We start from the raw sequence: 72,089 nt of genomic DNA, 5'->3' as shown, positions 1-72,089 counted from the left end.
ATCCGAGGACACATTGGAAGGGGGTGAGCCCGGTGGTAGATTGCTGGAGGGAGTTCTGTGCATATTCTGCCCAGGGTAGGTACTGGCTCCAACAGTCCTGATTCCGGTGGCAGTAGACCCTCAGGAACCTCCCGATCTCTTGGATCTTCCGCTCAGTCTGGCCGTTAGTCCTGTGGATGGTATCCTGAAGAGAGGCTGACGGATACCCCTAGGAGGCGGAAGAAAGCTGACCAGACTCTGGAGATGAATTGGGGACACCTGTCGGAGATGATGTCTTCTGGAATGCCAAAGTGACGGAACACATTGTGGAATAGTGCCTCTGCCGCTTCAAACGCCGTGGGAAGTCCTTTGAGAGGTATGAGTTTGCATGATTTTGAAAACCTGTCGACTACTACCAGCACACAAGTATTGCCTTGGGAAAGGGGGAGGTCAGTCATGAAATCTACACCTATATGGGTCCATGGACGTTCAGGAATGGGCAGAGGCACCAGTTTTTTACCTTCCGGGAGTCTCCTAGGGGTGTTCGCTATGGCGCAGACTGAGCATCCTTTAAGGTAACGGGAGGTATCCTGACTCATCGAGGGCCACCAGTAACGTTGTTGCAGGAGCGAGAGGGTCCGCCTCCTGCCTGGATGTCCAGATCCCGGAGAGGTGTGAGCTAAGTCCAGAAGGGTAATCCGATGTTGAGGAGGGACGAAGAGTTTCCCTTCTGGACCTCCCGGCGGAGCAGGGTGTTGAAGGTTTTCTTGTTCAATCAGACGATTAAGGCCCCATTGAATGGGACTTACAATCACGGCTGGAGGGAGGATTGGTTCAGGAGTTTCTGGTTCTGGGTCTGCCTGATGAAGGCGGGATAGAGCATCAGCTCTATTGTTCTGGGAGCCAGGGCGATATGTGACTTTAAAGTCGAATCTCGTGAAGAATAAGGCCCATCTAGCTTGGCGATGATTCAGTCTCTTAGCTTCACGGAGGTATTCCAGGTTCCGGTGGTCAGTGATCAGCTCGAAAGGGACCTTGGCTCCCTCCAGCCAATGACGCCACTCTTCCAGAGCCAGCTTGATAGCCAGTAGTTCACGATTTCCTATGTCGTAATTCTGCTCCGCCGGGGATAGCTTCTTCGAGAAGAAGGCACATGGATGGAGTCGTGGAGGATCCCCCTGCCGCTGGGAGAGTACCGCTCCGACCCCGGTCGATGAAGCATCCACTTCCACTATGAACTGTCGGTTGGGATCAGGATGAGCTAGGATCGGAGCGGTCTTGAAGGCTTGTTTGAGCTGGTGGAAAGCTTCAGTGGCCATGGGGTTCCAGGACAGAGACTTGGGCCGGTTCCGGAGGAGTGAGGTTAGAGGTGAGCTGAGTAAACTGTAGTTCTTGATGAATCTCCTATAAAAGTTGGCAAAGCCCAGAAAGCGTTGGAGTTCTTTTATGGAGCCAGGTTGGGGCCAGTGTGTGTGATGGCTTCCACCTTCCCCTGGTCCATCTTCACGCCACGTGGGCCGATGATGTATCCCAGGAACTGGACTGAGGGCGTGTGGAACTCACATTTTTCTAATTTGAGGTACAGATGGTGTTCCCGGAGTTTTTCGGAGTACAAGGATGACATGTTGGATGTGTTCTTCCTGGGATGTGGAGTAAATGAGGATATCATCGATGTAGACAATTACGAACTGGTTAAGGTATTCTCTGAAGATTTCGTTCATGTAATTCTGAAAGACTGAAGGACTGTTGGATAACCCATACGGCATGACCCTGTATTCATAGTGTCCGGAAGGAGTGAGGAAAGCTGTCTTCCACTCGTCCCCCTTCCGGATACGGATTAAATTGTAGGGCGCTCCTCAAGTCCAGTTTTGTGAAGATCTTTGCTCCACGTAGTTGTTCCAAGGCAGCTGGGACCAGGGGAAGAGGATAGCTGAATTTGACGGTTTGAGAATTGAGATGGCGATAATCAATGCACGGCCTCAAGCCTCCGTCCTTCTTGGCCACGAAGAAAAAGCTGGAAGCGGCAGGGGAAGTAGATGGTCGGATGAATCCTTGAGCGAGAGCTTCCTGTACGTACTCCTCCATGGCCTTCTGCTCCGGGATGGACAGAGGATAGACTCGTCCCTTGGGAAGGGTTGCTCCAGGCAGGAGGTTGATAGCGCAGTCCCATGGCCGATGAGGTGGAAGTTTCGTTGCCAACCGCTTGCTGAACACATCCTGGAACGCCCGATATTCTGGAGGGATGGTATGTTCCACCTGAGTTTCGGGGGCTTGCCACTGATGTGGACTGGACCGGTAGGGATGACTTCTTGCTGGATTGACTGACCTTGGGAACTTTAACTGGTGGAGTAATGCAGGTAGAATGGCAGGATTTTCCCCATTTCAGGATCTCACCTGTGGGCCAATGGATGGTGTGGTTGATGTTGGTTAAGCCAGGGGCGTCCCAGGATGATGTCTGCGGTGGATTCCTCCAGCACCATGAACGTGATTTCTTCCTCATGCAGGGAACCCACGCGGAGGATGACTGTGGGGGAGAAATAGCGGATATGACCTCGGCCCAGTGGCTTTCCTTGAATGGTCGTGATTCTGAGTTCGACGGGGCTTCGATGACGCTTGACACTTAGACGATTTAGTGTTTGCTGGTTGATGAAGTTCCCCGCTGAGCCGGAGTCGATGAGGGCTTGTACTGAAATAGAAGAGTGGAGATGTCTTAGAGTAACCCAGGTTTGAATCAATTGAGCAGTTTGAGGTGGTAGATGGATGGTACTCACCGCTGGGCGTGGAGGTCGGACGGGACATGATGGTAATAGGTGTCCTTCTCCCCCACAGTAGAGACACAGCCCGGTGTTAATCCTCCGCTGACGTTCTGATGTAGATAGATGGTGTGAATCTATTTGCATGGGTTCGGGTGCTGGAGGAGCGACAGATGGTAGAGCGGGCGGAGGACATACAGCGGGAGTGAGTTTGTCTACATGCAGTGAGTCTCTGGGCGACTCTGATGGATTTCTGGATTAGAGATTCCAGTCCCAGTGAATCTTCATATACAACAATCAAACTTTGTATTTTCTCACATAGACCGTGGCGATAGGCGGTGATTAAGGCCGTTTCATTCCAACCGCTGATGTAAGCGAGGGTACGGAAGCGAACCGCATAATCACTCACGGACTCATTTCGCTGTTGGCGAATTGTAAACAGTTGATCATGGACAGATAATTCAGACGCTTGTTGACCAAAGACAGACTTTAACTGGGAACAGAAATCAGTAACAGATCCAGTAGCAGAGGAATTCGATTCCCAGAGAGATTGGGCCCATTGGAGAGCTTTACCTGTGAGCAGATTGATGATAAAGGCAACTCTACTGCGTTCGGTGGTGAAGAGGTGAGCGTTGGACTCCAGGTAGAGTGAACACTGTAGCAGAAACCCGCTGCAATCCTCCGCCGCGCCGCTGTATGTCGCTGGTTTGGCCATGGGACTCGCAGGGGCAACTGAAGAAGTGACCAGAGTTGTAGCGGTGTTGGATGGCGATGAGTAGTTGACAGCAGGTGAGGGAAGTTGCATGAGTGAGGACCGTACAGCGTGAACCAATTCAGTGAAGGGATCCGCGGTGCGGTCCTCGCCTGTGTCTGAAGAGCTCTGCATGAGGTCTGGTCTTCTGTCAGACACAGACGAGGACACAGAGGATTCAGTGCAAAGGTGTTTAATGTTAATCAGAGGTTTCAGACACAGGTGAATCTTGACTCGTAGACAAACAGTGGTAACACAACTTTCCTTTGAGGTGATGGTGACTCCGACGAAGACGATGGGAACAGGTAGGCAGAGGAGGATGAAGAGGGTTCAACAGTTCTGGTAGGTTTTGACGAAGGGTGTTCAGGCAAGTAGGGAGATCGGTGCAAGACCAGACAATGAGTGATGGTGACTGAGGGCTTTATGTGTGGCACTGGTGATGATGCACAGGTGTTCAGAATGCTGGTGATTGGGAACGAGTGGGCGTGGCGTAAGTGTCTGATTCAGAGAGTGTAGATGGTGTGGCTGTGACAGTAACGACACAGCCTTTGAAGCTAAAATAGAAGACTGTATTTATTTTGAACTAAATTATGTATTGTTTCCTTTTCAATAGTATGTATTCTATTATAGTTCTGTGGCTAAAACCACCATCAAAATGTTTGTCTAATCTGTAACAAGACACACCCATCGGAGTTGTTTAATAAAACTGTGTGTGCTATAGATTGATTTATTAAAATTTAGATTTTCAAATTCAAGTCAAAACAACTGCAAAACAACACTCTTCGCCAGTGTTGTCTTATTTGTTAAATTCCGATAGCATGTTTTATGTTATAGTTCTGTGACTAAAACAGATATAAACAATCACAAGACACACACCATGAGGTTAATACAGTAGAGGGTATTTATTTTAAATTAATAATTAATTTAAAATAAAATAATTAATTTAATTTCAATAGCGTGTACTTATTTGGTGTCATACTTCTGTTAATATAACGGGAAAAAAAGTTCTCACAAGGACCTGGAATCAGCCTGCTGCATAACCACTGGATTATGGAATACTAATGCTTTTAATTTCACATCTTTCAAATTTGTATTTTTGTTGTTGGTTATATTTTGTTAATGATAAGTATAAAATATTTTTTTTATGATATTTCTTATTTAAATTCAAGTGAGCATCATAAGTGTTTGTCTTTATATCTTTCAAAGACATTGGGTGCACAAATTGCTCTTGTTTTGTTAATTATAAAAAAACATACCGGTGGGAAAAATTATCGTTTTATCATTTTCATGTACTTTGTAGATGGTCCCTAGCTGGCCTAAGTGCTAGCGCGCCGCTGCTAGAGTCTTTATGTGTTGCAACAAATTGAGGAGAATTAAAATAATTAAACTGTGATGTGTTCAGTTCTACCTTCTATTGCTTTTCAGATAAGCCATTTTTTATACAATTATACTCATCCACTAAGAATTGATTTAATTTTTATCATGGCTGAATATCTGTCTAATATCCAACGTCAAACATTGAACCAACTTTATATCGGTCTCTATGGGATGTCGTTCAGTGGACCCTTACCTTCCTAACTAAAGCAGAATTTACAGCTGTGGATGTGTTTATGACTCATTATTACAACGAATCTGGTATGTACTGCGTTTTCATTCTTCATGTTTTGTGTACTGCTTACACAAATTTAGCAAATACATTCTTTATAAGCTTTCCATTGAAAAACAGCGATCTGTCGTTGATGCTTGAGGCTTAGATCTTAATAATGATATATAGTTTGTCAAGATTAAATTTGCCGTTTCATTTAATTTATTAAAGTGCAAACATGGGGAGTACAGGACGCCCGCGTCGGGGTGCAGGTTAAGAGGTTAAACAAAAATGTAACTATTTAACTAGCAATGTATCATTAAAAAATACTATTAACTTATGTGAATAATAAAAACAATTAGCTGAATGTTCGCTCTACCTAAGCAAATGGGATGTTAACTGCTTACCTTCTTCTGTATCCACACCAGATTTGACACCTGTCACGGCTGTATCTCCGATGACTGACAGAATCTTCTCTTCAAACGCATCCAGAATAATAGATGGTAATTCATCACCTGTCATTCATTGCTCCCTTGATCTCTCTGCTCCTTTTTTTAACAGCTGACTTTAAGTCTGCCCATTTTGTTTCACCCCATCCACATCCAAAACAGAGTTGGCCACAGCTGAAATGGCCTCCGCCACCCATTCCCATGAGCATCGTTTACTTTGCATCAAGTTACTGTTATCCAGTCTCCCAAAGAGTACATTTTTGAATCTTGACATAAATTTCGACGATAAGAACTCCTTATATGAGCATTTGTCTGGAAAAGCACACCAGAGGAGAGTGAGACAGTGCTCATCAACGAGCTTCATCGGGAAATCCTCGAGCAGCACTGCCTTTTGTTGCAAGAAACTCTCTCTGAAATAACCCTCTGGGGTTTGAGGATGTGATGGAAAGTGGACCATGTTTTTAAACATACCCTAGGTCATTTGCTGCTTTTTGCACATGGTTTGCTATTAAAACATGGAGCATATCAATGATAAAAATTTAAAGGGGGTAAGTACAACTGGTGATTTCATGTATTCAGAGTTGGAAATCAGTGTTATAAGTGAATTATCATGCTAAAATGGCCAAAGTTTAAAAAAATCAGTTTGATAGCTGCCCACGGAGACGCCTCCTGTGCCGGAGGAAAATCTTAAAGCTGTTTTTTACAAGTTTTAATTATTTTTAAACTGGATCTAATGGAGTAGAAGGAAGGTGGTACTCCTTATATAGGAGTTTTTCTCTCTCAGAACATGCGATTAGGTGCAAACGTGTACCAGAGGTTAACCTTAATAATGTCAGCATCAAACTGCGCTACATAATCGGTGAGCAGCAAGCTGTACATGATATTGTTGTAAATGTTTTTGATAAGTGTGTTTATGCATGCTTATGTAAAAAAACTAAAACTTTTAAAGTCACCTGCCAGTAAGGCCCGTAATGAACCAGGATGTGACATTAATTCACAAGAGTTGAGAACTGGGATCTTGTAGTCTTAACTTTTTTGCTTCAAAAAGCTTATGTGAATGATCTCATCTTACTCATTCGGACAGGAAAACACTGCCTTGAAGGAGGCTTGATTACATTTGCACCTATTTTTGTCATGCAACATTGAGAAGACAAAGGCCCATAGAGTTGCAGCTGCCATAACGAGCCATTCATCAGGTATGTGGCTGAGAGGGCATTGGTTACAAGGCTTTTGAGGAACTAAAGCTTTTTCCGGGGTTTGTTTGCAGTAGTTATTTAGAATATATATAACTATCACATCGATCCCTTAAGATCACTCCTGTAAGTGTTTAGTTAACACAGTAGTTGATCTAGGAACATGAAACAGTTTGGGTCGAACAGGCAGTGAGCAACCGGGCTTGAATGAGTATACAGCCAGCACTCCAAACCGCATGCTTCACTCTTCAGGGAATCAAGGTTTTGATCCACCAGTAAAGGTGACACCAGGATATGCTTATTTGTGTAATGCACTCTTTGCAAAAAGTGCTAGGCACGTTTAGGTTTTTCCTAAGCTGGTGAATGATCTAAGCAGCTGTTAGCGCGGAAGCGACATTACTAACATTGATTTCTGTTCATTACTGATAGTTTGTACCATTTTTTTCGTCAGAAAAAAAAACCCCACATTTACCACGTAGCACGCATATTTTACCATACAGTAAATAAATAAAATAAAAGTAACATCTGTAAAATAGTGGATGCACACTTAGGGTCCGTTCACATATTGCATCTTTTGCGCACTCAAACGAAGACGCCCAGCGGGCATGCTAATAATGGAAGCGATGCAGTCACAACGTGCTCCTTTTTTCCAGGCGCGTTTGCGCCACATCGAGATATAAACATTTCAACTTTTCAGAATGCCGCAAGCGCTACGCATGTCATGTGACAAGGACCAACCAATCAGCTTCATCCTTTCCCGAAACAACATTGAAAGCTCAGCCAAGATGAAGAAACAGCTGATCATAGCTGTACAGGGATAGACATTTTTAAATAAATTTAGTAGCACAACTTCTGCAAGTGATTTTTAGTGCTGCAGATCCTTCACCAAGTTGAAAAACCACAACTGTAAACACATCGCGAGGCTCAGCATCTCTCCAGTTTTTGCAAATTTTGCTGTATTTTTCCTGCTCATCTCGGGTCTGTTTGTATTGAACAGCTTTGCCTTAACACCCGACAGGAGCTTTTAGATATTGGTGAGGACTTTTCCCAACAGTTTTTTCACCAAATCTTCGACTCACCCGAGATCTCCAAAACCCTACGCACACTCTACCCGGCCGGGTGGAAGTGCTCGCAGGCAGCGCATCAAGATCTTAAACAAAGGCGGGGGGAAGTGCAGAGGTCTAAGAGCTAAGCTAAAGCTAACACCACTCCGTCTCTCTTTACCCAGCCATTTTCCTCGCTAATGTGTGGTCACTGGTGAACAAACTGAATGAGTTATGACTTTGCATCACCCACAGTAAGAGACTTTTGGATTGCAGTGTCATGGTTTTCACAGAAACATGGCTACACAGCAACATACCAGTTTAATGCTATTGAGCTAGCTGGACACTACATGCTCCGGGCAGATAGGCAGCAGATTACTCCGGTAAGACAAGAGGTGGCCAAGCTCGCTCTGGAATGAACTTTTAATTTAGTAAACAACAGACTGCTCACCCAGAGGCTGCTTCTATTGTCAAAAGGCCAAGTACTGTTACTAGCTAAGGGTAAGAGGAACACTTTTCAAACTCTGACCCCCGACGCATGTGGCAGGGCATCCAGGTCGTCAGCGACTACAAGCCATGCAAACTCCACTCCAACGGTCATAGACGTCTCCTTCCTTAACCCTCTGAGGGTCTAAGGGTATTTTTGGGGCCTGGAGAAGTTTTGTAATGCCCTGACATTTGTGCTTTTTTAAGTTTCTTATAAAATATCTAAATGGCTAAAGTCTAATCTCACTGTAATCAGCACAAACTGGGCTATAATAATAATATGTGAGCAGCATGTATGTACATGATTGTGTTTTTGAGAAAAAAAAATGTTATGCGTGGTTAGTGAAAAAACTAAAAAATGTTAAATCACTTGAATAAGGCAATAAAACACATACAGAAAATTGGTTCCCCCCGGGACTTTTGAGAACTGGAGCTTGTAGCCTAGAATTTTTTTTTTCTAAATGATGTGAAAATCATCTTGTTTACTCACTTACAGAAAAACAATATATTGATTTAAATTTTTCTAAGGACACTTTTTGTTGGTAAAAGTCATATGCGAGTAGGCGTCAACTATCATGAATTCACACCTGAGAAGACAAAGGCCTGCATAATGAGCTGCATAATGAGCCATTCAGTCAGCTGTGTTACTGAGAGGGATGAGTTACAAGAAAGAATGTGAGGACAAAATAAATGTATATAATTTTATGTTTGTAGTTTATTTAGAATATATTTAATTATCCCACAACATAATTTAATATTCACTTGTGAGTGCAGTTTAAACAGTTTTATTAGGAACAATCAAAGCTGACTTTCAAAACTGAATTTTTTGCATCATTACTCCCAGAATAAATGTATTTAATTAATCCTTTTAACAATCTTATTTTCTACAAAAAAAAAAACATTTATTGTTATTATTATCATTATTATTATTATTATTAATGTAGAAAAGAGCTGAGAATATGGTTTTTTCAGGTTTTTTAGGGGGGATAAATTGAAAAAGAACAGCATTGTTTATTACATTTGTTACAGTTACATTTATTGGTACGTTTATATTATTTACATCAAGCTTTTGAATGGTATAGTAGTGTATATTGTTATTGAAACTTCATAATATTTCACTTGATTATACATTTAGTCAGGAATTATAGTTTGGAAAAAGTCTTTGGAAAAAGTCTAACTAGTAAAATGTTTACACGTTATGTGAAAACTAGTACAAGTATATAAATAAATAAAAGAGACTTACTCATGTTTATGATCTCTGGTGAATAAAGTGCTTCATTCTTTTTTTTCTGAGGAAATCCAAATCTCAAATCCTCAACCACATCACATCTTTTTGGGGTGAATTATGTCTTATTCCTCTCATCGCGCAGCAAACAGTAAAATAAAAAAAAACTTGAAGAACCAGTCTCGCTGCGTTGTCTTCTGTTGTGTGGGCGTATTCAAAAGCCGCGCGCTTCAGTGAAACATTTGAATCTCAAAAGCGCGCTCGGCGCGGGGGGGCAGATGGTCACATTAGAAGATAATGAAGGGAGACGTGAAAAACGGACCATCGCGTTGTTTTCATATGGATTATTTTATCACAGAATATTTGTTTTCGGCAGCACTTGTTTTGTTTAAAAGTAGACATGTCAGGCTTTCTATAGATATCTCTCTCATGTCTCTTTGTTGAGTATTCACTGAGTTACAGTTCATTTTAATGACGCGGTTTGAAAAAGAAGATAAGCACAGACAAAGGCTGCAGACAGCACTCCTGGTTTGTTACCTTTATTTTATAAGTGCACAAAGTTTTGTTGTTATTATGTCTGTATACAAAAAAAAGTAGACACTTTACAGATTCGATTGATGTATTGCTCTTATCTGTACGATCAAAACTGAAAGTGTAATTTAAGTTCTTTTCGGGGTTATCAGGAGAAAATACCCCAAAACGTGTATACGCGTTAATCGACTTCAGAGGGTTAACGAGCTAAATTACTTTTATGTTCGCTTTAACAGCAACAGCAAGGAGACGGCCACCAAAATCACACTTTCAGCAGACCACCAAACCCTCAAACTCACCTCCACAGATGTCCACACTGCATTGGCACATCAACACACGCAAGGCTCCTGGCCCGGACGGCATTCCTGGACATAGGGCTTAGGGCCTGTGCAGAGCAGCTTGCAGGGGTCTTTACAGACATTTTCAACCTGTCCCTCACCAAGCAACTTTGCCAACATGCTTTAAGTCCACATCCATTGTGCCAGTGCCGAAACATTCCTCCTCGACGTGCCTGAATGAGTGCCGCTCCGTAGCACTCACACCTATTGCAACTTTGCCAACATGCCGACTGGTCCTAGCACACCTCAAAGGCTGCCTCCCACCCACACTGGACCCACACCAATTTGCCTACCATATAAATAGGAGCACAGAGGATGCAGTATGCACTGTAGAGGTCCTTTCTAGGTGCTGATCCACCATCTGGGCTGAATACATACTGGAGCACAAATAGAAGCACAGAGGATGATTTTACACTGTCATTCCCTCCAAGCTGACCACAAAACTTGGAGACCTGGACATTAAACACCTCCCTCTGCAACTGGATTATGGACTTTCTGACCAAATCCCCTTTTTATGTTAGGTCAGGCCACACCTGCTCCACCACCATCACACTCAACACCGGAGTACCACAGGGCTGTGTGTTGAGCCCATTCCTCTACTCCCTGTACACCCACGACTGCAAGCCCGTGCATGGATCAAACTCCATCATTAAGTTTGCAGATGACACCACGATGATTGGCATCATCAGAGACAATGATAAGACTGCCTAAAGGGAAGTACAAGCACCTGGCCGCATGGTGCGCTCACAACAACCTGCTCCTTAACACCAGTAAGACAAAGGAGCTCATTGTGGACTTTAGGAAGAAGAAAGGAAGCATGCATGCCCCTTTCCACATTAACGGGATGGTTGTTGAACATGTCTCCAGCTTCAAGTTCTGGGAACCACCATCTTGGAGAACCTGTCCTGGACTACAAACACCTCTAACCTGGTCAAGAAGGCTCACTAGCTCACTGTAGCACTCTTCTTCCTTAGGACACTTGAAGAAGAACCAGCTGTCCTTCAGCCATCCTGATGAACTTCTACCGGTGTGCGATCGAGAGCATCCTGACCAGTTGTATTACAGTCTGGTATGGGAACTGCTCGGTGGCTGACCGCAAGGCACTGCAGAGGGTGGTGAAAACCGCCCAACGCATCACAGGGGGACAACACTTCCTGCTATTAATGACATCCAGAGAAAACGCTATCTACGTCGAGCTCGCAGCATTCTTAAGGACTCCTCTCACCCTGACCATGGACTGGTTAACTTCCTGCCCTCCGGGAGTTGCTTCAGGAGCCTCCGGACAAGGACCAGCAATAGATTCAGGAACAGCTTTTTCCCTACAGCTGTCTCCCTTACTGAACTCTGCCCTCTGACACCCCCCCCCACACACACACACACCAAACACCAAACACCACAGACTCCTCATCCCTCCTCATCACTACATCTGGTTTACAAACAAGCTGACAAATAAAAAACAGTTCACATATTATTACTTGCACCACTGTCTGTTCATCCAGAATACTGAATGATCCATTTGCACACTGGAATATTTTTCTATGCACTTTTTTACTGTCCATTGCACTAGTGTAAATGATGTTCATATGTTCATAGTTCCCTTATCAAAAGCTACACTCGATGCTGCGCTATCAATAGCGCTAATGAGAACATTCTTTGTTCGACCGGGTTGTGAAGCATGTGTGTCAAACACCACCAAGAATGGGCTTAAATAACCTCGGTAGGTGACGTCATTGATTACGTGCACCTGCAGGTTATAAATAGACGTGAAACGGACACATCTTCAGGTTTCTTTGTCTTCAGAGACCGCATTGTGTGTGTGTGTGTGTCACGCTGCTGAAAGCATTATAGTTTAAAAGGAAGCATGTTGAGAGTAAAAAAAAAAAAAAAAAGAAGAAAAAGTTTTAAACTTTTTTTAAAATTGGGGATTACAGGCTTTGTCAGTCCTGCCTTCCTGGTTAGATTTTGCCCCTGGGCGAGTCAAAGTTATTTTGCATCCTCACCCTAATTATCGCTCCGAAGGTTTCCTTTCTCGACCATACATCCGGTCATTTCTCGAAGCCTTCTGTCCTCCGCCATTTCACGACAGCGGAGCAGGAAAGACTTCACTAACTGTGTCCAGTACAATGCTCTTCAATTTACGTCCACCGCACTAGCCAGTGGCGTAAGTCGAGCAACTTTTCACATGCCATGGGGGCCCGCAACCGAGGGGCAGCTGCCACCAGGCAAACAATTTCACATTGGGTGAGGGATGCTATTGCCCTAGCCTACGAGGCGCGTGGTCAGACTTCGCCTCTAGGAGTTAGGGCCCATTCAATCAGGGGGGTTGGATCTTCAATGGCTTTAGCAAGAGGCGCGCCCTTGCAACAAGTGTGTGATGCGGCAGGTTGGTCCTCTCCGCACACATTTGTCAGATTCTATAGCTTGGATGTCCATGCTACTCCGGCCTCGTATGTCCTTGAGTCGACATCCCAGAGTCATGCCTGAGACCTCTTCGATGTTGTGCGCTCACAACTACACACCCTGGGGGTCCAGACACTTACAGTGCGGCGGCGTTGGTATTCTCGTTCCCATTAGCGCTATTGAGCGCAGCATCGAGTGTAGCTTTTGATAAGGGAACGTCTCGGGTTACTTGACTGTAACCCTGTTCCCTGAAAAAGCGGGAACGAGATGCTGCGCCTCAATGCCGCACTGTCGATGTGCCTGGACGTCTCTTCAGACAAAGGGGTAACCTGAAGATGTGTCCGTTTCACGTCCTATTTATAACCTGCAGGTGCACGTAATCAAGGACGTCACCTACCGAGGTTATTTAAGCCAATTCTTGGCATGTTTGACACACATGCTTCACAACTGGTCAAGCAAAGAATGTTCTCATTAGCGTTATTGAAATGCAGCATCTCGTTCCCGCTTTTTCAGGGAACAGGGTTAAAGTCAAGTAACCCGAGACGTTTTTTGAGGGGAAAGGGTTACAGTCAAGTAACCATCCATCTGTAAATTATGTCCATAAGTACTGCCTTATCTGTATATTTATTGTACATTTGTTACATATTGTAGACACTATATATTCTGTTTTTACTGCTTATTGCACTTTTTGCTAGATGCTTACTGCATTTCGTTGCCTTGTACCTTACATGTGCAATGACATAAAGTTGAATCTAATCTAATCTAATCTAATCTAATTTCCGGGTCTTCATGGAGAGCGCTGGTCATGGTTGCTTAGCACGGCAGACACCTCCATGGCACAAGTTTTTTTAGTTGCAACATGTGAACGACCGCTTACTTTATTAAATTCTGAATGAAGTTGAATACTGAACGAGCTTCCCCTTCTTGTGAGAGATGCAGGTGAAGGTGAGAGTGATGTATTCCCAATCCTAAAAGAATGTTGTAAACAATCGTTAGCATTTATTTTCACAGTACCTTAGTATATGCATACTTCATGAGAAAACAGAATGCTGTGTTATCCCAACGTTTCTTACACAAAATTTAACTTACATCTGTAAAATACTGAATGTGCCCATATTTGTATTTAAATGATTTTTTTCCACACAATATTTTTGTATTTGTATTTAAATAAATTTTTCCAAACAGTATTTTTATTTTTAAATACATTTTCCATCTGAGTCATTCAGACAATTTAAGGAATGGCTGGAAGTTAGAGTCAGCACAATTCACCTTTCTACTGAAGATTTCGAGATGCTGTTATTAAAAATTGAATACATTTAAATGCATTTACAAGGCAGGTATAAACACTTTCTCCGGCAGCAAAAGTTTGGCAGCAGAAAAAAAAAATATATGGTTATGCAAAGGAATAAACTGAATTGTAACATATTGTAGACACTGTATATTCTGTACTTACTGCTTATTGCAATTTTTGTTAGATGCTGAAAGGAGACGTGTTACTCATGCTGAGTGGTAAGATTAAACATCCAAAAACCGACCTGAGATTAGAGTTTTGAGATCTGATTTGTTCCTGTGTTTCGTCTTGAGATCTGCTTCCTTCCTGTGCTTAGACAAATTCATATGTGATTATTTTAGTAATGTTGTTTGTTTTTGTGTTAATATGAAAAGCTGAGAAAGAAACTGGACACAAAAAATGCATGATGCAATGTGTCACAAGACAATATAACCCATTACAATCAGAGATATTGTCTACACAGGATGTGGCGCAGTGGGACACAACAAATTGCCAAAAGTAAATGGGATTCCCCGTTCTATTTCTGAAATAGTCCAAGCAACGGCCGCTTTGTCGCATCCAGTGTTGACAACTTCAAACTGCTGCGGTCTAGACATGGTGTTAAAGTGATAGACACATAATTCCAATAATCCTGTTGTTGTCTGCGTTTTTAATGTTGATCAAAGAAAATAAGACAAAAAAAAAAAAATCACTCAACTGCGCTTTTTTTAAGGCACTGCTAAAAACCTATTCGTTTTCCTTAGTGTACTGATTCCTGTTATTCTGTAACTTTTTAAACTGGTTGTTCATATTTGTTTTCTGTATATGTTTTTTTTTAATTTTCTCTTCTGTAAAGCACTTTGGTCAGCCTAGTGGTTGTTGTAAATGTGCTATACAAATAAAATGAACTTGAACTTGCTATAAAACCTTGTTCATAAAACGTTCGTCAACAAACACACTTGTGAAACTAGTTTTAGGCCCTGTTTGTAGCAATAGCCAACAATACATTGTATGGGTCAAAATTATTGATTTTTCTTTTTTGCCAAAAATCATTTGGATATTAAGTAAATATAATGTTTCATTAAGATATTTTGGAAATTTCCTACCGTAAATATATCAAAACGTAATTTTTGATTAGTAAGATGCATTGCTAAGAAAATCATTTGGACAACTTTAAAGGTGATTTTCTCAATATTTAGATTTTTTTTTTGCACCATTAGATTCCAGATTTTCAAATAGTTTTATCTCGGCCAAATGTTGTACTATCCTAACAAACCATACATCAATGGAAAGCTTATTTACTCTGTTTTCAGATGATGTATTTCAAAGAATTGATCCTTATGACTGGTTTTGTGGTCCAGGGTCTCTCTCTCACACACACACACACACCGTACACATATATGTATGTATATATAAAATTTAAATACAAAGTTTTAATTTGGAGTGAGAGATATGGGGGAGTGTCTTCATTGCATCAGATATATGTTACTTTGCTCCCAGCTGATTGGTCCAGTTTGGGTGTGCAATCTCTGGTTTTAATTTTAAGTGTGAGATTCTTTGTATTGTCTTGATTGATTATGTCAGCTTTTGTAATTAAATGAGCAACGCCATTTAGAATTTCAAAATATTTCATTAACCAAAGTTATACCTTTTAATAATCTTCTTTCCAGACAGGTAGTATTTGTGGTGATGCTTTCTGTATAGTCTTTTGAGAGTTTCCCTCTTGCAAATTTAAGAAAGAAGACCTGTGCCGAAGTGTCCAGCATGCACACCAGATATGCTGGCTATATCAGCAGATGGCAACAGAAACATTACTAGTTTGAGAAGTCCAAAGGGTCAGTGGAATCATTTTATCAATTTACAAAGCCCTGAGATACTGTAGACTGGCAGCCTGTTCAGACTGTACCAGTGAGAGAACGCAGTGTGTGTCTCCTGCTGCTGCCGCTTCTTGCTGAAACTTTTTTTTTTTCAACTTTTTGTTGTATAGTTACAAGTCTGTGTGTATTTATCCCATCTGCTTAACTGAAACGTTATTTGGTTTATCCTACTTTGTTCAAGTGGAACTTATATTAGACTTTTATACTTTACAGCGGATTCTATGGACAATTTATGCATCACTGATCCATCCAACACTACTCTGCTCCTAGCTACCAATCTCCACGCTGCTCTACTGCACCTTTCTCTAACCTGGCCAGTGAGTCTCCACTCCCTCGTTCATCTATTGTGGACAGTATGTCTTGGATGGTCAGTTACCCCCCTGCCATTCAAACTAAACTTACAATGCCGTGCTGTCCTCCAGGACCTTTGTTGTAATCCAGTCCCTTCAGTATCTCAGTTTTATCTTATCCTAAAATCCCCAAGGTCTCGGCTGAAGAGGCTTCCCCATGGCTCCTCCCTCCCTTGACTATTCAAATCCGTGAAAGGATTGTTAGGCTGCATTTATTAGGTCAACCGGAACTGGGAAACACCTCCCATAACACCTTAAGTACTTTTTACATAAGAAGAATGGCATCTACACTAATATTAGTCTGTTTTGTTCTAATTCTGAGGTCACTTCAGCCACCAGATCCAGTCTGTATCCAGATCAGATGGTCACCACAGTCACCCGGATCCAGTATGTATCCAGCCCAGATGGTGGATCGGCACCTAGAGATGACCTCAACAGACCTGAATGTCAGCAGAGATCAAGACAACTTGATGAGCACCAGAGACAGATCCCCAGTGAAGACCTCGTCACTTAGACAGCCATCGGGACAAGACCACAGGAACCAGATGATTCTTCTGCACAATCTGACTTTGTTGCAGCCTGGAATTGAACTGCTGGTTCGTCTGGCCGGAGGAGAACTGTCCCCCCAACTGAGCCTGGTTTCTACATTCTGTCACTGATGGAGTTTTGGTTCCTTGCTGCTGTTCGCCTCTGGCTTGCTTAGTTGGGGACACTTAATTTTCCAGCGATATCATGAACTTGATTTCACATACAGATGGTAGACAACCAAAATGAGTAATACCGCCGCGCGTAGCGCCGCCGCGCAGGGCCGTGGCGTTAACATGCAAGTCAGTCAAGTGTTATATTCATTCGCGAAACTACCGCCAGGTGGGCGCAAAGGGACGGATTGCGAACTGAACGTAATTGTAAAATTGAGATAAAAGGAGAAGGTAAAACAACAACAACATTATGATATAACATTGTACCATCTTTTAAAAACCATTAAAAAATGTACAGTGAGTTAATTTCAAAATGTAGGGTAGTCTTAGGCTACAGTCTACTCATCAAAAATTAAAAGAAGACCTTTACACAAAGGATCTTATGCTTGCTATTGTTATTAAACAGTCATTAAACATAAGGCCTATATATACGGATAAATAGCTAAATTTTTTCATTTCGGTTCATTCTTGGGTTTAAAAAAAATCCTTCAGGTTCCATTTGCAGTTCGAATTATTATTACTTCTATTATTAGGGCTCAAGCCTGGAGGGCGAGAGCCCTATTGTTTTCCTTAGGATTATTTGTTATTAGGGCTCAAGCCTGGAGGGCGAAGAGCCCTATTGTTTTCCTTAGGATTATTTTTAGGGCTCAAGCCCGAAGGGGCGAAGAGCCCTATTGTTTTTCTAAGGATTATTCTTATTTGTTATTAGGGCTCAGGCGAAGAGCCCTATTGTTTTCCTAGGATTATTTTTTTTTTTTTTTTTTTTTTTTTTTTCCAAGGTTTCGGGGTCTTTTTGGGGCCCTTAACATGCTCAAAAACTCTTGAAAATTGGCACACATCACCTTGGAATCTGCGGCCATTAGGGCCGGGCAGGAGATTGATACACGGGCGTGGCACAGGGACTCTACAGCGCCCCCTGGAATATTGTGGGCCATATATCATGCATACTTGCACGTATACATATGAAACTCGTTATACATGTAGATCTCATCAAACCAAACAACTTTCGCACTGCATGTCATAAGCTCCCGCCCAACAGGAAGTTGGCTATTTAGGGTTTTGTGAAAAACACATGCTCTGGAATTTGAAATACTCTCCTCTGAGGAACTCCACCCGTTTGCCACAAAACTCCGGTGAACATGATCTCAAGACATTGGGGATGCTAAATTGCGAAGAGATTTTTGATATCTCGAACGGTTTGCCCGTGGCGAGGCGTTGAAATTATGGCGAGAAATGAGAAACAGGGAAATGTCTAATAACATCAAACATACACTACCTGAGTTTTGATCAAAACTTCATTGTTTGTTCGATGTATGATGCCTATCGCATCTATGTGACTATTAGGAGTCAAAGTTACAGCGCCACCAACTGGCAGCAGGAAGTGTGTCATTTTCAAAATGCATTGAATTCAGCATCTTATTTTTACTCGATTTGCTTCAAACTTCATCAGAATAATGACAAAACACGGCCATGTAAATCTGTTGTGTGGGATATTGATATCTAACATAGTGTTGCCATGGCAACGTGTCAAACTTTGAATATTCTGTTCTGGTGATTTTGAGGCAGATAACATGCTCTCAGAATTACATAAAACTCAGAACACATATCATTATTAATGATAGCTTGACAATGGCAAAAGCACATGAAGGGGCGTGGAGGAGCCACTCTATAGCGCCACCTTTTGTCAAAAGTGAGGGGGTTAGTTTTTAGCTACAGACACCAAACTCGGTACATAAATTGTTCTTATCAAGACGAACAACTTTCTAATTCACAGTCATCAGCTACGATGAACAGGAAGTCAGTTTTATATTGATTTGAATATGTATTTTTGGAAAAATATAGCTGTGAATTAATGCATACTGCTCAGAGGAGAATTACAGTATACACACCAAACTTTGTCTACATGATGCCAAAACATTTGAGGAACTTAAATTGCGAATGGATTTTGGATAGCTTGAACGGTTTTTTAAATAGTGATTTATTGAAATAACAGTAAAAAAGTAAACATAAATTGTCTTATATTTCTTAAAGTGCAGCTTCCAAACACTTCAAAATTTTTATATATAGAGGATAAGTCATTCTGAGCAAATATGCATAGTTTCACGACTTTTCAATGCTCTATGGATAACAGAAAATTAAAAAACTGTCAGTCATCTGATCTCACTCTTGAGGCCACTCTCTCTGTGTGAGAAAAAGGAGGGGGCTGGAGGAGGAGTCACTCTGATGACTCTGCCATTGCCCTGTGAAGAATGTGTGTGCGCTGAGTGTATGTGTTAATCGTTTTTGATGTTACAAAGGTTATTTAGTCAGAAGCAGTGAGCACTTGTATTTTTTTTTGACAGCATTAGATTTATTATTATGCTTTCACTTTAAGAACCAATCACAACGGGTTTAATATACACATGCTTTTATTTCTGAACTGTTAACGTTAAGACATATGCCTAACCGAACTGTGTTTACTACAGGATATTCCCCAAAACGCGCATTTAGATGTAATTATGTATTTATTGATCCATGCACGAAAAAAAAAGCGGAAGATAGTTCAGTTTAGTATTCGCGCGTGCGGCTGTCTGTGTGCATGCACGCGCTTCGGATGTGTGCGGTGAAACTCTTCTCACACAGCGCTCGACTGTTCCGCGAACAATCCCTCGAGCGTTTTATATTCTCACCTTGTGCCTTATACCGAGTCCTAATCGGGGAGTTTGAACGAGAAAAAAATGCAGCCGTTGACGGACATTATGTGAAAATGTAGACAGTGCCAAATAAGCTGCCTATTTTATATAACAGATATCTATATTGTACGTGTGCTATCGATGCATCGATCGATCCATATCGATGAATCAATACCCCCCTAATATATCAAATGTAAATAACTGCATAGACACTCACTGTTTAAAACTAAATATAGATTAATCGTTTTGATTTACAAAGGTTATTTAGGTGGGGTTTTTTTAGGTGCTATCGATGCATCGATTCCATATCGATGAATCAATACACCCCTAATATAGGCTATGTGTGACTGTGTGTGTGTGTTCAATATATATATATATATATATGTATATATATAATACTATATATATATATTAATATCAACACATTTCAATACTGTCATAGGTCAGTATTTTAATGAGTTTGAAATTATTATTATTACTTATTATTATAAAACCTATGCAATTATATACTATATATAGTATATATATATATATATATATATACAATTGCATAGGTTTATAATACTAATAATAATAATACATAATTTCAAACTCATTTTAAATACTGACCTATGACATCCTGTGACATGACATTTATCTGAATTTACCAACTCATGATGTAACAGTAAAACAGAGAAAGCTCACAGCATGAAGACCAAGCTGTAATGGCCGGCAAAAATATTTCACAAATGCTTAGAGATCAATAAAATCGTTAAAAATTCTTTGCACGGCGTGCATCATTATTAGGCACTTGATTATTCTGATGAGATATTTTCCAAGCACATTTTTCCAATTCCACATCCCATCAGTCTTAATAACTACTATACATTTGGTATTTAATCATTTATGAGTGATATATAATTGTCCTTGTGCGGCTGGAAGTGACAAACTGCTATATTATCAGGACTGCAGAATTATTAGGCAGTTGTTTTTCTTTTACTGATAAAATTTAGCCAAAAAAATAACATACGGTTCTGCAGATGTTATGAACATATACACATGAAAGTAATTATTTTTTGTAGAGAGGTTTTTGAATTTTCCCTTTTTATGGTAAGATGGATACCCACATTGTAGATTTTTTTTGTTTCATGAAAGTTAATGTTTAATGGAGCATCATGTAATATTTTTTTATGATGGTTAGTTGCATATTTGTGTATTTTAGTTTCCATAAAGTTACTCTTAAAAATATTCTTTATATATATATTATGTGTGTGTGTGTGTGTGTATGCTCTTTTGTGCAAAAATGGCTCTTAACCCAAAAATTAAAAATTTTTGGCTCTTTGGGTCAAAAAAAGGTTCCTGACCCCCTGTTCCAAGTAATTTTCAAAGAATCTGGCAGTAAGTTTGGGAGCTCATTTTTATTCCATCTTCTATCTGAAAAGTCTTTATTCTTATTCTTTGGGCATTTTTTGTTAACTTGTGTCTTTTCTCCACCTGTCAATGCCAATTCAGTTTGCAATAGTTTTAGATCATCTCATGGCCATTTATTAATTTTTGACTTTTGCTCTTATTAATCTTATTGAGACAATTCTACCACCCCAAAAGCATCGTTTTATTGTGTCTTTGTGAAACAAATTAAGGGGATTTGGCCTATGAAAATCTTTAAAACATGTAAGAAACAGTTTTGTTGATTTATTTCTTTAAAAAAATAGTTTATACATTTTTTCCAACAGTAGTAGGCATTAGTAGCAGTATCACATACATTCTACTAAATAATAGTAATATTTCTAGAACAAGGCCTTTGTGTAAAAATGAACTTTTATTTTGACGGGTTGCAGTCAGCCTTACACTCCCCGCCCCCATATATACATATGCAAATTCATTTCCTGGCAGCAGGAGGCGCTTTAAGAGCGGGAGAGATACAGGATTCTCCGGTGACGCTGAGCTCACAAACGCTGCCATATCGATGAAGACATGCAAAATGAAATGAAAATGAAATCGAACATTTTTCTAAATACAGTCGGTTTCCTTCTGAAATACAGTGATATAAAAACACCCGCATCGGTTTTTGATTTTGAAACTCGCAGTGCTCATGTTTATTCAATGAAGTCAAAGCCTTTTGGAAAATCTATTTGTGGCGGTCAGTTTTGATATCGTAATAAATCAATGTGTGGGAAACCCTGGGTTGCCGTGAATACCTTTAAATTGACACTGGTTTTACTCACATGAAACGGTAAAATGCTTGTGAAGTGACTCAGAACAGTTCTGATGATGTTGTTTATGTATTTATGTCCTCATTGAGACGGCAGATGCTGAAATTACTGCAAGCGTCACGCGCTTCAGTCTATGTAGTAAACAAAACCGCACGTCTCTGTCATTCATTCATTCATTCACACAGAGACGCACAGAACATTTACAGATACTGGTCCATATGGAGATTTGATTTGATTAATTTATGCTAACTTTGACAAATTCCGTGACTGTTCATATTAAAATGTAAGTTTAATTTTCATGACTGGATTTTGAGATTCCGTCCGCGTTTTCTGCTTTGCTGGTATATTTGGAGTTTATGCGTCAAGGTTGACCGGGTTCTTGGTACCACCGGTACTTAAAGAAACCTGGTACCGTGACATTTTAAATTTTTTTAGTACCGACTCGGTACCGAAGTACCGAGTCTTTTGACAACACTAATTGGGGCATTAAAGCGCAAATTATAATTCACTTTTTACGCCTACATGAGGGACAGGGTACAGTGCGCGTGACGCGAATTGCGTCATCAGAAGATTGTGCATGTACTGTACACACACCACCCGATTTTTGTAACCACGTGTACTTTGTACACTCAGGTCGCACATGCTCACTGAAGTTATTTTGCAGTTACCAGTTTTTCCACATGGTGGCAACACTGTCCCGGGACTGTTGTTTTCACAGTAGAAAACTAAACTAAAGAAATGGACAACAACAAAATAGCGGAAACTGCAACAACAGTTAAACGAGTTCAAAACTAATTTGTTATCAGTTCATCACTTTGATGTTTTTCTGCTTACCCCCAAGGCATCCAAGATGTAGGCGACTTTGTTTCTTCAGTAGAACACAAACAAAGATTTTTTTTAAATCAAACTGTTGCAGTCTGTCAGTCATATAATGGAAAGAGGATGGGAATCACGGCCTGAGAGTCAAAAAAAACCATACACAAACAAAAACAAATTAAACCCCGCGGCTCGTGACGATACATTGATGTGTAAAGACACAAACCAAGATTGCACAGACCGATCGTTTTATGTTATGATGGGTATTTGAAGTCGCTTACATCTTGGATGCCCTGGGAGTAAGCAGATAAACATCAAATTTTAACATTTTTGGTTGAACTATCCCTTTAATGGAGAAAAATACCGCAGACACTGAACATGGATTAAGCTTTATAGAGCTCATGTGTCTACCGCACGTGTTCGCGCACAACTTAAAATGGGAGTATACATTGAAAGGCTAAGTGTTTGATTGTACGCATACATGTACAAAAACTAAGTATACTTAGGCCTTTAGACTCACACAGCCACAGGCCACAAGGTGAGCAGCACCCCTGCTGCGCCTCACTTACACCGCTTCCAGCAGCAGCCCAGTTATAACAGGAAACTTCCACTACTTGTTGATTTGGCTGTAAATACCTTACCACGAAGAGACTTCTCTCTACTTACTGTAACCTCAGATTCCGGTGATCTGGTTTCTCCACTGCATGGATCCTCGTGTGTAGCTTCAGGTGACTTTTAATAGCGAAACTCTTTCCACACTGATCACACGTGTGCGGCTTCTCTCTGCTGTGGATCCTCTCATGTGTTTTCAGATTTGACAGACTGAATCTTTTGTCGCAATATGAACACTTGTGAGGTTTTTCTCCAGTGTGAACTGTCTGGTGACGTTTTAAAAGGCTTGCTGAAATAAAAGTTTTATCACACTCAAAGCACATATGATTTCTCACACCAGTATGTATTTTCTGATGTGATTTTAAATCTTGCAGCAGTGAGAAACTCTTTCCACATACAGAACATGAATGTGGCTTCTCCTTTGTATGAACTTTCAGGTGCATCTTCAGGTTTGATGCTGGAAGAAAAGTTTTTCCACACTGATCACACTTGAATGCCTTTTCTCCAGTGTGCATCTTCATGTGAACATTAAGGTTTGACAATTGTGTGAAACTCTTTCCGCATTGACCACATGTGAATGGCTTCTCTCCAGTGTGGATCTTCATGTGTACTTTAAGGTATGCTGATAGCGTGAAACCCTTGCCACACTGATCACACGTGAATGGCTTCTCTCCAGTGTGGATCTTCATATGGAGCTCAAGTTTCTTTTTCTTTGAGAATCTCTTCTTACACTGATCACACATAAACAGCTCCTCTCCGGTGTGAACTCTCATGTGAATGACCAGATTTGTTTTGTCTGAGAATCTCTTTTCACAGTGAGCACACATGAATGGCTTCTCTCCGGTGTGAACCCTAAAGTGTTCTTTAAGGCTTGATTTGTGTGTAAACTTCCACACTGATCACATGTGAATGGCCTCACTCCATTATGGATTCTCATGTGTTCTTTAAGGCATGATGACAATTTGAAACTCTTTCCACATTGATCACATGTGCACAGCTTCTCTCCAGTGTGCATCCTTATATGAGGGCAAGACATTTTTTGTCTGAAACTCTTTCCACATTGACCACATGAGAATGGCTTCTCTCCACTGTGGATCTTAATGTGTTCTTTAAGGTGTGATGATCGTCTGAAAGTCTTCCAACATTGATCGCATGCGTATGGCTTCTCTCCAGTGTGGGTCATCATGTGCTTCCTGAGAGTTGGTTTTTGTGTGAAGCTTTTGCCGCACTGATCGCACGTGAACGGCTTCTCTCCTCTGTGAACTCTCATGTGAATCTGAAGACTTGGCTTTTGTGGGAAACCCTTTCCACACTGATCACACGTGAACGGATTCTCCAGTGTGGATTCTAGTCTTGAGGCACTCTTTTCTTGAGAAGCTCTTCTCGCACTGATCACATGTGAATGGTCTCTCTCTTGTATGAACATTCATGTGACGCTTAAGACTTTGATTGTGTGCAAAACTCTTTCCACACTGAGTGCAGGTGAAAGATTCTTTGGCTTTTCTTTTCTTTAAAAATGGCTTTTTAGTCTTTGAGTGACTCTGAGGTTTTTCTCCAGGTTTGACATGATGTTTCTCCTCCACTTTACTCAGTTCTTCACTCTCCTCATTCTCTTCCATTAGCTCTGAAATGAAAGAAAAAATGTTCAATTTCATTTTTAGTACATGAACATTTAAAGAGAGAAACATGAAGTGACGAGAAAAGTGAGCCTTAAAATACTGTGACCATTACGATGAACTTTTATTAGTTAATTATCTACAGTTTGTCCCTGAAAATCTCCATGAAGGTGTTAAGAACTGGGTAGTAACTGATTACATGAAGTACTCAAAAATGAAGTACTTGTAATTACATAAAATTACATTTTAAAACACTCATAATCAGACTACAGTTACTTTATGTATTACATGATTACATGCTATTTACACAATACTAATAATGTATGGATTCTCCATAATTCCTATTTTTCATCTTTCAAAATTTTCATTTCTTAAATAGCCTACTGCTTATAAACATTCAGAAAGTCCTGTTTTGTGGACATTCACACAGAGATGATCAGTCATTATTCAGGTGGCGACATAATTTGAACACTGGATTTAGAAAAATTATTTCAGTTAAGTAGTGTTCCAACATTGCAATCTTTAATGATGAATAAATTTATGATTATGTAGTTTATTTCTCTGTTTTTTATGTCTATGGAAAGCTTCATGCTGTGTTCACACCAAACGCGAATAGAGTGTCTGGCGTGAATGATTTCAATGTTGAGTCAATGTAAAGACATGTTTACATGCGTCTGGAGGTCTCGCGGCGCGAATGTGCTTTTTGTGCATTTACGCGTTTGACGCGAATTCGCGTCTGACGCCCGAGTTGAAAATTTTAACTTTGGTGTCAATTCGCACCGTGTTAACCAATCAGGAGCCTGCTCAGGAGTCACTCATTCAACATGGAGGAACGACTGATATTGTCAGTGAACAGTCACCCGGAGCTATATGACACAAGTTCATATTTCTATAGAGACAGGAATAAAAAGAAACTCGCTTGGAAGAGTGTGTTGTAAATACACATTTAACTTTTGAGTCACGTACATGTTTATCGACCCGCGGCCTTCCCGCCGTTTTTTACAACTATTTTCCCCCTAATATAGCTACTTTTTGCTAACAAGATAATGTGTTTATTCAGAGGACGTGTGCAGGAAAAAGTGGAAAAGCCTCGAATGCTCAATCTACATCAGCCATCCTGCAAACAGACAAACCGCCTAGCACTTCCCCTCCCACAAGAAGCGGATTTCACCTCGGATGCGCGTCAGTTTCGCTTCAAACTCTTGCTTTCTACGTGCGAATGCATTCAAAATGTTCAAGCGGCAAACTAGACGCGATAGACGCGAATTTGTCGCTCTATTCGCGTTTGGTGTGAACGCAGCATCAAAATGCAAAAATTCACAAACGGGTTTGTCTTCTGATTCTCTTTCACCTGATATCAGGAATGTGATCAGCTATACACAAAAAAAGAAGGAAAATCTGACCACGCCCACAAGCCACACCCCCAGCACTCATTATTAAAAATATATATTTTAGCACATTAAAAGATATATCTTATGTTGTAAAAATACATACTGTCCTGCAAAAAATAAAAGAGAGCATTTAATAATCATGACAACAATATAATAATATATTATAGTAAAGTACAATAATATATTACAGTGAAGTACATAGAATTATTATCATTATTAAAGTACCTGCCAAAAGTTTGGAAACATTACAATTATTAATGATTTTGAAATAATCTTCTGCTCATCAAGGCTAAATTTATTTTAGCAAAATAAAGTAAAAAAAAATTATAAAATGTAATGTTATTCCTGTGATGCAAAGCAGAATTTTCTTCATTACTCCAGTTTTCAGTGTCACATGATCTCTTAGAAATCATTACAATTTATTTCACTCTTAAGAAACATTTCTGATTATTATCAATGTTGAAAATTTTGCTGCTTCATAATTTGTGTGGGAAATTCTGATGCACTTTATTTTTCAGAATTTTTTTGATAAATATAAAGTTTAATGAAGAGCATTTATTTATATTCATCAAATATATTACTTAAATTTGTAAATGCATTTATTAAATAGAAATCATTTTAAATGTCTTCACTCACTTTTTTTCAAATCTTCCATTTATGTCTAAACTTTTAGAAAAAGTTGTGCTCCTTCCTGCAAAAAAAGAATTATCTCTATGAAGAATTTCAGTCGGGTTTCAGGCCCCACAATAGCACAGAAACTGCACTTGTTAAATTACAAATTACTTTCTTGCAAGGGCCTCAAATTTAGGCCCTAGCCCGGCCCTGGTCCAAGACGCTAAGGCCCTAGCCCAGCCCATGTCCAACAGCTTATCAGAATTATCATTTTTGCTCATAAGAGTAATACATCATTCGTAACTGTAAAGGGTTTACTTTTTTGTGTGCACTCAAAATAACATGTAAATGCAAATATAAATGCAAATTACAAAAAAATTTGGGAATCATGCCAAACAATGCAGAAAATGAATCTAAATAAATTTAAGGTAATTTCAAAGATGTTTCCAAAACAACAGTTATGGCCGGACGGTCACACCACATGATGTTTTGACACTTTGAATGACAGAAAAATTAATAACTAATATTTAGTAACTAATATTTTTGAAAAGTTAAAGTTGGTACATATGTGTGAGAGATTAAACCAATTTTTAACTGGGGGGGAAAAATGCAATCAGACAAAATTTAGGCGTCACGTTATTGACCCTAATGTTGAATTTATGTTTTTAAGAAAAGATGCACTGACTGATGTCATATCACGATTAGGGGTCGACCAATATGTGTTTTTCATGGCTGAAACCAATTATTACAGACCAAACAGACCGACAACCGATATACTACAGTTTATTTGAACGGACAAGTGTAAACTTTCTACGTTTGGTTGACTGTATTTTATTTTGATAATGAACAGACTGCGAAGTAACCTAAGTTTGAATTGTTAGAATATGTGGGGTGTGTGCATGCGAGGTGCCAGCGCAATCAAACAGCTGAATCATAAAAAAAAAAAACTAAATTTTTGGAGTAAGATATAACCCACAATAGAGTTTATTTTATTTTTGCACACTCACATTAAAAACAAGATTTGTGCTTTTGTAAAATAAAGCAAACAAACAGAATTTGCGTCGTCATCCCTTCCTTTCTGTGAACTTGTTTATGGAGCGCCATGTCACACTTGTTTTAAATGTTAGCTTGATTAAGTCAAATATATTTAACTTGGTTTTTTTTTAAAACGAATTGTTAGTTTTTATTTTAAGCCTATTACTTACATAGGCTATACATTTTCCTTAAATATCCCATTTTGACCCAGGGCTTGAAAACCTGTGCCCTAGGCTAGTTAGGTTCAAGCAGAAACAGAAACGATGCTCTTATTTTGGCATCACCATTTAGTGACATCATTGAATGCTTTGTCAGTGTGAGTCACAGCGCCTTTTCAATTGCTGTTCTGAATCCAGCAACTATTTACAAATGATAAACTCTGATTATGACAAGTGTGGTATAAAAGCTTTGTGTATTAGAGGAATAATTGATTAGCTGGAAAATGTTACATCGTGACCATGCTTTTGGATGCCGTTCGAGTCCATATGCCCTACATTTACATAGCTTTGTTCTGGTTTGCTGGTTGGTCACAAATTTCCACAAATTCAATCTTTAACATGATTTTCTAACCCTCTAATTTTGCAGGTTTATTTTATTGTCATTCACTTTTTATCACTGTATCTCTTACTGTGGTAAACATGCGGGAAGGGAAATGAAATATTTCATAGCCATGAATTAAGAATTTGTTCGATTTAGGGCTGGGCGATATATCGACCGATATGATCATGTGCATCTAGTCAGTAAATCTGGTTCTGTGATTACCACTAAATCACCATCACCTGCTTTCAGATGGAGCGGCATTTAATAGACAGAGCCGTAGATCACTGACAAGCTATGCAATATCGAGTTCATTATTGAAGGCGATTCATCTGCGATAATGAACGCGATATAGCATAGCTTGTAGTTCGATATATTGCCCAGCCCTAGTTCGATGTATTATTTTGTCCCCTAATTTTTGTTAAATCATGGGTTAATTAATCTAACATGGGCAGTGGCCACAAATTAATAAGTCGTAGGAAAGAATTAACAAGTTGCAGGAATGAATCTAGCCTATCTGTCCTGTCCCTGCAAAACACGGAGCCCGATATCAAACAATTATCTTTTGAAAATATATTCATTATGCAGTATTTAGAAAATTTCGTGACATTCCACGTTATACAGTAAATTCCATTTATAAGACTGGATTCCGCAATTCAGTCTATGTTTTCCCCATCGCAGAAACCATAAATAGATAATATTGAGGTGTTTTGCAACTTCAGTGTAGTGGATTGTGATTTATTGCAACTTCAGCCACGTCTGCTGCTGCCTTTGAGAGACAACTGATGCGTGATCACTGAAGCAGCTCCAGTTAGCATTCGCTTTCGGTGTGAGAGTGCATCAGAGCCAAATAGCACATTTCAAAATTAAATAATTTTATCTGCAAATCATTTTTGATGGTGTCAGATTTAGGTATTAATAAGGATTTTTTATATTGGCTTTTATTTTCGGTCGACCCCTAATCACAATCATTGCAGTGCCTTTAGAAATTTCACATGCTCAGTCTAGATTGATCTCGGCTTTAACTAGTATTAAATTAACACTCTTTATTACCATTATCAGTGTCCTACATATTTCACTCAACCCCTTATACTTCTATAACATGAAGAATAAACACCAACCTGTTTGTTCTTCATTATCTTCAGCGTGTTTCATTCTGCAGGGTTCTGGATCTCCCATCTTCTTTCTTTCCTCTTTAATAAACTCAAGTTTTTGCAGAGTTCCACTCCTCCTGATGCTTTGATGCTCGTCTATACTTGTAGGCTGATGGGAATGTTACTGGTAGAAGCTTCTTTGAAAATGTGTTCACTGTAGGAAAAGCTTCATGACTTGATTGTTGTGGGAAGAGCTGATCTGCCAAAATAATTTTTTTTTTTTAAAAAACCTTACTGGATTTGTTTATATACTAATTGTCACATGTAAGCATTTGTTTGTCTGTCAATCAGTCTACCATAAAGTAACTGACACTAATTAACAAAATATTTTTATTCCTAACACCAGTCCTAACATCATTCTGCTGGTTCATTAAAATACATGCAGATTATCTAGAAATTTGGAAAATAAAATAATGTGATGCAAATTCTTTCAAGTATAAATAATGGTGTGAAAACCAGCTGAAAGCATAAATCATAAATAAATGTACAGTTTAGTGACAAATACTCTCCATCTGTTGATATCAATGAAATGAGCTTTAAATGGAGATTTACAGATCTGAAGACATCAGCATAATAAGTGAGGTCCTAACAGGAAATACTGACATGAATCAAGGAGTCTTTTCAGCAGATGTTAATACTGAAGAGCCTCAGACTATCAATGAACTCATTCAGAATCTGTAATTTGGCATGTTTGTGTGATACGCATGCCTGTGTGTAATAAGCAAAGTCAACGCGCACTGTGGACCCGACCAGAGGCGCATTTTCTCTTTAAATAAAAGTGTTATTTTGCGCCATTGACTTTAGACTTTAGACCAGGTTTGAGTTGGTCTATGGTGCAGTCTATTTTCAGCTCCTTAAATAGCAACCCGCCAGAATACAGCTCTTTTTTAGACCAACACGCCCATGGGCGCAAAAATGGGCACAAATGCATTTGCTAATTAAACGACGTGGCGCTGGACGGGAAAATACGAACGGCGCCGGACTGAAACTAGCAAACACACTTGCGTCGCATTGCGCCGGGTGTATGATAGGGCCCATAGATTGTGTGTGTGAGAATGGTGTTATTCAGCTGAAAGTATTTTCTCCTGCCTTTGCCTGTATGTCAAAGTGAGAGAAAGGTGCTTAATATTGTCACTCAAATGAGCTGAATTTTATTTTTCCTTCTTTGTACGCTGACCTAAACACAGCTGATTAACTGATTTTCTTTAATCATTATTATTTTCTCTTCTTTGCTGCGTGTATAACACGGTCAGGTTCAGAGGTGTGTCAGAACATTGCTATATTGCCTTCTTTGCTGGTTTGATTTGATTGATGAAAAAACAGAGAAACTCACATGTACACACAATTCTTAGCTGAATTTTCTTTTCTGATATTACACATTAATGTAAGCTGGGCGTTTGCTTTGATGTTCTTGAGTATGCGGTGTGTTTAACACAGTCAGGTTCAAATGTGGGTGCAAAAATTCCATTATAACTCTAGCAGAGGTTTGTCAGAGCGTTGCCATTGTGCGCAAGTGAGAAATGTTAAAGCAACATGGTAAAAAGATGAAAATGACTTGATTTTACTTTCAATTCCTTTTACATTCTCCAAGGTATTAACATTAACATTTTTCATAACTCCATGTAGAACGTTTCTGTACATAAATGTGAGCACTGTGGCAGTAGTAATGCAGTATTTAGAAATTGTACTCTTGTACTCTTGATACTCAAGTACTTTTAAAAACAAGTACTTCAGTACTTTTACTTAAGTAGACATCTGACTGTAGTACTTTTACTTGTGTTACGACCCTGCGTTCTACTTGCTCGCCTGCTGGTGGCGGTGATCTTCCAGGAGAGCTTGGGAGATTGCACACCCCTGTTACCTGATCGCCACTTAATTATGGAGAGGATAAAACCTTGGACTTAATCACTCCTCTTGACTTCGTCCAGGGGATCGACACCCTCTGGAGAAGTCACTTGTTTTGCTAACCTTTATTTGTTTACAGTCTATACCAGCCTTTTCTGCTCCCCATAAGGATTATGATTTATTCCCTTTTTTGATTTTGATCCCTAGACTTCGTTATATTAAGTTATTTGCGTTTTTGAAGACTAATAAAATCTTGCAAGTCATTTCTTCAGTGTACTTGTATACGTTATGTACGGTCGAAACGAGCTGGCCGTAACAACTTGTACTTGAGTAAAATTTAGCAAGGGGTATCTGTACTTTTACTCAAGTAATGAAGCTGTGTACTCTGTCCGCCTCTGGGCAAGATGTAGTATATTCTGACATGACAAACCTGGAATAAATCTGCTTAGGTGGCAGTGAAATGATCCCAGGGATGTGGAACCACTGGCACACCGATAAGTTTTTAGAACCACCCCACCCTTGTTTATGGTTCCAGTTTCCAAGTAGAGTGGCACATTTAGAGGGTCCTGAATATAAGTGATGTGCCAGTGGAACACCAAGGGCATCATTCCACTTGCCACCCATGAGCTCTCTGATGAGCATATCAAGGAGGCAGATAGTGGTTTCCTCTCCTCATGTTCTCCTCCTGCAGTGCTGGAGCAGCTCATCTTTACTTAAGTGACTGTCCAGCTCTGCCTCCATCAGTATAGGCCAGCCCTGTTGGGTGAGTTGCTCCCTCTTGGCCTGTCTCAGCAGAGTGAGATCCTCTGCGTCCCACTCAAAAATACAAGATGACAGCCTAGCCATAAAAGTAGGGTACAACTGGTGGGCGTCAGTGGTGGACCCTTCTGCCAGACGTCGCATAAAATGCCAAATGTCTAGGCAGATGATGACATCGGGCCAGCCGTTGAACCACCTCTTCAGTTTAGTCTCTCCCACTTTCTTGCAATAGTCACAGTCCACATAAATGACATTGGGAAGATCAACACCAGCATTTTGGTATTGCTTTGTGAGTCCTGCAGCCATGAGGTCTAACCCAGCCCCTTCATTGGCAGTCAGGTCACTCATCAGCACCTGACCTATCTCATTGCCTATTGAGGTAAGCCACTGTGCTGTGCCTTTCGCAGGCCCACTCAACTTCTTGGTGATCTGAAAGAAACAATAAGCATAGCAAATAATACAACATGCATCCAAATCAGTAACACTGACAAATAAAGCTCTTTTGGTCTAACAATATTTTATAGATAAGGGTACAGTCAATAACGCAGCTCATCTGACCTTGAATCCATTTTTAAAATTGATCCATACGTGGATGCTATGCTGGCCTTTATGTGATTGAGCCTGATGAGAATGTCATTTGTAGCTGGGTACTGGAGCAAGTAATGCCGGTTCCTGGGAGTGCAGTGGATGCAGGCCTGGATTATCAAAAAAGACCACACACTCTTATGTGTACCGAAGCGCACATTTCAACCACTCCTCACTGTGGTTCTCTCTCAGCTGGCCGATGATCCTCACTGGGCCATTCCCCATGCCCCTCTCAAGCAGCAAGCGAAGAACCCGAATGTCACAGGCATATCTTGGAAAAAAATATTCATTCAAGTATCTTATAATCAGGTACCTAATTATTGTAGAAAGTATTTATGAAAAAAGTTAGCGCCTGAGTGAACATGACTGCAAAATAATGACTTGCGTGTGAGGATGACCCTGAATTCAGATTGATGGGCCAGGTCCAACTGCTGCAGCACAGCATGACTCCAGGACAGGTAGCTGGTTCCACACCTGGTGCAGATCAGGGTCTCTGTCTCCATGTTGTAGTATCTGTTGATATCTAACACCTGTCGTACCCTCCTGTGCAGACCACCACCACACAGCTGATGCCTTCCACAGCCTATATGGCATCCAGAGCAAAAGTGGTTCTGAAAAAAAAAAAATCTATCAGGTGTCGGAGCTTGGTGGTACAACAGGGCTGGTGTGGGGGGTGATACCACAGCTGTAGGTTTTCATGCAGCTCCTGTTTTCCCTTTGCACCAACCCTAAAAAGTGACACCCAGTTCTGGTCCCGCTGTGGCATTGTCTGTGGCCACAGTAGTGGGAGATCTGGCTGAGATAAGACCTGATATTATCAAAATTACTGGTTTAAACAAAAGCTAAGAGAGCATTAAATGACAAAGGCATGTATATATTTTTCGAGCGACATTTTACTGGGCTCCTCACAACAGCAATCTCAGAAAGAGAAAGAGGTTTGCCATGTTTTTAATGAATTAAAATGATGTAGTGATAAAGTGATGATGTCATTATTAAAGTCTTGATGTATTTTATATTAACCTGAGAGGTTTTCCTCTGGGTTATATGGTGTAAGGGTGTGTGGGTGTTTTGCTTTTTGTTGTTTTCTCTTGTGATTTCTTCTAGGTGATGGCGTAATGAACAACACCTGTTATAGATCGGGACGTACGAATAAAAGTGTTTCTGAGACGTGGGTCGAGGTACGTGGGAAGTGACATCATCCCATGCTGCCACTTGATCGTGCGTTGTTTGTGGATCTGTCGTCAGTAGTTAAATTGATGTGTTAATTTTAAATGTAAACCCCTAGAATTATGTAATAAAAAATATTCTTCATTATACGTTTTTGGTTTGGTCTTCGTCGTTTTTGTTGCAGTTTTGAGCTGACCGTAACAAAATGGGGGGGCTCGTCCGTTTCTGTTTTTTTAAGAGGAAATATTATTATATTATTTCTCCCAGTTTTGTTTTCCTCTCATAGTTATGTGTTTTTTTTCCGTTTTTTTTCATTCGCATAGATGAGTTAAATCACTGTGCGTTTGTTTGGATTTGTGTGGTAAAGCACGTTAGTAATTGGAAACACCTGTTTTGCGTTATCAGCAGATAAGCTGTTTGCACGCGAAGCTGCCGACAGATCTTTGTGTAGTTTGATGCTTTTGCCAGTTTGTGAAGTTTTTTCGTCTTTTCTTCCACTTTTAATGGAAAAGGATATGGCGATGGGTGAGTAAACACTTTAACATTTATTTGGAAACTGATTGATGCGGTTGAAGTGTTTTGCTCAAGAGTTTTTGTGTAGTCTGGTATCAGCAGTTGATAATTGTAAGTTCCACGAGGACTTTGTGAAAAGCGCAAGGTTAAGTGTTAGTTTACTTCTCACATTTGTGACTTTTCCTGGTTAGGCTGAAGCAACGCTTGCGTTGACCCTTTATTATTTTAGTTTGTTATTTTTGTGTCGACGCTGGGCTGAGGGCACTGCCGCAGATGTTGTCTCTCTTTGGTTTGTCTGAGAGAGGTCGGCGCTTACGGTATTAGAGTGCTTAAAGTCACTTAGCTCTTGGCTGAAGTACGAAGTCTAGGGTTGAGGTAGTATTGTTAGGTAGGTGGGAAACGTCACTAAATGTGAGAAGTTTGAGTTTGTAATTATTGTGAGTTTTTTTTTCTGTCTCACAATGAGTGTAGAATTGACGGATTTTTTTGAACATCCTTCTGAGGAGGGCTTTAGTCAGCTTTCTAAAAAAACAGCTATTAGAGGTCGCAGACAAATTTGAAATTCCCCTTACCACTAAAGATAAAAGTCTAAAGGAAGGACTGGGGCTGGTCATTAAGGCTGCTCTGGTAAAATTAGGCATTTTGACATGTGAATTAGGAAGCCCTTTACCTCTTATAGGTGATCAGGAACAGACTAAAAAGAAATTTCCTGAAGGGACCGTTACATCACTTACATTTGAACAACAGAAACAGTTGCTGCTCTTGGAGATGGAAAAGAATAAAATGAGTCAGGAAGTTGAATTGCGTAGGTTGGATGTGGAGGCTCAGAGGTTTGCTCTGATTAGAGAGGGTAGATTGTGAAACTACGATTCAACTACAAAAGCTTTTGATGTGGCACGTGCTCTTAAATTGATGCCAAAATTTGATGATAATGATTTGGATACTTTTTTTAATTTATTTGAGCGGTTGGCAGGTCTTATGAGGTGGGAAGATTCTGAGCAGACGCTTCTGTTACAATGTGTGTTTTATGGTAAAGCTCAAAGAGCGTATTCCACTCTTACTGTTAGGGACAGTCAGATTTATAGTAAAGTGAAAGAAACCGTGCTAAAAGCCTATGAGTTGGTTCCAGAGGCCTATAGGCAACGATTTCGAGCTTTAAGAAAAGGGGCACAACAAACATTTACTGAGTTTGCAAGGGAGCTAAGGATTCAATTTGATCGTTGGCGCTCAGTCTCACAGGTAGAGGATTTTGATTCTCTTTGTGAGTTGTTGTTGTTGGAACAGTTTAGAAATACTTTGCCAGAAAATTTGTCTGTTTATTTAACAGAGCGAAACGTTCAGAGTGCAGAGGCTGCTGCTGCTGTTTTAGCTGATGAATATGTGTTGACCCATAAAGATGTAAAAAGAACTAATTGGCGTCGTCCAAATAGCTCTGTGGACAATGTTTCAGTGGAGGTTCCATCTTTGCCTGCTAATGTAAAAGCTGAGAAAAAGTTAAGAGCTTTTGGTGACAAGAGTGATCAGTGTGCTTATTGCTTAAATAAGGGACATTGGAAAAAAGATTGTCCAGCCCTTAAGGCAAAAATGAACCGTACTAAATCTGATCTAAAACCTGCTCTTGCTGCTTCCTCGGTTACTATAGTAGTTGAGGGGGTTGGATGTAAATACTGCTCAAGGTAATTTGGTGTTGTGTAGTGATGGAAAGTTGAGTTATGCTCCTTTTATTACTGATGGTTCTGTGTCTCTGGTTGGGAGTGATGAGAAAATTCCAGTTAAAATCCTTAGGGATACTGGTGCTTCAGAGACATTTATTTTGGAGTCCGTATTACCATTTTCAGAGAGTTCCAGTACTGGGAGTGAGGTATTGATAAAAGGAATTGGTTTACAAGTTTTGTCTGTACCTTTGCACACTATGGTACTTGAATCTGAATTGATTACTGGTCAAGTTGTAGTAGGTGTGCGACCCTCTTTACCAGTGGAGGGCATCGCTGTAATCTTGGGAAATAATTTGGCTGGAGGTCGTGTATGGAGGGATGTACCACCCCCACCTATTGTAACAGATTCTCCTTCTTTACCTGAACAGGTGGATGTTGATAAACAGTTTCCTGATGTGTTCGTAACGTGTGCTGTTACTCGGGCAATGAGTAAAAATGTTGTCGAAAATCAGGATAAGGAACCTAGACAGATTAGGGATAGAAGGAAAGTGTTTCCTAATCTTTCTCTTCTTTTCCCTACAGTCTCTCGTCAGGAGTTGGTGGTGGCACAAAGGGAGGACCCCAGTCTGAAAGAAATGTTTTCTGAAGTGCTAGCTCCGGAAGAGGTAGCGAGTGCAATGAGTGGTTGTTTTGTTGAGGATGGCCTCCTGTTAAGAAAATGGCTATCTGGTAGGGTAGTACCCATAGGTGAGCCTTATGAACAGGTTGTTGTGCCAATGTCTCTTCGAGATACTGTGTTGCGTTGGGCACATGGAGATGTTGCGGGGCATCTTGGGGTTAATAAAAGGTACAATCATTTGTTGCGTTATTTTTATTGGCCACAGTTAAAGAAAGATGTAAGGAGGTTTATTAAAACCTGTTCAACCTGTCAGCTTACGGGGAAGCCAAATCAGTGCCTTAAACCGGCACCGTTATATCCCATACCTGTAATTGATACACCGTTTTCAACATCTGATTATAGACTGTGTGGGTCCATTACCTCCATCTAAGTCAGGAAGTGCATATCATCTTACTGTAATGTGCCAGAACACTAGATATCCAGCTGCCTATCCGCTTCGTTCAATCACTACCCGTGCTATTGTTAAAGCTATGACACAGTTTATTTCTGTGTTTGGGATTCCAAGAGTTATTCAAAGTGACCAGGGATCCAATTTTACTTCGCATATGTTTAAGGAAGTGTTGCAGCAACTTGGTGTGAAGCAAAATCAGTCTAGTGCTTACCATCCACAAAGTCAAGGGGCTTTGGAACGCTTCCACCAAACTTTGAAGTCGTTGCTGCGGGCTTATTGTGTGGAGTTAAAGGGTGATTGGGAGGAGGGGGTTGCCCTGGTTAATGTTGGCAGCTCGTGTGAGGTGGTTCAGGATAGTCTGGGTTTTAGTCCCAACCAGTTAGTCTTTGGTCATAAAGTGCGTGGACCATTGGCTTTACTTCATGATGGATTAAAGGAAGTATCTGACCCACCTCAGGGTTTGCTACAATATGTAGAGGGTTTCAGGCGTCGGTTATTTTTGGCTGGTCAAATGGCTAAAGAAAATTTGCTGAATAAGCAAAAGAAGATGAAGCGGTTGTTTGATAGGAACACAGAGTCTCGTGTGTGTTTTGTCCAGGTGACCAGGTGTTAGCTTTGTTGCCTCTTCCTACCTCTCCATTTTGTGCAAAGTTTTTGGGTCCCTATACAGTTGTACGTCAAGTTTCAGAGCAGAATTATTTGATTTCAACTCTTGAGCGGAAGCGACATTCACAGCTGTGCCATGTAAAATTTGTTAAAACCTTTTTACTCTCGTTTCAGTGAGTCCGAGAAGGCTCCAGCTGCTGTGGCCATAGCATCTTCTGTGACTGAAATGGCTGAGGATGTTAAGGTTCCCGAGGATGGTATTTTACAGCCTCGGCTTAACAATTCTGAAACCTTAAAGAAACTGGAGGAGTTTGTTAAAACACTTGCCTTTTAAGCAGAGAGATGAATTGTCTTCTTTAATTTCAGATTTCCCTATGTTGTTTTCAGATTCTCCTTCTCGTACTAATGTGATAGAACATGATATAGATGTTGGTGACGCCAAGCCAATACGCCAGCATTTTTATCGGGTTTCTTTGGAAAAACAACGCCATCTTGAGTCTGAAATAAAATACATGATTGAGAATAACATCGCTAAACCTTTTTTTTCAAGTTGGGCATCACCTTGTTTATTGGTGGGAAAGCCAGATGGTACGTACCGATTCTGTACTGACTATCGGAAGCTTAACAATATTACAAAACCAGATTCGTTCCCTTTGCCCAGGATGGAAGATTGTGTAGATGCGGTTGGCTCTGCTCTGTATGTTAGTAAATTTGATTTACTCAAAGGATATTGGCAAGTGCCTTTAACCACTCGTGCACAGGAGATTGCTTCATTTATTACTCCTTCTGGACTATATTCTTATTCAGTAATGAGTTTTGGCCTTAGAAATGCACCAGCTACTTTCCAACGCTTAATGAACCGTGTAACTTCTGGTTTGGATGGATGTGCTGTTTATTTAGATGATGTGGTTGTGTATAGTGATTCATGGGAACAACACATTGTACGTATTCGAGCACTTTTTGAGCGATTAGCTGAAGCTAAGCTCACAGTCAACTTGGCCAAGTGTGAGTTGGCCAAGGCGACTGTGACTTATTTGGGGAAAGTAGTTGGGCAGGGAAATGTACGTCCTGTGCGAGCTAAGGTACTGGCAATAGATAATTTTCCGCCACCAAATACAAAACGAGAGCTTATGCGGTTTTTGGGAATGGTGGGCTATTACAGGAGTTTTTTTTGTTCAAATTTTTCTTCAGTGGTAGCCCCCCTGACCGATTTATTGAAGAAGAGTGTGAAATTTGAGTGGTCCTTGTAATGTAAACAAGCATTTGACAATGTCAAACTGTTGCTTAGTACGGCACCTGTTTTGGCTGCGCCTCGGATTGGATGCCCGTTCCGGATTCAGGTTGATGCCGGTCAAGTTGGGGCCGGAGCTGTCTTATTACAAACTGATGAATATGGAATAGAAAGACCAGTTTGTTATTTCTCCAGGAAGTTTAGGGCTCAACAGTTGCATTATTCTACTATTGAAAAGGAGGCATTGGCATTGATCTGGGCTTTGCAGTTTTTTGAAGTTTATTTGACAAGTGGCACTTTTCCGATTGTGGTGTTTTCAGACCACAATCCACTTACTTTTTTACATTCTTTGCAAAGCCCAAATCAGCGCCTTATACGCTGGTCTCTTTTTCTGCAGCCGTATCCATTAGAGATTCGACACATAAGGGGTGTCGAGAATGTGTTGGCCGATGCCTTGTCTCGGGCTCCATGTGAGAATCTGGATACCTGATTTAAAAACTTGTATGACTGTGACTGACTTGTTTTCGTAGGTTGCCGTGGTTCCAGTTACAAGTGAGGCCTTTTTGAGAACATCTGGTGCATTGTAACCCTTATTTTTTCTGATTAATATAGGTCCTTTACAAGGATCCTCTATCTTAAAGGGGGAGGTGTTATGGTGTAAGGGTGTGTGGGTTTTTTTTGCTTTTTGTTGTTTTCTCTTGTGATTTCTTCTAGGTGATGGCGTAATGAACAACACCTGTTATAGATCGGGACGTACGAATAAAAGTGCTTCTGAGACGTGGGTCGAGGCACGTGGGAAGTGACATCATCCCATGCTGCCACTTGATCGCGCGTTGTTTGTGGATCTGTCGTCAGTAGTTAAATTGATGTGTTAATTTTAAATGTAAACCCCTAGAATTATGTAATAAAAAATATTCTTCATTATACGTTTTTGGTTTGGTCTTCGTCGTTTTTGTTGCAGTTTTGAGCTGACCGTAACACTGGTGGCCTGTGACACATGCATAAAGTGCAAAGTTGCAAACACATCTATCTATTTCTGCAACTTGAACTAGGAAAATTGAAGTTACCTTGTGAAATCCACAAGTACATTTCTGAGCTTCCTTCAGAAGGGTGGTCTGCCCCCTAATTTGCAGAGGGCACTTTTCTATCTGTGAACATGAATTATAGCTCTGACACTGTATCTCAAAACAACCATAAATCATCATAATTATATCAACATAAGATTTTATTTACTTGGTAAATAATTACTTATCCATACACATAAATAAAAATAGCACAATGTATTATCGTATAAGTGTATTAGTTCACCCATGAATCTAGCTGCAAAACTTACCTTCTGATACAACTAATTCCATCTTTTTTGTCTGGTAGAAGGTCTATTCCCCTGCCTAAAACTCTCAAGACGCGCAAGCTATTCAGCATTACTCATGCCTTTGTGAGACTAAAGGCCTTTGCACAGTGAGTCCAAAATTTCTGCATGCGTTTTTTCGTATTCATGATCCGAAAAATGTGTCACGCACAGAGAACTTGCACACTGAGTCCGATGCGTATTAATGTATGCGTTATGAAAAAAATGCAAAACAATACAAAATGTTGTCTTCAAGTAGTGAGGATGATTTTTTTGTCCTCTTTCTTCTTAAAAAGAGAAAAGGAAAGAGGAAATATTGGGTCCATCCACTCCTGCGATCGCCTAGAGAGAAAGGAGAGTTCCACCTCCTTATCAAGGAGCTGCGGGATTATCCAGATCATAATGCAAGTATAATCTTTCTGTGGTGCATTTCTGGATAGCTAACATAACCTTCTCCTTGCCAATTAATTTTTTATAAAGGACATTGCATCCATATGGACCCATTATTTCCTTTTGCTGGCTCCCTGTCCTCTTCTGCCCTGTTCCTCTTTTTTTTGGTGGACGTACGTGTCCCTCAGGTTGCACCACATTTTCTTCACTGCTTCAACTAACATACAAAACAAGGGAAATTTTTACATGAAAGCAGTCATTTAGGTGACCAGGGTTGCCTGCAGCTCTTCGAGTTATTTTGGAATTCCGCCTGAAATTGGACATACCCAAATCTGATGGCTACCCTTACCCACATACAGTGAAGTAAATTTTAAAAACCCTTTAAAAAACAAAATAAAGTGTCAAATGTAATAAAAATTATTATATGTGTTCAAAATATAAAAATAACCACAAAAAGTAGGTGCTTGTATTTTCTTTTTCTTTGAATCCTCTCTTTGAAAGTGTAGAACTCTGGACTTGTGTGACACAGCTACCTATTGTAAGTTCCCTTTGATTACACTAGATGTCAGAAAACACAGAAAAAATAATTATTTGTCTAACATTTTGCTTTCAAAATCTATGAAACCAAAGCAAGGCAAAGTGGATTTTTAGTGTCTTTTTGGAGTCTCCAAAGTCCCAGCTGCAAAAACATGCTACTATAACGAATTTTACACCAAAAATCCCACTTTTACTACTTACAAAAAGCACTTCCCAAACATGTTTAATTTTCTTTTTCCTCAAATAGACACACTTAATGAATGAATGACATTTGAAACAAGCTACTGTTTAGCTAACTTGAGCAGATCGTTTTGTACACCCTGTATTTCAAAATTAAAACCTACCATCCTTTCCAAGCTTCTCTGCGTTCATCAGCCACAATCTCTCTTTGTATTCTATATCTTTATAATCTGCACTTTTTCTTGAAATGTCTTTTAAACGAATCAATTCAAAACGAAAGCATTATGTAATCTGTGAAGGTTGCATTTCTCTTTGAAGGCGCGTCCATGTGGAGAGAGACAGCTGTGAATTTCATCTTGCAGCCGACAAGAAAACATTTGTTTATTAATAAATAATTAAAATGTCTCCTTTTTCACAATTATTAGGCTACTTCTGCCTGTGCTTTGTGGCAAACTTAATGCATGTGCTTGAGCGCGGAATATATTAAGGCTGGATTATAAATGTAAATTTAAAATAAACCTGCGATTAGTTGAATAATGACTTAAATGAACGACTAGGTTACTAGTAACTTGAAAAATCTTACATGGGGGCAGACCTATTAAATAGCCTCTAGACATCTCTGTTAAAGTTTTTAAAGCATTTTATATGTGTTTGCATGAATTCTGAAGATTTTCGTGAATCCGGGCCCAGGTTTTGACTGTGAATGTCACATCAGTAACGAATTGCCCAGTAATGAAACTAAAAATAATACATGATGTCTCAGGACAGTTTCTTATTACTGCAATATATTTGTACATTTGTATTGCCAAAACAACTGCAGCATTGCTGCAAACAATTAAAACAGTGCAAACAAATACATTAAGAACAAATGTTTTTGTCTCTTTGGCAGATATGCGTCTCTTTTGGCAGTTTCTTTGTCTCTTTCTCAGAGGCGCCTCATCTTTCATGAGAAAAAAAAACATATTATTTTGTAATGTATGTAATACTCTGTATGCAGTTGCAAAAATGACAAAGGCCAAACCAAATGAGGCATTTCTCCTACTTTGCCTAAACCTGCTCTGCAAGCTTGAAACCCTCATAAAACACTGTCCATATTAAAGAGCAAGAGATTCACACTTTTATTTCAACCCCCACAAGCTATACAGAACACTACCCCCAAACCCCCTCCAGCTGAACTAAATTCGGTCTGTTTGTTGGCTGTGAGGAGCGGTGTGTTGTTACTGGGTTGAAACATGCCTGCACTCACAGCAGCCATACTCTTTTTATTCATTATTTTCTCACATCCTATATTATTATTTTCACCAGACCACAATAATAACAATTTTTCAATTGATAATTAATCATTCTTTTTGTGGAAATTATTGTTATTTGTGAACGTAGGCATTTGAGGAAGGCTTTAAGACCAAGCGGTATCCTCTGCCAGCTGCTCCGCTTCATAATGAGCAAAACTCGCGCTAACTGACCCAGCTTCACTTCATTTTAGTATGCTGTTAAACTCCATATAACTCCATATACAAGCCAGAAATTAAGCTTTTTTTTTTTTTGCACAGGAGTATTTTATGGGTTGTTGGTGGTACCTACTGATGATCAACTAAAAATTACAGATTTTACCTATTCCCAACAAGGAAAACCACCAACCATCAAGAATGCATGATTTTATGGTGTCATTGCCTTGCAATCAAAAAATGTCGTTATAATGGAAGTCAATGGGGCAAAAACAGCCATGAACAATAAATGAGGGAGAAAAAATGTAAATCTAATGCTGCACAAAAACTAACAATGCATCAAAGCCAATGTTGTTACTAATCTTTGACATGCCCAAGACTGTGATAAAAGGGGAAAAAAAATATCCAGCCACAATTACTTTTTATATTGTAAATAGGTCATTTTTTTTTTCCCCAAATCAGTGACATCATTTATGAACCTGGTAATTAAAGAGTTAAAATCTATAAGATTTTTTTTAAAACATTTGGTAATTTTGATCAGGACTGAGGTTGATTAATAGATTTTATGCAAAAAAAAAAAAAAAAAAAAAAAAAATTATATATATATATATAAAAAATATATATATATTTATCTGATACATTTTTACAGCAGTTTAATTCAGTGGATGTTTTCATCCCGAACATAATGAAAGGGTAGTGAATTTGAAACAATGCACAAGTGTTAATTACATATATACCTTTTATTAAAATTAAACATGGGTTTACTACAAATAATAATAATAAAAAAATTGATAGTTAAACTAAAGTAACCACACATTAACATGGTTTTGCTACTAGCTTTACCATGCTATTTCTAGTAAAACTGATTATACTAATGGTAATCAGTCCACATGACTGTAGCCTGCACAATGCACGCATACAGAGCGAGTCATCTCTGTGATGCCCAGATGTACAAAACAGACCCTCCCACCTCTGTAATAAACACTGAGATGTTAGTCCCGTCCGAATTGGTACATGAAAATCGCAGATGTCAGGTGATGAGAATCGAAACTCGAACGTAGTTTAGAAAACTAGTCCCGTCCGAATAGGGTTATTGACATTGGGTTTATTGTTCCCCCTTTCTTTTTAATTGTGATGTTTATTGTGATTAATACTGTTGAGACTTTGTGAATTAAAAAATTTATTTATCAATGTTAACTTTGTGTTTTCCTGTGGAAATTCTAACAGATTTGTATTCTCAAGCTTAAAAGTAACATAGTTTTGTACTTAAATTTCCAAATAGGAAACATCATTCAGACACAACCAAGAGAAATCTGAGACCTGGATTATACTGTGAATACTGTAATGAAAGAGAAATGTGCCTTTACTGGGGTAGTGGTGGAAATAATATCCCCTAGACAGATTTTTACTGTGTGAACCGCAAGACATTTACCTGGCAGGAGGGCTACACAAATAATAAATGTTTCTTGATCATCAAATCAGCATATTAGAATGGTTTCTGAAGGATCATGTGACACTGAAGACGGGAGAAGACACATAAATTACCTCAAGAATACAACAAACTCAGTCAACACATACATCAAGACTGAACAGACACACACCTCATCAGAGAGCTGCAAGAATCTGGTTAAATAAAATCTTGTGTATGTGTAGTTTTCATGACCACACTTTTAACCTCCAGAATGGCCTCAAGAGGATACAGTCCTTACAACAGAGAGCCTGTCTGGATGCGCTGCGTGGGGTTGCGTACCAGCAGCAGAACTGTCTCTTTTAAAAAAGAGCCAGAGAAAACACGAGTCACCACACTTGCTGCTCTGTGGGATGGAAAGAAAGTCTACATCTCCCCCCAAAACTCTGAAAATTCATTGTTTGATGAAAATATAACGTACTTTGTACGGAATTACACCCTGATAAAAAAAGATGGGAAAGATTGCTTATTGGTAGATCATAAATCAAGCATATTTAAAACTGCCCCGATACCCAGTAGGCCCTCATTGCAGAACACAAGATCCAGGGGGCGTGGTTGGATCCCCATCTAGGGGGTGGAGATTTGTAGGTTTAGGGATGGAGATGGGTAGGTTTAGGGGTGGCGGTGGGTGGGTTTAGGGATCAGGGGGTGGAGACGGGTAGGTTTAGGTATATGTAAGGTGGGAGGAGTTGGATCTGAATCCAACCACACCCCCTGGATCTTGTGTTCTGCAGTGAGGACCATCTCCCGATCCCACTGAGTGAAGAAGAAAGAGCAGCAGCGATGGAGGTCCTCCTGCCTTCATCAGTTGAAAAAAAACTGGTAAAGAACACAATCTCTTTATATGCAGAGGATTCGCCATCCCTTTGATGGCAAGTCAAAAATGTAAGTACTTTTGAAATAATTGTTTAGTGCAAGGATCCTCAAATCTGGCTTGCAAGATCCACCCTCCTTTAGTTTAGCTCTAACCCTAATCTAACACCAGATTTAACTCCAACTTGCCTCATCACCCCTGACTAGGGTTGAAACTAACCTTCAGGACAGAGTCTGGTGACCCCATTCTAACACTTTAAATTCTGATGCAATAGGGCTGGGCGATATGGCCAAATTCTTCTTCTTATTTATTTATTTATTTTTTTCATATTAGTTGATATCAGTAATTATCACGATAAATGTCAAATCTTTGACACTTCACGTTTTTGAATTCTTTACATTTTTCCACTCATTGTCCTAAACAGAATAATTATCTTAATAGAAAAATGTATTACTAAGTTCCTGTGTGTTTTAAAGGAGCCATGTGTAATGTCTGGCAAAAAAATCAAGTCATACTCCACATTCCATACCAGATGGGGGCAGAGACGGGCTTTGGTAGATAACAGGTGAAAACCGGATCGGATCTGTGGGTAAGTTATAGCTAGCTTACTATCAAACGCAGCTACGGTTAGCCATCGCTAACATTAGCACGTTTATCGAACAGCCTTCGATACATTTCTATGTTATAACTTCCCGAAAAAAATACCCAAACATATAAAACAAACTTCTAGCGAAATACTAACAGCATCTTACTTACCAATCCAAAAGAAATGTTGCAAGTTCGGAGTCGAAGCTCATTTCTTTCAAGTCCATCAGTTGTCTCCAGCGATGGGAAAGCAGTGCCGATGTTTACTCTGTTTCGGCTCCTTTTCTTATCGGATTTGATTTGTGATTCCGAGCGCGGTTGCTTGACATCAGCTTCAAGTACGCCCACAAGCCGTGCGAGTTATTCGTGTATTGCAGGTTGGCTGGTGGTTATGTTGCCCGCATATCGCCTCCCATGGCCGAAACTGGTATTACGACACCTGTCGGGCCGTGGCTAGTAATGCTAATGCTAATTAAGGTTGATATCTCTGCAGCACTATAACTTGACATTTTTTAAATGACATCATCGCCCTTATTTCTTCTCATTCTTTTGATGCGTGTAGGTCATTTTTTGGATATTTTTACCTCAATTTTTACACATGGCACCTTTAATGGGTGATATTGTTTACTTTTTTTGTCTCTTAAAAAAAATGCATTTTTGATACTAGTATTCAGGGGCGTAGTTTATTGGGGGGGAGGAAACACCCTCAATATTCAAATCCATCAGTTACAATCCCCCTAATATTTCAACATGAAAATCACAGTAGATCAAATGAAAAATATGTAGAATTCATTTATGTTGTAACAATAATTTTGTTCCTAATCAAATATGAGTTTGTCATAATAAATCAGACAAAAAATACTCCCCTTCCATTGAACTGATTGGTTACGCCCAACCAATGAGTCGTGCTTTCACCAAAACAACGTGAGTGGTGCCTGAATGGGAGAGCACACGGGTAACGTTAGCGCCAAAAATGAAGAGAAGCGCTGCACAGCGGACTAATATATATATATAATAGCTAAGTACACACCACATATACATTGCAATGTATTTAGCTATAACTATCAGTATAACAAGTTACCAAAGCAGCTGTCTGTTTTGCTAGTTTATTTTTCAATAGTGTCTGTAATTATCAATGACAAAAGTATTCACAGTTTGTTTTCTTCCTAAATTAATCTGACTTTTGAACGAATTGGATGAATGAACGATTTAAGTGGCTAACTCATTAAAACAGTGAAACGCTGCGGCCTACTGGTGGTTTCAATACTTAATTTCTTTATTTTGATAATCTCTACTATGTTAGAATTTTATGAATGATGATTATACACAAATTTCATAACGTTATGAGGTGTATAATCTCTTAACATGTTTTTATAACAGATTTGAGGTAAATATAGCAGCAGGGTAGAAAAGTCAGTAGAGGGAGAGGAGCAGGTGATCAGGTAAAGAAGATACCATTCAATCAATAAAATAAAACAGGAAACAGTATGGACAGTTGTTCAAGAGCCGATGTGTTTCCCTTTTTAAAAAAAAATAAAATGTATTAAGGTGGAATGTAAAAATCTTAAAATAAATGTCTAAATGTTGTCTCTTTCATATTTGTATATGTTGAATTTGTAATCAGTTAAAGCATATAGATAGATAGATGGATAGATAAATAGATAGATAGATAGATAGATAGGAAGAAATAAATTATCCAATAACAATACACATAAAAAAAAAAAAAAATTGAAAAAAATAACAGGCAGCATACAACGTTCAACGCCCCCAATGTTCAAACCAAATCTACTCCCTTGCTAGTATTAAACTCGAGTTAGGATGCAGATGCGAATTTATGTTCATTATCAAAATCAGAAACATCTTTATAAATTGTAGCAACCTCATTTTTTATGGGGAAAGTTAATTATTCTGAGTGTTTGCATTTTATTAAAATTAACCATTTGGCGGATAAACATTATATCAAACATTTATTTTTTTATCAAGGAAAAATATATTGCGGTATTATGGTTTTTGATTTATCACCCAGCCCTAGCTGTTTGTCAACCAATCTACGTACACATTAGCAAAAGAATCATCACTGGCTGGTTCATATTTTAGTAACTTTCTACAGTAAGGTTTCAGTAGTTAATGCTAATTAATGCATTATCTACCATTAACTAACCTGCAGTGTTTATTTGTTAATGTTTAGTTAATAAATATACAACTGTTCATAATTCACATTACTCCAGGTCCAATAATTAATATATACACATGTTGAACTTGTACTAGTATTTTTATTGTTACTAAAGTAGTTAACTAATGTTAACACATAAAGCTGTATTATAAAGTAGTAACTATTTTTACTAACATTTTACAGGTGAAGTTCATAAGGATGACCCAGTCTGAGATGGGAGAAATATCAGTCTTGGAGCTGGACCTGAAGTGTGTAAGCAGTATACTAAGCGTCACACTCTGGCGCGATGAAGCCCTGTTTCCAATGTGTCTGGACGATGAGGCCATTTTTACTCATTTAAGACTCAGCACATCAAATGGAGTCAACAAGCTTAATAGCTCCGCGTACACCTCAGTCTCTGCACCAATTAAGCTAGTGTTAATCAATAACAGTTTTTCTGTAATTTAAAAAATAAATCAGCAGTTGAGCCCAATTAGATATAAATATTAAAAGGTAAGATCAGATTTTTGTTGTCCAGATTGTTGAGTAAAAGCATATGGAGGAGGATATTAAAGTGATTGGCATATCTGAAAATGAAAATGGTCTCGGTCTTCTAATAAAAGACTTAAAAGAGTTCATGACGACTCCCAAAGTTTACAGTGTCCGTCGATGAGATGCTGGAGATGCTGCCAGTTAAAGTACACATGGTACACCTAAAGAGGAGAATCTCAAAAACTGAACACCCACCGGAAATGGAAGAGTAGTGTTATTTACTTAAAGGGATAGTTCACCCAAAAATAAAAATTATGTACTTACCCTTATGTTGTTCCAAACCAGCAAGACCTTTGTTCAACGGAACACAAATTATGATAATTTTGATTAAATCTGAGCACTTTCTGACTCTTTATAGACAGGTAAGGGTTTTACCACATTCAAGGCCCAGAAAGGTACCAGGAACATTGAAAAAATAGTCTGTGACATCAGTGTTTCAGCTGTAATTTTATGATGACTAATCTTCTTTCCCGAGTTACTGTCTACCAGCATTATTGAGAGTACCACGAGCACAAAAGGATGATTTTGTCGATGTTCTTGGAAATGTTTTCTGAATGTTATTTAAAAGTGAACTTAATGCTATTTACTTGTTATTTACATGCTATTTGTATGTTATTTACAAGAGAATTTAATACTGTTTACATGTTTTTTACTAGAGAACTTATTGTTATTTACATTATTTATACGAGAACTTAATTATTTACGTGTTATATATGAGAACTTAAATGTTACTTATAAAAGAACAATGTTATTGTCACATGTATGTTCCTGTTAAGTTCCTGTTTGCCCTTATTTGGTTCTTCCTGTGTCCTGTCCTTATTGTTTTTCATTTATGTCCAGCTGTGTTTGATTAATTAGTTAATTTGCTCCCAGATGTGTGCCATTGGTGTCTGTATATTTAAAAGCTGTGTCCCAAAGTTGAGTGTGCACACTTCGAAGGCCACGGACTTCGAAGACCAGACCGCCGAAGTGCACGAAGGGTCCTCCGAAGTGCGTGAGATGCTCCGCCTTCACATGATTTCCTAATTCTGTCACCAGGTGTTTCTGATTAGCGCTCTGTCGCATAGCAACGGCGCGAGAAGAGCACTGACGAGAGAACAGTCCTGCCAGGATAGGAGGAGCCAGAACTGCTCGTTTTTGTTTTTATGATTTACTCATAATGGAGGAGACGGTGATGAACCTCATGCTTAGCCAAGACCGAGGCCAGGTAAACTACACTGGTTTGCTGCGTCCTTTTTTGGATTACAACTTTAAATGCAGGTACTGGCTTGGAGCTTACTTGAATAATGTAATGATACATATGAAAAACTACAAAATACACACATAGCAGTTCAAATGCTGAACTGATATCTTATGAAGGTGCAATTTTATGTAGTTTAATGTCCTGACCATATGTAGACAGGTTTGCAAGCCGTATTTTTTTTTTTTTTTTTTTTTTTTTTTTTTTTTAGGCAGTTAACAAAAAAAAATAGAGCATAGTACAGCTTAATGTCCAGCAACATTAAATGTAATAACCTTGAACATATTTAGAAGTAAACTGAAACATACACAGAAGTGCAGCAGTATTATTAATGTAAAACCATCCTGACAGATTATTTTTTTCAGATCAATACTGCACAAACCTTTACTTTTACTCTCAATACCTTTAGTATGCAAGTATATTAGAGTATGCAAGATAATACTTTTACTTAAAGGATAGTTCAGCCAAAAATGAAAATTGTGTAATCATTTACTTACTGTTCAGTTGCTCCAGGTTTGTAATTTATATTTTTGGGTGAACTATCCCTTCAGCTAAGGTTGTAAATATGAGTAGTAGTTTTCCCCCAATATGGTATTGGTAGTTACTAAAAGTAGTTAACTAAAGTATGTCAATATTTCTTGTACTAATTACGTTGTCATAGCTCTAAACAATTTCTCTTTTCCTTCTTTCCCTAAATCAGACCAGACCCCTGTACTGCAGGATAAAGCTGAATGTGGCAGTGCTGGACAGGTGTTTAATGGTTTTGTTCTGAGCAGGGAGACCCTGACTGTGCTGCTGGATCTACTGAGAAGTGAAGGGCAACAGTGATGGTGTACCACGATCCAGACCCTGGTGTTTCTCTTCTGTCTGCCAGCGGTACATCATACAGATGGTCTCCAGAGTGTTTGGCAGATGCCTCTTTCCACTGTCACCGCACTGTCCTCCGAGTCTCTGAGGAGGTGCTGGCCATTCACCAAGAGATTGACCTCCTGAAGACCCCAGAACTCATGGAGGCTGGGCCGGGCTCAAACTGATGCTGTTTACTGATGTTAAACCTAAGCTATGTTGCAAATGGTTGTAAAAAGTACTTTCTATAATGTATAGAACAATTTGTTTTAATGTGTAAAAATTGTCAGGGTCAGGGTCACGACCCAGGGTCCCAGGGTCAGGGTCTCCCTGCTCAGAACAAAACCATTAAACACCTGTACATTAAAAAAAAATTAATGTACATAAGCACTTTTCTTTTATTTACACATGTGAATATGCAAAACAAAAATACAAAATGTACAGAAAGTACTCAGGGTTATTCAGGAATAAATTACAAAAAATAAATAATGTATACAATTTATGCATTTCATTTTTAACTTGTGTCACAAAAATAAACTACAGAAATTAGGTTGTTTCATTGACAATATGACATTTTAAAAATGTATTGGAAAAACTGTAATGTACTCATTTTTTCCCACTGTTTTCTCTTGGCTAATGAAGAATGTATTTGTTTGAGTTTGATGTCCTCCCTGTCCACTCGCTCCCTCACCTGTCTCAGGACACTCGCTTCCTCACCTGTCTCAGGGCACTTCACAAATAAACCATGCCTGTTAACAACAAAAACACATGCTCACTTTCTCCAGAATAGTATTAAAACAAAAGAAAATGGAAACACTTATGAAAAAAGACAGGTTTGCAATCTTAACATTAGAAAATATGACAGCAGGACATGCATACAAAATACTGAAGTTTGGTTAAAACATTTGTAGACATCTCTTGCATGACAGCACTACAGAAACACTACAAAGGGAAAGACCATTGCCTTATATAGTGGCTGTCTTATTGTTTGTGGGCCTTATGTTAAAAAAAAGGCCTGGCTTTAAACACTTTCGCTAGGTATTTGAGTAAATGAAAACACAATACTTACATTTCAATTTGAAGTCCTCCACAGAACTCTCACCTGCCTCTGAATATAAACACCTTCGTCATATGCACGCAAGTGATTCTGGGATATGGAAGGGTGCGAAGTGTCCATAAGATGTACACTTCATTTTCATGGGAAATGAAGGGCGCATTTGAAGTCGCTTTCGAAACTCGTCAGCATTCGTCGCTCCGCAGTGACGCATTCGCACTTCAAATGCAGTCTTCGAAGTGCGCATTCTGACTTTGGGACAGCTTACGTCGTGACGCTGTGACGCAATCCCATTTCACATCCGCACTTCGGAGTCCACACACTTCAGTTTGGGACACCCTTCGTCGCGCCACTGTGACGCATTCGCACTTCAAATGCGCACTTCGGAGTCCATGCACTTAAGTTTGCGACACAGCTATAGTGTGTTCTGCCCCTTGTTTCCTGTTCACTGTTAAATGTCTTTCGTGAGTTCCTGTGTTTGTACCGTTGCTGATTCCATTAAAACTCCATGTTTGATGTATTCTCCTACATCTCCTCGCTCCTTTCAGAGTGTATCGAATTTATTTTTTATATTCACCTTATAAAACATAATATATAAGGTTCAAATATATCCATTTATGTCTTAAGATGGTACGATTGTCATTACTGCAGTACAAGTGATTTACACACTTCAAAATAGGCCTAAGTTGTTGGTTATATTGTGTAGAATAATTCAACGAGCTGTTCATGAAAATAGGCAATATAATGAGAAAAGTTAAACATTAGTAGTGTCTTGTGAGGTATAAATATTTTAAAAAAGATGTCGTTGTTTGAAATAGATTGGTACATCTATTGATAAGGACGACTTACTCAAGATTATATTGTCAAATAAATTAAAACAATATTGCATTAAAACAATTAACTTTATTTTATTACTTTGCAGTTTATTGTCTCAAATGACAGTTCATGTGCACTTGTTACAGATATTTGAAAAGATGAGTGAATCGGTTTCATTCACTTCAATACTTTTTCATTAATGATTCTCTATATTCGTTGCCAAATAGCATATTTTTTTTTTTTTTATTGAAAGATTTTGAAGATGGATTTGCAATCTTAAATATAAAGAAAATTAAATTGTCACACACAAATCGGTTACGTGAACGAATCTAAACAAACCCGTGTAGCTAATAGATTCACGCTAGAGATGAGCTGTCAGTCAGTCAGATAGGGAGGTAATGTATATCATATAACTTTTCATAAAATTTTCTGTAGAAAAAAATCTAGAGTGCAGCTGTCATTCCTAAAGTTTACATTCTTTGGTAAACTTGAGTAGCTACTATGTGTTCAGCTTCTATTCATTCACTGTAACCATGCTTTTTTACCTGCATAATTATTCTTACAGTCTAAAAGAACAGCCAAAAGTAAAAACAGCAGCAGAACAAACTCAACAGCTGGTTAGTGAGGATGATAAGTTTACTTATGCCATACTTCAGCAGTACACCAGTTAACACTTCAATCCAAAATCCACACTGAAAAATTGATTTATATACTTTAGTGCTCCCCTTTTTCTTTTTTCTTTTTTTAAATGAAAAAATAAACCTTAAACTTAATTGCATTCTATAGTTACTTGTTTAATTAAAATGTGAGGGACATTATAAGTTATAACTGCTGACTACAATGTAACTGGAGGAACATTGCAAATACATTTTGAAACACACTGCCTAATATGTTGTGGAAAAAAAAAAAAAAACAAAACAGTCAGGAGGTAAAAATAATAGCTACAGAGATTTAAATGATCATCTAATCCTGTGCTTCCCAACCCTGTTCCTGAAGTGCCCAGAGTACTGCAGATTTTGTATGCCTCCCTCATTCAACACACCTGATTCAGCTTATTAGTAATCAGATGTGTTAAATGAGGGAGGCATACAAAATGTGCAGTGCTTGGGGATCTTCCAGGACGGGTTTGAGAAGCAGTGGTTTATAGGACATCCATATTGCACTCATTATGTTTACACTTTATGCAATATTTCGATATTAAGACACCCTGTATTTCATTTCCTTTTATTTCATTGTTAATTTATATTTATTTGGTTTATTTAGTTGCATTTATTAAGTAGTGAAAAGAATATATGTATATGTAAAAAAGTATGTATAAAATACATGATTGATTAATTTATTAATTAAAGTTTATTAAATAAGTCAGTAAAGTTTATCCCGCTTATATGTAAGTAATTTTTGCCGACAACAGTGTGTGTTCATGCAAATTATCCGTAAGTAGCTGCTGAATTTCAGCCTGGGATTTGAGGGTGTTGCGCACAATTAGAAATAATTTACTTGTTCTTTTTTTTGTCTGTGAAAATATTAGTGGCCCAAGACTTTTTGCACAGTACTGTATATGCACCTACAAGGCCATCCGTACCGACATAATTGGATATTTTAGATGAACTGCAGAAATTAACATTTTATTCCATTAACAAATATTACAATCAAAACATTGCGTTTTTTCTTTTGTTAGCAGTTTTAACGTCATTACGATTAGTTTTGTTACTTGAAAAAAGTAATCTGATTTACTCATTACTTATAATGCATGGTCTCCAACACTGTTACTGAAATTTAAAATTACTCTTATTATGTAAGATTTTGGTCATTTAATCCTACAGTGAGCAGCCAGACATGACTGTGGCAAGAAACTAAAAAAACCCCCTCCATTTTGGTGTCCTGAAAGTTTTATTGCCTTTTCTCGTCAAAAGTTTTTTTAGTCCATTTTTTTTTTTTTTTTTTTTTGCCAGGAAGTCAGAAGAAGCGATTAAACGCTACAAAGAAGTACTGAAGACTTTCGGAAAAGTGAGAACATCCATCGACCGGTTGGACACAGGAACTATAATTGAGGCTTGGCTGATGCTTCTTTATACTTGTTTCGTTTAAAGGTCTTTAATTTCCCTGTTCTTTTCTATGTGGAATACTGGTTCTGAGTTCTAATGTGCAGATTCTCTTGTATTCTTATTACTCACTGTTCTTTCCTGTTTGTGAGTAGTGTTACTAACCATCATCTTGAAAGGTTACTCTGTATTAAATCCTGTAAATTTATGCATTTAGCAGACGCTTTTATCCAAAGCGACTTACAGTGCATTCAGGCTATCAATTTTTACCTATCGTGTGTTCCCGGGGAATTGAACCCCCAACCTTGCGCTTGTTAACGCAATGCTCTACCACTTGAGCTACAGGAGCACTGTAGGAGTCATTAACAAAAAGCCACATGTCTCGGTGTGAGCAGAGTGAAAGTGCTCTGAGTATGATCACTCCGCGCTCACTGATCTCAGAAACACCGCTCCACCTTCACCCCGGCGGCTAAAGTAACCTATTTCAGTATGTTTGAAGAATCACAGTTCTGTTCATAATATCTAAAAAAAAAAATTAAAAAGAAATAAAAATTACTGGAGAATTTAAAAAAGGCTTATTGGAACACTAGTGTGCAAACTTTTATCCTGCCTCATGACAAGCTACATGGTTGTCAACATTAAAAGTTAGCTACAGCTGCTGCTTTTTGCAGTGCAAATTTTGTTTGTGATGAAAATAACTACATTTTCGTCCTGTGGATCGATGCATTTCTTACAGATTTCTGCTCATTCAAAATCAGATACAAATGAAGTAGCATTGTAAAAATTACATTTGTTTTAATGCATTATTGAGAGAGCGATTTCATGTTATAGTACTTGCTTAAATCATGCTTTCGGTTGAAAATATCCAGTATCTAGAAGGAACAAATTCCTTGAGAACTATAACTTACCGCTTATGTCCATTTTCGTCATCATAGCATTCGTGTTCTTTTTGTTTTGAGTGATCCATCTCTATCAAGCTTAGCTAAATGTTTAACATGTGAATTCTTGCTAAATATGTAGTTATATGATGGGCCGTTGCCATGAATTGTACTCGTGATGGAGCGCTCTTGAAAACCACGATGCTCCGACTTTAAAAAAATCCACTCCTTGCTCCAGTCAAAAATCACGAACTGTGGAGTGCCAGCTTGATGAGTGACTGCAGGTGCAGGTAATTAGTACCCAGGTGATTGGGATCTGGTAATAGCTGGTTCATCCTTTGCGGGTGTTTGGGGTTTTTAATTGAGATTATGTGTTTGTAGAGGTTGGTTGAGGTGGTTATTGGTATTGGATGGTTTATTTAATCTACATAATTATTATGAAAATACCTGAGATGACTTGAAGAACCCAGATAAATTACACATTGTTGCAGTTGAGTGTTTATTGTCTTTAAGCTTGATCAGTTTAAGAGTTTCTATATTATTTTTATTCAGTTACAGCAATAGCTGGATGTCTTTGCCCATATAAGGGATTTCCTGGAGCGTCATCATTTCTGAATACTTCTGTGGTGTATATGTGGAGTTTTTTGTGTGAGGGCACCCTCTGGGGTCCAGTACAGAAGTGTACTGGAGTTTTAATTAAAGTGCACTGGAGTTTTTGTTATAGAATTTTATTTTGCAATAAATAGACAAATAAATAAAAAAAAATGCATAAAAAATATTCTGATGTGCCAAGCCATCAGAGCCTAACCTAACTGAAAACAGTGATTAAAAGGTGTGTGTGGCTGAGTGCAGACCTGCTGATAATTTAACATTAAAGCTTACGATTTTGACATTGGCTATAAACAAAAATAATGTATCTAGGAATGTATGAACCCCCCAAACCGTTTGTCCAGTACTGTCACACTGTTGGTACTCAAAAAAAGTTTTCAAAGGTTGGCAGGTCTGATGGTGTATGAACAGTAGGTGGCCAACCAAAACGGTGGTTCTAAAGCCGCCACCGCGTCTGTAAAGTGCATTTGCAGCGTTTGACCACTGAGTGGCGCTTTAACCACAAGTTATCAAACAAGCGCATCAAAGCACATTTTCGCAAATAGCTGTCAGCTGTGCCTCACCGATGTGTTATATTTGACGGCTGCAGTCAGGGAAAATAAAAGAAAAACACTGTAGTTAAAATATTTAATATTCACAGATGAAAGTTTATTACTTTTAAAGTTATGTATGTTTCTTAGAACGAATTCAAGCAGGATAAATGTCAAGCCTGTGCCTGTGCTTATATTTTCTCTAAGCTACACAGTATTACACCATATTTTAGATTTGACACATTTACTAGGTGTGCAGTATTATTTATATAATATGAATATTATTCTAAAGAAATTGTGGCATCAGAGCATTAAATGTCGTAGTCTATTTTAGTGAGCTGCCTATATTTAAATTTTTTGGGAAAAAGATATTTGTCTGTACACTGATTAAGAAATTGTTGCATGTTTTATGAATTATTTTCTTTATTTTAGTAAAACATGAGGCACTATATAATTTCGCTCCCATTATTTAGGCCTAATTAAAATGAATAAATTAAACCTGCACGATTTAGCTAAATCATTGAAACTGATTAATTAATCGTCTTCACATTTAAACTCAAGTTCTCTCATTATAATCAGTAAACTGCACACGATGTAAAAAAGAGCTTCATTAATTGACAACTTCAGTGATTTTAAAGGGAGCCTTCTTTACTTGCTTTCATATAATTTAAGTAAAAAAATAAAATCAGCCGCTTTTAAATGCAGGTGTGTATCATATTCCTTGCTGCGTGCCTGATGCTGAGTGTGAAGCACAGCATTTATTCTTATTTGTCTACTTATTATTATTATTATTATTATTTATTATTATTATTATTATTATTATTTATTTTGTATAATTGCATGTAAAAATGATTAAGTTTGTAATGCATATGCAAAATGTGAATTATTATTCATATTCAAGTGTTTGTGGGGAAATTATTAAAGCGCATGCATGACAGGGAGGCGCCCTCTCGATCACTTGATCCTGATAATTAAATAACTTAAAATTTGGGTTGTATCAGGTGTGTGAGAAATATATCTACAGAAAGCTTGAAATGTCTTTTAATCAAAAAAGAAAGAAAAAAAACAGCACCTCATAACATCGAGAAAAAAAAGGCACTTTTAAGAGCCACATTTGTCTTGTTTATTGTCTTATTTGTATTGTTTGTTGTTTATTTGTATTATTTGTATTGTTTATTGTCTTGTTATTTCTTCTCACTCTCTCTCCATCCCTCTCTCCCTCTCTCTCCTACCATCTGAGTGGTGGCTGCTTTTTAGAGGGACAGAGGACCTGGGTTGCTGCCTCTTCTTCACTCACTGTAATCAACTGAAAGTGTAAAGGTCGGGATCAGAGAATATAGATTCATTTGTTGGTGTTGTTTTAAGTGCACAATATACCAATTTAATGGATAGAGACTGGCATATAATACCCAGTCATTGCACCAAATGAAATTTGCAGGAGTCTGCACAATATAGGCCAACCTATAAAATAAGATTGCTGTTGGCATCAAGTCTTAGTAAATCAAACTTAAGTTTTGTGAGGAATGCCAGTATTCAAAGATGGCTTATAACTACAGGAAAGCGAACAGCTCGCTTGGTGACTTTTATGTTTCACGTTATTTTACATTTGCGTGTGTAATCTACTATCACTTATTTCAGCTGCTTCTTCTCCTGTGTTTTGATCCGGAGTTTCTGTACTAGAAGATGTGTCATTGCAAATCCTACCGTATAACAGTGAAAACACGGATAGCTGGAAAATTCAGTCAGTGGTGGGGAAAGAGTAAAGTAGAATTAAAGTAAATTCCGATGTACTGATGCCAGTGGACTAGCCTAGACAAATTTCAGATACACAGAATTAGAAACATATCTGTTTCATATCAATATTCTAAACAATATTTTCACAAGTTTCATAAGACTGTATATGAAAACTATGTAAAAAAAAAAAAGTTTATTTAATAGGCTACTCGATCAAAACCGTAAACAAAACTAAAAGCCAAGTATACTTTTGAAGTATATCTCGATCAAAAGATAGAGTACAAGTGAAGGCCATACATAATTGGACTTTTCTCTCAGTATAAGTCAAGTACAGTTAAGTGGGATTAATTGTATTTCTACGAAGTACGTAAAGTATATTTTTGAGAATTATGAAATTTAGACTAAAAGTATACTTTCTTACTGTTTGTTTAAAATAAGTATACTAATAGAAAACTTGAATTAACTTATTTTCGTAAGGGACATACTGTAAATCCTAAACAAAAACAACAATGCAAATGGAATGCGACAACAGAATCTTATTTTTTATAGAGCTTACAATAAGTACTCTTGTCAACTAAATGATGTTCCAAGTAATAACACCAGCATAAAGAGCTAAGTAAAAACATCATTATTTGATTTTTATTTGATGGTAAAATCTGATTAAGTGTGTGTGTGTGTGTGAAGAACGCCAGTATAGAGAGCTAAGTAAAAGTGTGTGTTGTTTCTGCAAGGGGAAGGCAGCAGAAGGTCAAAGTGCACTGGCTACCTTTGCTCTTCCTGGTAAGTGATGGCTGATGTAATTTAATCCATAGTTACACACTGTCTTTAGGATTTTTAAAACCTGGGTCCCTTTCAGCGTCCTTCAAAGTGAACTTTGAAGTAAAAGTGAAAGTGGGACTGATAATTGTTTTGGGCACAAGGAACTATCTAAGCATACTCGGATCCCTTTTAAAGTGAACTGAACTGAGACCACATGAGAACATGTGCACACCAGCCTTCAAGTAGTCATCTGGCTCAAGTTTGGTCATATGACATCTGAAGCAAATACATTCTAACCTGTTTGCCCTATACATTTGCTAATTCTATTTTGTTTTTTGGGGTTATTTTATATGGTGAAACCTCCCATTATGAGCCAAATGTAGTCCAATTTAAATTGCCTGTGAGGTGGACTGAACCAAAAACAACTCGTCTCTTTGTGTTCACATTATGAGCTCACTTAAAGATGATGCAGATCACTTTGTAGTCCACTTCAACTCTGATGGGCTCTTAAGCCCAATTCATAGTTACATGTAGATGCGCCGCAGATGCCTTTTTCGTGCCATTGCGTCTTTGCATCATTTCTGTGCCCATCCCTTTGTGGTGAGTATTTGCATAGCGGCACGGTTAACGAATGCAGAACTTCAAAGGGTTGACTGTAGGGATGACTGTATCCAAGCGACCGAGTCCAGTAGTTTTCACTTGGAACAAAATGACTGCTGCTTGACAAACGCCATATAAAATAAACCAAAAGAAATTATCCAACAGAAGAAGGGTAAACCTTTATTTTTCAGCTTCAGATGACATATCTTCAAACTTGAGCCAGAAGACTAGTTGTGAGCTGTGGGCTCTACTGTATATGCTGTGTGTAAGATGACTTTTGGACTATTTACAATGGCAGAGTCTGGGAGGACACCTGGGAGACGGCCAGCAAATTCGCCTGATGACCAATACTGTTGTACAAACCCAATTCCAAAAAAGTTGGGACACTGTAGAAATTGTGTGTTATTGGGGCTGGAGACAAGAGGTCCCTGTGCTTTGTCTCTCTAAGATGTTACTTCTAGGTCTATTACCTCTAGACTAAAAAGGCTAGCACGTAACACTTAGCAGAACGCAACTACTTGATTGTACACAAAAAAATTATGATCCACAATGGAACTTATAATGAATCTATTAAAGGGGTCATGAACTGCCTTTATTTTGAACTGTTCTCTGAGTTCCCCTTATAATTTTATCAAGATTTTCACAATAAAATAACTAATAATTTAGAAGTAACAGGCTATTTTCTGTCCTTTTTTGAACCACCCTCAACTGAAAGCTGTTGTAATAGACAAGGTGGATTGCAGACTCCCACTGCTATGATTGGCTAATAGTTGTGATTGTCTGACAGCCTGCATCCTTCACAGATGGACGCATTAATACTCAATAGTGATCTGTAGTCACAAGACAAAGCAATTAGTGTCCCTATAATAAAAACAGTTACTCACACTTGTGTATTGCGAGGTTTTATGGTGAATAGTTTAGATGCTAGATTCAAGGGCCCTCATTTATCAATGTGTGTAGAAAAGGTTCTATATTTTGTCCCTACAAATGAGATTTAGAATGTAAGGACAAAAAAAATCTGTATTTATCAAACGTGCACACGCGGTTCTTAGGCACACCAGCAAGTAATCATTGTTTACTTTCATGGTCGTTTGCATTCAGAAATGCCTCCAGTGACCCATATCCACAAAGTTGATTTTTTCAGACCCATATACAGAAAACCCCAAATTCAGTATCTCAGGAAAATTAGGAATATGTGCAAAGGTTCATTTGAAGACACCCTGGTTGCACTCTAATCAGCTAATTAACTCAAAATACCTGCAAAGGGAATGGGACAAGGCTACACACATGGGGAAGACTGCTGAAAGGTCACGTTGACACCTTGCCAAAAGAGGCTGGCTGTTCACAGAGGGCTTCAGAGCTCTGTGTTCCAAGCACATTAATAGAGAGGCAAAGGGAAGGAAAAGATGTGATAGAAAAAAAGTGTACAAGCAATAGGGATAACTGCACCCTGGAGAGGATTGTGAGACAAAACCCATTCAAAAATGTGGGGGAGATTCACAAAGAGTGGACTGCAGCTGGAGTCAGTGCTTCAAGAACCACCACTCCAAAGTTATGTTCTCTGATGAAAGTAAATTTTGCATTTCCTTTGGAAATCAGGGTCCCAGATTCTGGAGGAAGAGAGGAGAGGCACAGAATCCACGTTGCTTGAAGTCCAGTGTAAAGTTTCCACAGTCAGTGATGGTTTGGGGTGCCATGTCATCTGCTGGTGTTGGTCCACTGTGTTTTCTGAGGTTCAAGGTCAACGCAGCCGTATACCAGGAAGTTTTAGAGCACTTCATGCTTCATGCTGCTGACCAACTTTATGGAGATGCAGATTTCATTTTCCAACAGGACTTGGCACCTGCACACAGTGCCAAAGCTACCAGTACCTGGTTTAAGGACCACGGTTATCCCTGTTCTTAATTGGCCAGCAAACTCGCCTGACCCTTAACCCCATAGAAAATCTATGGGGTATTGGGAAGAGGGAAAATGCGATATGCCAGACCCAAGAATGCGGAAGAGCTGAAGGCCACTATCAGAGCAACCTGGGCTCTCATAACACCCGAGCAGTGCCACAGACTGATCGACTCCATGCCACGCCGCATTGCTGCAGTAATTCAGGCAAAGGGAGCCCCAACTAAGTATTGAGTGCTGTACATGCTCATACTTTTCATGTTCATACTTTACAGTTGGCCAACATTTCTAAAAATTCCTTTTTTTGTATTGGTCTTAAGTAATATTCAAATTTTCTGAGATACTGAATTTGGGATTTTCATTAGTTGTCAGTTATAATCATCAAAATTAAAAGAAATAAACATTTGAAATACACTCACCTAAAGGATTATTAGGAACACCATACTAATACTGTGTTTGACCCCCTTTCGCCTTCAGAATTGCCTTAATTCTACGTGGCATTGATTCAACAAGGTGCTGAAAGCATTCTTTAGAAATGTTGGCCCATATTGATAGGATAGCATCTTGCAGTTGATGGAGATTTGTGGGATGCACATCCAGGGCACGAAGCTCCCGTTCCACCACATCCCAAAGATGCTATATTGTGTTGAGATCTGGTGACTGTGGGGGCCATTTTAGTACAGTGAACTCATTGTCATGTTCAAGAAACCAATTTGAAATGATTCGAGCTTTGTGACATGGTGCATTATCCTGCTGGAAGTAGCCATCAGAGGATGGGTACATGGTGGTCATAAAGGGATGGACATGGTCAGAAAACAATGCTCAGGTAGGCTGTGGCATTTAAACGATGCCCAATTGGCACCAAGGGGCCTAAAGTGTGCCAAGAATACATCCCCCACACCATTACACCACCAGCAGCAGCCTAAACAGTGGTAACAAGGCATGATGGATCTATGTTCTCATTCTGTTTACGCCAAATTCTGACTACCATCTGAATGTCTCAACAAGACTCATCAGACCATTCAACATTTTTCCAGTCTTCAACTGTCCAATTTTGGTGAGCTCGTGCAAATTGTAGCCTCTTTTTCCTATTTATAGTGGAGATGAGTGGTACCCGGTGGGGTCTTCTGCTGTTGTAGCCCATCCGCCTCAAGGTTGTGTGTGTTGTGTGTTCACAAATGCTTTGCTGCATACCTCGGTTGTAACGAGGGGTTATTTCAGTCAAAGTTGCTCTTCTATCAGCTTGAATCAGTCGGCCCATTCTCCTCTGACCTCTAGCATCAACAAGGCATTTTCACTGGACTGCCGCATACTGGATGTTTTTCCCTTTTCACACCATTCTTTGTAAACCCTAGAAATGGTTGTGCGTGAAAATCCCAGTAACTGAGCAGATTGTGAAATACTCAGACCGGTCAGTCTGGCACCAACAACCTTGCCACGTTCAAAATTGCTTAAATCACCTTTCTTTCCCATTCTGACATTCAGTTTGGAGTTCAGGAGATTGTCTTGACCAGGACCACACCCCTAAATGCATTGAAGCAACTGCCATGTGATTGGTTGATTAGATAATTGCATTAATGAGAAATTGAACAGGTGTTCCTAATAATCCTTTAGGTAAAAATGTATATCAATCTGTGTGTAATGAATGAATATAATATACAAGTTTCACTCTTTGAATGGAATTACTGATATAAATCAACTTTTTGATGATATTCTAATTATATGACCAGCACCTGTATGGTGACAACTGCTCCCTTTATAAATCATGTGAATGTATGTCCTCACAGAAATCATGGCAAAGAAAGCAATACTGATTGAGACTTGTCCTGGATCATTTTGGTGATATTATGGTTATGAAAGCAATACTGATTGAGACTTGTCCTGGATAATTTTTTTCAAAAAGCTACGATTCGGAGCTTTTCAAAAAGCTCAATGCAATGCAATGGTTTGTGTTCTTTCAAAAAAGCTCGTTGTTTCTTTGCTCGCTTTCTCTATGTAATTTGTTGTTTGAATAACCGTGGACATTAAATCATTACAATTAATAGGCCTAACATAGGCTTACAATGTTTTTATTAAACTGAGATCGCACTAAATAGTTTCTGTCGTATTAAAAACATTTCATAAAAATTTTCAAAAGCATCCCCCCCTCTGTTTTTTTCACAAATCGCACCCTGCGTATAACCCTGTATGCAATGTGATCTCGAATATCTGTGTGCCAGTGACTGTGCATGTGTGTTTCGATATAGCCAGCATTTTAAGATAAAACTGATTATACTTACTGTAACATCCTTTTGATTAGACCGTTTGAAAGCACACCTTTCAGCCAATCAGTATAGCATTTTCAGCTTCTGTAGACCGACTCATATATTAATTTAACTCATAATCATGATGAACTCAATTTCAGGCTGAACTTCACACAGTTAGTGATGTTTACTTCTATAGCACCATTCAAAAACAAGTGTCACAAAGTGCTTTACATCAAAATTGTTAACAAAAAGGTTACAAATAGACATGACCATTAAAAGAACAGATTAGACAAAAGATAGTTTAAACAAATGCGTTTTTAGCTGCTTTTTAAAAATGTCCACAGAGTCCACAGATCTCAGTTTCAGAGGCAGAGCATTCCACAGCTTGGGAGCAACTACTTCAAAGGCACAGTCTCCTTTTGTCCTCAATCTAGAACGTGGAACAACTAGCAAAATCTGATTTGAGGATCTCAGATTCCTACTGGAGTTACAGGGTTGCAACATCTCTTTTATATACACCGGGCTTTGACCATGTAATGCTCCAAACACCATCACAAGAATTTTTATGAAATGAATTCTAAATTTGACAGGGAGCCAATGTAAAGAAATTAAAATTGGGTTTAAGTGAGATCTCTTTGATGACTTGGTTAAAGGCTTAGCAGCAGCATTTTGAGCCACTTGTAAACGTTTCAGGGATTAATTATTAAGACAAGTAAAAGGAGAGTTACAATAATCTAGGCTTGAGGAAATAAATGCATGTATTATCATTTCCATCTCCGCTGTGGACACAACTGGCCTCAAATTTGTGATGTTTCTCAACTGATAAAAATAATTACGAACCAAATAATAACTGTAAGTAATTATTTGCCATCCAGGCTTTAATAGAGTTTATAAAATTTAAAAGAGTAGGCAATTTTGTAATTTCATGAGGCTTAAAAGAAATATGAATGACTTCAAAATTATTTATCAGTTTTCCTAGAAGCAGCAAATACAAAGCAAAAAGCAATGGGACCAAAACGGAGCCCTGGGGAACACAACAGGACACCAGTGCTGTCGATGAGGAATAATTTTGAACTCTTACTAAAAAAGACCTGTATGATGAGAACCAATACAAGGCTGTACCAGAGATACCAACCTACTGTCTAAGCCTCTCAACTAATATACAGTGATCAACTGTATCAAAAGCAGCAGTAAGATCTAGGGCTGGTAATTTAACGCGTTAATTAGATTAATTAATTATGGAGAAAAATAACGTGTTAAAATTATTAACGCATTTGACGCACTTGCCCCGCCCCAGACCTATGTGGATCATCTGCCATTTCATACATTCGATTGATTACTAATATGAGGCAGAGCAACAACTTACTGCGTGATGGAGCCTAGAAAATATCCCTAAAACTCAAGATATGGGGCAAAATGCCCCTGCTTGAAATATTGTCTCATATTTACATCACATAGTTAAGAAATATCACACGAGCTGTAGGCTAAGAGCAATATCACACGAGTGCAAATGTGATACTCATCTTATACAACAGTTCATTAAGAAGTTAAAATTGTGTTATTTTAGACACAGTGTTGTCTGTTTTGCTCAATTTTGCCAACCAAAATATAAAGACAAATCGGAACTGTTCATCCCCGAGCAACCCACAGCGGAATTTCATTTCTTAATCCACGTTTTGAACGAATTTGGTGAACCATTTAGCGCACTGAACCATTGGCCATAGTCACATTGGCTTTGAAGTAGCACTGCACAGACCGATTGGTGTATGACATCAAAGTACCACAAGAGCGATTCAAAAGCACAAGCAGTCATCTGCTCTCTAAAGCTCTTGTGTCATCAGTCGGATGGTGATGATCCACTTCAAGTCGAACAAGCCTAATGACTTATTGAACCATTAATGTAGAACCCTTTACTTCACTCCTGAATGAATCAGTCATTTGAACGAATCAAACGAATGAATAAATGACTCGATGACTTAAACATTAAGACATTACCACAACCTACTGGCAGTTTATTATTTAGAGTATCATTTCATTAAAGAAATAATTTAATATTTTCATAGTAATAATAATAAATTTAAGAAAATAAATTATTAAAGTTATAGTTCACCCAACCAAAAAAGACAATTCTGTTATAATTTAATCACATGGTCCAAAAGAGTACATGTAATACATTTTATCAAACAAAATATTTCTTGCTGAACTTACTTTTTGTAATCTCTGTTTGATCCTTTGCACAACAATGACTTTAAATGATCTTTTCAGAGTAATTTCTCCAAATCTGATGTGTGATTAATTCGATCATGTAATTAATTAGATTAAAAAATTAAGTTGCTTACCAGCCCTAGTAAGATCCAATAAAAACAGTACAGAGCATTCTCCTGCATCCCCTTGCATTAAAAAAATCATTTAAGAGCAGATTCACTTGAGTTCATACAACGAAAGCCAGATTGGAATTTATCAAACACATTATAACCTTCTAAAACTTCATTTTAAAGTTAATTGAACTGAATCATTGCTATTAAAACAATCTGTATTTTGTTTACTTTATTTTATAGGTTAGAACAAACATGGAATTCCTTAACCGAGCAGAGTCCACAAAACCCCATCCATTTGTAATGGAGATTTGAAAATGCCAGGAGATCTCTCAGGCATTGATCATAATCAGTTGACAGGTTCAATTCAATTCAATTCAAGTTTATTTGTATAGCGCTTTTTACGATGCAAATCATTACAAAGCAACTTTACAGAAAATTAAGTTTCTACAATATTTAGTAATAGCTTATAAGTGGTGACTGTCAGTTTGTGCATATGACAGGATTTTTCAGAAAAATTAATACAAGACGTAGTCAGCCAGACGATGAACATTATTAACAGCAATTATTATATGATGCAGTAACACTTGTAGCAATATTTGTTAGTTCTGTTTGTTGATTCAGGGTTAGCATCATCTGAGGTCCTCTGAGGGGTTGGGTTAATCTTTTTTTATTTTCTTGTGTTTTGGGTCTGGAGTTTGTGTTGTTTATATTTTAGTCGGGATGTGATTTAAATGGCATGGCAGAGAATAGAAACAAATAGAGACATCATTAGCATAGCTGCTGATAAAGTAAAATTAATTAATTTAACCCAAGCTAAAGAGTAAGAATGCGCAATTTGTTCAGATGCAACTGGAGTCAGAATTTAAGAGATGCATTATTCGAATGCTTGGCGAAAGAGGTGCGTTTTTAATCTAGATTTAAATAGAGAGAGTGTGTCTGAAACCCGAACATTATCAGGAAGGCTATTCCAGAGTTTGGGAGCCAAATGTGAAAAGCTCTACCTCCTTTAGTGGACTTTGCTATTCTAGGTACTATCAAAAGTCCAGCATTTTGTGACCTTAGGGAGCGTGATGGATTGTAACGTGGTATAAGGCTAGTTAGGTACGCAGGAGCTAAACCATTTAGGGCCTTATAGGTAAGTAATGATAATTACTTAAATAAAATTGGGGTAATATGATCATATTTTCTTGACCTGGTAAGGACTCTAGCTGCTGCATTTTGGACTACCTGTAGCTTGTTTATTGAAGATGCTGGACAACCACCTAGAAGTGCATTACAATAGTCCAGTCTAGAGGACATGAATGCATGAACTAGCTTTTCTGCATCAGAAACATATTTCGTAGCTTGGCAATGTTTCGTAGCTTGGCAATGTTTCTAAGATGGAAGAATGCAGTTTTTGTAACATAGGAAATATGGTTTTCAAAAGACAAGTTGCTGTCTAATATAACACCCAGATTTTTGACTGTAGAGGAAGTAACAGTACATCTGTGTTACGTCCCTCCACTACCTGTGGTGGCTTTGTTTCCTCTATTAATGTTTGGCTGCTTGGCAATATGTTTTCATGTGTTATTGTGTGCAGGTGTGATCGTTAACGAGTGGGCGGAGAGACACCCTTTAAAATCGGTGGCACTCCATGGAGAGGGGAGAGACTTGAGTTCTGGCATCCATGCTTGTTGTTGATCTTCCCGCATTTGTTTTTGTCCCATTGTAGATAATTTTTCCTCTTATTTTTCTGTTTTGTTTGTAAGTTACTCAATTGATTAATAAATCCCCTAGATAAACGAGTCCAACTGACTTTGCGGTCATTTTATGTTGTGACCAGTGTGCCTGATCATAACAATCTGTCTAGTTGCAAATTGTAATCTACAAGATTCTGTGTACTGTTTTTTGGTCCAATAATTAATATCTGTCTTATCCAAATTTAATAGGAGAAAATTATTGGTCATCCAATCTTTTACATTTTTAACACACTCTGTTAGATTAGATAATTTAGAAGTTTCATCTGGTCTCGTTGAGATGTATAGCTGAGTATCATCCGCTTAACAGTGGAAACTAATCCCGTATTTTCTAATAATATTACCAAGGGGCAAAATGTTTATTGAAAATAGAAGGGAACCTAGGATGGATCCTTGTGGCACTCCATATTTTACTGGTGATAAATGAGATGACTCTCCATTTAAATAAACAAAGTGGTAGCGATCGGACAGGTAGGATCTAAACCATCTTAGAGCATGCCCTTGAATACCTGTATAGTTTTGTAATCTATCTATGAGTATGTCATGATCTATGGTGTCGAACGCAGCACTAAGATCAAGTAAAACTAGCAATGAGATGCAGCCTTGGTGTGACGCTAAAAGCAGGTCATTTGTAGTTTTAACAAGTGCAGTTTCTGTGCTGTGGTGGGGCCTGAAACCTGCCTGAAATTCTTCATACAGATCATCGAATGCAGCTCGAACGTGTTGTCACCTGCACTCAAAGGTAGAGTGCAGGTGACGCCATTAAAGCAAGTAACAGTGAGTAAAGCAATGGTAATGTGTGTGAATAGAGTATTAGCAATGTAAGCGCAGTTAGCAGCAACCACGCTTGCTGATGCTAACTGGCTAAAAGCTAATAGCGGACCCGGGAGATCAAAATAAAACTAGTGATAGCGAGGCGCTCTGATTGTTTTTGTTGTAGAATACGATAGAGGATATATTCACACGTTATAGAAACGGAAATGATGGTGTATAAAACTGAGTTTTAAGATGAAAAATAGTCGATAAAAAGAATATAGTGCTCAAACGCAGTACAAACGGCAACAACAAACAGGAAGTGACAGGTAAGGATATTCTGGCCAATTTTATAAAAGGAATTGCAAATTGTATATTTAATTGCATTTTTCCACATGTGGACGCATAAATTGTGATGTACAGTAGGTGGCCAACCAAAACGTGGTTTTCACCGCCGCTCGTACCGCCGCATCGCAAAGTGCATTTGCAGCTTTTGACCGCTGAGTGGCACTTTAACCACATGTTATCCAACAAATGCATCAAAGCACATCTGTCTTTAATGTGAAATATCAATATTCTTACATAATTAGGCCTATATTTATCACAAGTAAATTTTTTATTTATATTTTAAACTCATTTAATAAAACAGCATGCATTTTTGACATGCACATACTTTGTTATTCGTTACCAGTCCTTTTTTTTGACAGATAACTACTTGGAAAAAAGATATCTGTTTCTTCACTGATTATGAAATTGTTCCGTGTTTCATGAATTGTATCCTTTATTTTAGTAAAACGTGAGTCACTGTATAATTTCGCTCCCATTATTTAGGCCTAACTAAAGAAACGAATAAATTACACCTGCACGATTTAGCTAAATCATTGAAACTGAAAAGAATGGACGGATTAATAAAACATCATACAACAAAAAGGGGTATTCTATTCCTTAAAGTATCAAAGGGCGTGCCGTGCATGATGCTGAGTGCCACGTGCAGCATTTATTCTTATTTGTCTACATATTTTATCTTCATTACAAATCTTGTTTGGCTTTATTTTGTATAATTGCATGTTAAAAACAATTAACTTTAATGCATATGCAAAATGTGAAACTGCTATCTTATTCGCAGTCCAATAGCATTTTGTAATTATTTGTACAATAATATTTAACTTAACCTGCTTTATATCTTTTATATGTATTAAAATAAATTTATGAGAGTCATGCATCCATTTAATATCGATCAAGAACAACTAGCGGATCCCATACTGTAACCTAAAAGAAATGTGCTCATATTCAAGTGTTTGTGTGGAAAATTATTAATGTACATGCATGACAGGGAGGCGTCCCCATGATCACTAAATTTTTTTCCTGATAATGAAATAAATTAAAATTGGGGGTGCCTCACATTCATGAGAAATATATTTACAGAAAGCTTGAAATTTCTTCTTTTAAACGAACCAACTCAAAACGAAAACAAATACTCCCTGATGATGTAATCTGTGAAGGTTGTATTTCTCTCTAAAGGCGTGTACAGTATACTGTGTAGATGATCATCAGGACCGTGAATTTCATCTTGCAGCCGACAAGAAAACATTAGCTTATTAATAAATAATTAATATGTATATTTCCCCACAATTATTAGGCTACTACTGCCTGTGCTTTGAGGCAATGCGTGTGCTCGAGCGTGGAATATATGAAAGCTCAATATGGATAGACTGTGTTAATTTGATATAAACTTGCGATTATTTGAATAATGACTTAAATGGACGACTACTAGTAACTAGAAAAGTCTTTAGAGGGGTAAGTCCTATTAAATACCCTCTAGACATCTTTGTTAAAGTTTTCAAATCATTTTATATGAGTTTGCATAAATTCTGCTTTCGTAACGGTCCGTAACGGAGAGATCTGAAAATTTGTTTTGTCCTATATTTAAAAAGAATTTGTGTTTTAATGAATTGTAATTGGGTTATTTTTAACAGTGTTTAAGTGTTTTTGAGAGTGAATGACTAAAAATAATGTTACAAATACAAACGGGTGGCTTTTATTTTTATAAACGCTTTCCGGTGAATTGTTATTCGTGAAATTACATTTTAATTATTTTTTATTTATTTATTTATTTATTTATTTTATTTATCAATATTTGCTCTTAAGCAATGTTGGCCGACGTTTATGTTTTATCATTCTTTGTGATGCTTAGAAATAAGAGACAGCAGATTATTGTTAGTCTAAGGTTTAATAAATAATAGCAAGTTTACGATAAATTTACAAAATTACAATCAATTTGTTACATTCTAGTAGTGCATCCGTTGCACTGCACTACAGCTGGCAAAACCTTCTGAAGGTGGTCAATGTATCTGTTGCAGACAGTTTTTGTCAAGCAATTGCACCAAAAAGTTACAATGGCCTCAAGAAGCTCGTCTTTATTTCTTGGCTTGACCTGACGTCTGATGAATTCCTTCATTGCGTGCCACACACCAGCTCGATTGGATTAAGATCTGGTGATCTGCATGCGAAAACAAAATGACAAGTTGGGCGATTTTGTCAAATGTACATTTCGTAAACCAGAATAAAAAAATAAAAAATAAAAAAATGGACAGACACAAACATACTCAGCTGGTGTTTTCACCCAGTTGATCCCCTCCTCAGCAATATACTGCCTCGCGGCTGTATGTTTCGGGTCATTGTCTGTTTAAAAAATAATAATAATAATAATAATAATAAACATTAAATGCTTATTCAACTTTCAGTCATTAAAATCAGAAAAGATCACAACACAGTTCGTAAAAATTTACCTTGGAAGAAACGATGAGATCCTTTAAAGTGTTGTCTTATGTACGGCGCCAAATTAGATTTTATGATGTTCTCTTGATAAAAATGCTTGTCCATAATTCCTGAAAATGATTAAATGATAAGTTTACAAACTCAGCCTCTCAAATCAATTCAATCATACTGAATGGGTAGAACTAACCATCAAACACAACTATCGGTCCCGGTCCCTGACGGGATATGGCTCCCCAAACGTGAAGCTTTACAGGATGTTTAGCTTTTGGTTTCACAACCCGGCGACCCCTTTTCTTGTAGCCACATCAGAGCAAAGCGCTCCAAAGCCACAGTAGTTTCGTCAGAAAAGATCACGTTGTCAAATGTGTTTTGTAAGGATAGATAACGTTGTCAAATGTATAGACGCAGGGCCTTGTTGTTGTCACGAATCATAGGGTCTGTCCTATTATACGAATTAAGATAATAAGAAACAATATGGAAAATTAATCTACAGTAGCCTATCTAGAATTGTATATGGAAATGTTACCAGGATTTGCCGTATGTCCATCCAAGTTGTTTTTTTGACTTCCTGATTGTGCGGGCTGATACTTGTAATTGCAGTCTGGACTGAAGTTGGTTCTGAATGTTTTTTGCAGACCGCTCATCGTCCTCATGCAGCATTTCATCAACGAGTTTAAGTGCAGCACTATACAGTATATATACATATAGCCTATATGAAATATTGGTATTTTATCAGCCTACCTACTGCAATTGTATGTGATATAACCATAAACGAGAGACAATAATA

At 38.5% G+C, this 72,089-nt stretch overlaps 1 protein-coding gene and 2 long non-coding RNA genes across 3 annotated transcripts; 1 reads left to right on the top strand and 2 right to left on the bottom strand.

The window, feature by feature from the left end:
• Positions 1-23,191: 23,191 nt before the first annotated feature.
• On the bottom strand, positions 23,192-24,188 carry LOC122144073 (gastrula zinc finger protein XlCGF49.1-like). Its single transcript, XM_042754717.1, has one exon. The coding sequence runs from the start codon at positions 24,045-24,047 to the stop codon at positions 23,271-23,273; it is 777 nt and encodes a 258-aa protein (XP_042610651.1). The 5' UTR covers positions 24,048-24,188; the 3' UTR covers positions 23,192-23,270.
• Positions 24,189-24,642: 454 nt separating this feature from the next.
• On the bottom strand, positions 24,643-30,240 carry LOC122144074. The gene is made up of 3 exons (XR_006159512.1): positions 30,169-30,240; positions 29,533-29,764; positions 24,643-24,844 (listed from the first exon to the last, which is right to left on the bottom strand). It is a non-coding gene; the product is annotated as an uncharacterized LOC122144074 (long non-coding RNA).
• A 9,290-nt stretch (positions 30,241-39,530) lies between these two features.
• LOC122144075 lies at positions 39,531-39,922 on the top strand. Its single transcript, XR_006159513.1, has 2 exons — positions 39,531-39,572; positions 39,711-39,922. It is a non-coding gene; the product is annotated as an uncharacterized LOC122144075 (long non-coding RNA).
• The last annotated feature ends 32,167 nt before the right edge of the window (positions 39,923-72,089 follow it).

Source organism: Cyprinus carpio, unplaced genomic scaffold (assembly GCF_018340385.1).
Source record: "Cyprinus carpio isolate SPL01 unplaced genomic scaffold, ASM1834038v1 S000006585, whole genome shotgun sequence".
Taxonomy (NCBI): domain Eukaryota; kingdom Metazoa; phylum Chordata; class Actinopteri; order Cypriniformes; family Cyprinidae; genus Cyprinus; species Cyprinus carpio.
Note: the sequence above shows the minus strand (reverse complement) of the source record. Positions and strands in the feature narration are given on the sequence as shown.

Coding starts and splice junctions, on each gene's coding strand:
- LOC122144073 (XM_042754717.1), bottom strand. CDS start 24,047: ATGTGTGCTCACTGTGAAAAGAGATTCTCAGACAAAACAAATCTGGTC.